Source organism: Meriones unguiculatus, chromosome 10 (genome assembly GCF_030254825.1).
Source record: "Meriones unguiculatus strain TT.TT164.6M chromosome 10, Bangor_MerUng_6.1, whole genome shotgun sequence".
NCBI lineage: Eukaryota > Metazoa > Chordata > Mammalia > Rodentia > Muridae > Meriones > Meriones unguiculatus.
In genome coordinates, this window is record NC_083358.1 from 22,828,394 (window position 1) to 22,882,218 (window position 53,825).

At 43.6% G+C, this 53,825-nt stretch overlaps 2 protein-coding genes and 1 pseudogene across 3 annotated transcripts; 1 reads left to right on the forward strand and 2 right to left on the reverse strand.

The window, feature by feature from the left end:
• Nucleotides 1-13,533: 13,533 nt before the first annotated feature.
• LOC110540321 (pyrethroid hydrolase Ces2e-like) lies at nt 13,534-21,922 on the reverse strand. 2 transcript variants are annotated; one of them, XM_060392117.1, is made up of 13 exons: nt 21,750-21,922; nt 20,928-21,132; nt 19,175-19,313; nt 18,334-18,467; nt 17,994-18,252; nt 17,154-17,252; nt 16,739-16,879; nt 16,549-16,632; nt 16,173-16,317; nt 15,670-15,807; nt 15,194-15,266; nt 14,475-14,701; nt 13,534-13,755 (listed from the first exon to the last, which is right to left on the reverse strand). In XM_060392117.1, the coding sequence occupies exons 1-12, from the start codon at nt 21,874-21,876 to the stop codon at nt 14,515-14,517; spliced, it is 1,731 nt and encodes a 576-aa protein (XP_060248100.1). In that variant the 5' UTR covers nt 21,877-21,922; the 3' UTR covers nt 13,534-13,755; nt 14,475-14,514. The 2 variants fall into 2 exon arrangements, with proteins under 2 accessions (XP_060248100.1, XP_021482789.1); XM_021627114.2 differs by having other exon boundaries at nt 14,497-14,701; nt 21,750-21,921.
• Nucleotides 21,923-22,101: 179 nt separating this feature from the next.
• On the forward strand, nt 22,102-23,746 carry LOC110540320 (Krueppel-like factor 3; annotated as a pseudogene).
• Nucleotides 23,747-44,536: 20,790 nt separating this feature from the next.
• Nucleotides 44,537-52,943, reverse strand: LOC110540323 (pyrethroid hydrolase Ces2e-like). Its single transcript, XM_060392122.1, has 13 exons — nt 52,769-52,943; nt 51,949-52,153; nt 50,138-50,276; nt 49,337-49,470; nt 48,997-49,255; nt 48,202-48,300; nt 47,787-47,927; nt 47,583-47,666; nt 47,216-47,360; nt 46,678-46,815; nt 46,247-46,316; nt 45,510-45,714; nt 44,537-44,755 (listed from the first exon to the last, which is right to left on the reverse strand). The coding sequence occupies exons 1-12, from the start codon at nt 52,893-52,895 to the stop codon at nt 45,528-45,530; spliced, it is 1,728 nt and encodes a 575-aa protein (XP_060248105.1). The 5' UTR covers nt 52,896-52,943; the 3' UTR covers nt 44,537-44,755; nt 45,510-45,527.
• Nucleotides 52,944-53,825: the final 882 nt, after the last annotated feature.

Here is a 53,825-nt window from a genome sequence, read left to right on the forward strand (position 1 = left end):
AAAAAAAAAGAAAAAAAAAAGAAATCCAGGATCTCTAAAACAATCCTCTATAATAAAAGATCTTGTGGAGGCATCTCCATCTGTGATCCCAAGCTGTACTATAGAACAACAGTAACAAAATTACATGGTACTGGCATAGAAGCCGACTGGTGGATCAATGGAATTGAATAGAAGATCCAGAATTAAACCCACACACTTATGGGCACTTGATTTTTGACAAAGATGCTAAAACCATACAATGGTGCTGGTCTAAGTGGATGTCTACATGCAGAAAAATGCAAATATATCCATACTTCTCACTCTGCACAAAACTAAAGTCCAAGTGGATCAAAGACCTCAATATAAAAAAACAGACACACTAAACCTGTTAGAGGAAAAAGTGGGGAAAAGCCTTGAACTCACTGGCACAGGAGACAACTTCCTGAACAGAATACCCACAGCACAGCCTCTAAGAGTAACAATCAATAAATGGGACCTCATGAAACTAAAAAGCTTCTGTAAAGCAAAGGACAGTGTCAAAACAAAACGACTGCCTACAGATTGGGAAAGGATCTTCACCAACCTTATATCTGACAGAGGGCTAATATCCAGAATATATAAAGAACTTAAGAAGTTAAACAGCAACAAATCAAGTAATACAATCGAAAAATGGGGTACAGAGCTAAACAGAGAATTCTCAATAGAGGAACATCAAATGGCAGAGAAACACTTAAATGTTCAACATCCTTAGTCATCAAGGAAATGCAAATCAAAACAACCCTGAGATTTCACCTTACACCCACCAGAATGGCTAAGATCAAAAACTCAAGTGACAACACATGCTGAAGCCACCATTGCTGGTGGGAATGTAAATTTGTACAACCACTTTGGAAATCAATCTGGTGCTTTCTCAGACAATTAGGAATAGTGCTACCTCAAAACCCAGCTATACCACTCCTAGGCATTTAACCAAAAGATGCTAAAGTATACAAGGACAGTTGCTCAACCATGTTCTTAGCAGCTTTATTTGTAATAGCCAGAAGCTGGAAACAACCCAGATGCCCCTCAGTTGAGGAATGGATACAGAAATTATGGTGAAAGGGTTAGGCTAACTTTGTAACCTATATGTCCTCTAAAGCCTATAGTTTTGAGTTTTAGGTCCAGGTTAAGCTAAAGCCTCTTAGTACCTTTCCAGAGAGTGAAGGAATATGACCCTATCTGTGAGGACAGATATAAAAAAAGGGCAAGCAAGCAAGGACCTTCACTCAGCAAAAGAATGACCAGACCCTTGTCCTTGAGATAGCGTTTCTTAGCAACAAACCTAGACTTCTTCTGAGTAGCTTTTGACCTCCAGCCAAGAGCCCGCAGCCCTAATCTTCAAGGATGAGCTAACCACCCCCACCTTAAATTGCAGCTGCATCCACACTTGGCAGGACTGGCCAAGCTTGAGCACCTAAGACTAACCAATTATCTTACTTTATAGCTTCCTCATCCAATCCTAAGTTGCCAAAACTAGAACTTCAAATCTCCCGCAATTTTTCTTCTAAAAACCTAAAGGCCTTTGTCTCCCGGTGCCACTCTTTGCTGATCAGCGGGGGTGACCCCATTGTACAATGGTAAATAAACCTCTTGCTTTTACCACGAGTCTTGGTCTGGGGGAGTTTCTGGGAAGGGCGCGATTGAACTCCTGAGCTGTGAGACCCCAGGTCTTACATTTTTGGTGTGTTGGCCAGGAAAGGGCGTGCCCCTTCCCCAACCCTCATTAGACTGAACTCGGAGGTCGAGCAAGCTCAGAACAGGTTAGTCTGTTTCTGTCTTACCAATCTGTTTCTTGTCAGAGATGGCTGCCATGAGGCAGCCTTTCAATTAGATTTCTGTGGTACCAATCTGTTTCAGTTTAGGCGCCTATCTGGACCTTTTTGGTCATCTGATCAGTCATTGCGATTGACAGACGTGTCAGAATATCGCTTGACTGGGAACTGGGGACGCCCACTTTCCGTTTGGGAGGTTGGATCTGAGACGGTCCTCCTCCCATCTGATTTTCATAGAGAACGACCGCCACCAGGCAGCCGTTCAATCAGAACACTGTGGTACCACTCACAAGGGTGTCCTTGTTTGATTACTTGCCTGATTCTTTGTGTTTCTGTTGTTGTTGCCTCTCTGACTCTTTTGACAGGGAAATGGTCTAGCTTGAGAGCATCTGTAGAAGGGGTTCGAGTCCCCTGAGTGGTTTGAGGCCACTTGCCTGGAACGGTTTCATTAAGGCAGACAGACATGTCATTAATGCCAAGTCCATGGGACATCCTGTAGGACACTCAGCTTGCCCCTTTCTGTGAACAGGGAGGAGCAGAGAGAGATTCTGCTCCCAGCAATTTAAATCCTGTGTTTCTCATGTATGTATGTATTTTTCTGTGTCTGTTTCTTTGTAGACTTGGACTGATAAAAATTCGGACAGAGGATAGTTAAAATTAGAACTTGGCCCGGGAGTTCACATGGCTGCATGGCAGGACACCAAGCAGTGTGCTCTCTCTCCCGAGGGAGCCAAGGAGGGAGTGCTTTCGGGTGGCTGGGGAGACATGTGGAGCTGGGGCTGGAGCTTGGGCAGGCGGTGCTCAGGCACTTGAGCATCTGTGGAATAACAATGCACACCCAGCAGGGCATGGGCTTGATGTGGCCCCTTGTTGCCATGGACAGCCAAAGAGCACGGGGGAGGGGAGAGGCCCAGCCAGGAAGCAGGTTCAGGACCTGCGGGGGAGGTAAGCTACAGTAGAGCTCACAAGGGAGCCAAGGGAGCAGGCAAGGCTCATGGGCTTGCTGGGTGGAAGTCCTTAGACATGGCTAGGCGGGGATTGGCACCGTAGCTGCTCCATGATAGGAGCTGCTCTGGCTGCTCCTATCATGGAGTGAGGAAAAACTCCTCCCCCTTGCCTTCATGCCAGCTTAGCAGGGAAGTGAGCAGCAAGAGCTCACCACGCCCTCTTGTTCCTCTCTTCCCTCCTCCCACCTAGGGGGCTTGCAACTTACAGATCAAACAGTAATTAAAAAAAAAAAAACTGCACTTGCTGTAATGTTTAGAATTGCAGCTGAGTCTGTCTGTTTAAATATATGGCCATTATACGATTGTTTTCAACTGGTCTTAAATGGTTGATATAATAAAAAATAATTGGGTATGTTTTAAGGTTAAATTCAAATTCTTGTTTTAAACACGTATATGTGCCTATGTGTTTGTAGGGTCTATAAATGCATATGTTTAAATAACAACAATGTAAATTGCCACATGGTGTGGCTCAGGAAAAGAACAAAGGTTGCAAAATCTCTGAGTCAAAATGATTTTATTTCCTTTTAGGATAAGAAGAAAGTCTTATTCTAAGTTGATATTGGTTCTGAAGATTGGGTTGTTTTCACTGATAAATTTTGGTCTTAAAATCTGGTTTCGACTTTTAAAATTATGGTTATGCTTTGTAAATTCACTCCTAAAAAAGATACTTTGCTTTGATATTGCAGAGACAAGTTTTAAAAATTGTTTAGATGTTTAAGAGGATAAAACATTTACAGTTTATCAGATTTTTTAAGCAATAACTCTTGGGCAGTCCAACAACGAACTTAAAACAGTTTCCCAACCCTTGGGGAAAAAAAAATAGCTTGTCTAAAACAAAAATGTCGGTTAAGCCAAAAAAAGAAAGCTAGGAACCTAAAGGTATATAGGATGTTGCAGAAGGTTAATGGATGTATTATAAAAAGCCAGAGAGGTAATATGATTTGAAAAAAAAAACTGTATTTAAATATGTTATAATTCATTTAAAAGGCTGGTGATTCTTCATTGCAAAATGTTTTTTTATGCTCTTTTAAGGGGAAAAAAATTCTGGCTGATAGGTTTGGTATGGCTAAAATAATTCATACAATTTAAAAGTGTTCTGTACTGTTCTGTTATACAGTTGGTTCTAAAACTTATTGATCAGTATGTTAAAACTTTTGTTTGTGGGGGATTATGGATGCTCCACAGTGTTTGCTGTGTCATCAACAGCACCTAATGGCTATGTTTGGTATTGTCAGTCACAGCCTGTGCTAACACATGGCTAGCTGCCATGATGGTTCAGGGATAGAGAGCACGTGAAGCTGTAGTTTTGCTGCCATATTTGTTTAGGGCTTTCAGCTGAGTTCAGTTACACGTGGCTAGCCGCCATGCTGGTCCGGAGATAAAGAGGGTGGAGACATGAGTTTACCACCATTGTTTAGGTATCTCAGTTATGTTCAGTCCTCTGATTAGTGTTAAGTACAAAGTTTTTACTGTTCAATTTTAATACAAAGTGGTAAAATCAGCAAGATTTGCTAGCCTCTCTATGAACTGTATCTGATTAAAAGGTTTGCTTTAATTTTAGTTCAAAAAGAACAGACTTAAAGCTACACTAATGACTACAGTTGGTTAAGGTGTTGAGCTTTACCTAGTGTCTTTATATAGGTTTTTTTTAAGGTTAAGCCTAAGATAAAAAAACTATAAAGTTTGCCTATTTGTTTTAAAATATATAGTTCTAAAACATGCATCTCAAAAATATGCTAAAACTAGATTAAATAGTATTCTGTTTTATAGGACACAGTTTAAAACAGATGATAAAAACAAAGAGTAACTCAGATATGCTGGCCCTCAAGCTTATCAGAGATTTGATGAATATGGCATTTTAACATGTGTAAGTTTATTGTGACAGAAAGTCCCAAAATCCTGGCAGTAGCTCCCCAAGGTCTCCGAGAAGATTTGGACAACGACAGATGACTGCAACTCTGGATTGTGATATGCTAACCACTGGGCAATACTGCCCCAACTGGCCCACTGCTAGGGCCCAGCCTAAACTGTGGACAAAGCCGGGGACACCTAAAGAGCCATTGTCTCACATTGTGAGGGGCAAGGTGAGGTCAATCTCTCCTGTTCCTCTTTCCACAGCAGCAGTTTCTCATTCTCTATGCCTGATGGCTGGACTGCCTCTGCTCAGAAAGCCAGGAGACCACAGGAGCCAGGGACACTGCCTAGGTGATGGACTAACTAGTCATCTCTGTCATTTTGATCGATACATTTACTTAGCTCATAATTTATCCTTCTCAGGTCTCTGATCACATTGACAGCTAGGCTAAAAGGCTAGGCTTAGTTAACAGTAACTTGGCAGCTAAAGAACAGACAGTTAGGTTCACTATCAGCTCATTGGACAGTTCATTAGTTAGTTAAAACTACTAGGTACTATATCTTTTGTGTAAAAAGAATAAAAACAGGTTTACCCTGCTCACGGGCTTTAAATCAGTTGCCAATGTCTTATAATAATAGTTAAATAAAAAAATATAAAGTTTATATAGGGTCTGAGGATATAGGAGTTCAGGTTATAAAAATCTAAAAAATGTTGATCTACATACTGATCAAAGTGTCAATTTAATGGACGTCAAGTTAACACTTAAGTAAAAAAAAAAGTACAAGCAGTTTCTCACGCAGGCAATTTTACTTAGCCAAAATATAGGAGGGTTTACTCAAGGTTGCACAGAGCCTGCTGTCTGGTTACTATGGTTGCACGGAGTTCCTCAGGGTCAGAGCAGTCCGCTGTAAGATCACCAAGGTCAGTCTGTGAGAGACTGGACTTTAAAAAATAGCCAAGAGGCTGAGTTCCGCTGCTCAGATGCCGTTAACTCCAAAAAGGCTGCCACATGGCCACACTTAAGTTGTTTATAAAAGATATAAAACAAACAGCTGACTGGTACCAATTCTGTTGGATATAGTTTTTATCTGTTACTCTCAAAATGTTGCTGTATTAGAGTTCCTGATATGTTACTTTTCTGAGTTTATATATACATACATATATATATATTTCCTTTTGTGTACCAAAAATTCATATGAGTTCATAAAAATCAAAAGGTCATGAGACCTAAATCTGGCATAACTCAAATGGATCCCAAAAAAGTTTTTCCCTGCTGTTGGGATTCCTCACTTTTTCCATTTAACAGACAAATCTTAACTTCTGTCTCTAGTCTAAATTTGTCTCAGCAGATTTTCACCTGGTTGACTCTGGGCGGCAAACTAAAATCTGGACTTGTTAAAAGCTGACATGACTGCTCCCTGTCTCTTCAATTGAATCAACTAACCAGAGACTGTTAAGGACTGCCTCATTGACCAGCCTTTGACTGGCTCCTAGTAATCTTTACCCATGTACTCTCCCCAATTTTTGACCAGCATTTCAGCCTCTTTTAAACTGAGATTTCAACGATCCATCATCAGCATAAAGAAATTTCAAAAGACGGATCATCGGCCCATTGTCCCATTCTACAGGCTAAAATATTGAGTCAAAAGAAAAAAAAGGACAATATTTTTTCTTAAAATAAAATTCTCACTCTGCAGCTGCTTCATGATTGAAGCAGTTACAAGGAGAAGGGAAAAATAAAAGGGTTAGGCTAACTTTGTAACCTATATGTCCTCTAAAGCCTATAGTTTTGAGTTTTAGGTCCAGGTTAAGCTAAAGCCTCTTAGTACCTTTCCAGAGAGTGAAGGAATATGACCCTATCTGTGAGGACAGATATAAAAAAAGGGCAAGCAAGCAAGGACCTTCACTCAGCAAAAGAATGACCAGACCCTTGTCCTTGAGATAGCGTTTCTTAGCAACAAACCTAGACTTCTTCTGAGTAGCTTTTGACCTCCAGCCAAGAGCCCGCAGCCCTAATCTTCAAGGATGAGCTAACCACCCCCACCTTAAATTGCAGCTGCATCCACACTTGGCAGGACTGGCCAAGCTTGAGCACCTAAGACTAACCAATTATCTTACTTTATAGCTTCCTCATCCAATCCTAAGTTGCCAAAACTAGAACTTCAAATCTCCCGCAATTTTTCTTTTAAAAACCTAAAGGCCTTTGTCTCCCGGTGCCACTCTTTGCTGACCAGCGGGGGTGACCCCATTGTACAATGGTAAATAAACCTCTTGCTTTTACCACGAGTCTTGGTCTGGGGGAGTTTCTGGGAAGGGCACGTTTAAACTCCTGAGCTGTGAGACCCCAGGTCTTACAATGGTACATGTATACAATGGAATACTACACAGCAATTAAAAACAAGGAATTCATGAAATTTGCATGCAAATGGTGGGATCTAGAAAAGATCATCCTGAGTGAGGTCTCCCAGAAGCAGAAAGACATACATGGTATATACTCACTTATAAGTGGATATTAGACTTATAATAGAGGATAATCATATTACAATCTGTATACCTAAGGAAGCTAATCAAGAAGGAGAACCCTGGGTAAGATGTTCAATCTTCATTCAAAAGGCAAACAGGAAGGACACTGGAGGAGGTAGAAAACAGGGATCAGGACAGGAGCCTACAACAGAGGGCCTCTGAAAGACTCTACCCAGCAGGATATCAAAACATATGCTGAAACTCAACTTTGGGCAGAGTGCAGGGAATCTTATGAAAGAAGTGGGAAATAGTAAGATCTGGAGGGGGCAGGAACTCTCCTCAAGGGGAGCAACAGAACCAAAAAGTCTGAGCACAGGGGTCTTTCCTGAGACAGATACTCCAACCAAGGACCATACGTGGAGATAACCTAGAACCCCTACACAGAGGTAGCCCACGGCAGTTCAGTGTCCAAGTGGGTTCCATAGGAATAGGAACAGGGACTGTCTCTGACATGAACTGATTGACCTGCTCTTTAATCACCTCCCCCTGAGGGGGGGAGCAGCCTTACCAGGCCACAGAAGAAGACAATGCAGCCAGTCCTGATGAGACCTGATAAGCTAGGGCCAGATGGAAGGGGAGGAAGACCTCCCCTATCAGTGAACTGGGTGAGGGACATAGGAGAAGAAGAGGGAAGGAGGGTAGGATTGGGAGGGTATGAGAGAAGGGGCTACAGATGGGATACAAAGTAAATGAAGTAATTAATAAAAATAAAATAACGTATGATATCATGCAAGGGGCAGAATTTCTAACACTGAGGTAGAGCCGCAACCCATACTCTTTACAGGTGCTGAGCAAGGAATAACAAACACAAAGTCTGCCATCATCTCCTGAAACTTAATTTAACTTGGTGAGCATCAGGGTCCTCCACATCTTCTACGTACCCTTCCATCAGCAAGTCACTGCACTCAGCAGGCAACAGCTCCTCCAGGGGAATCAGAAGAATGAGGTTAGAGCTCACCAGTGTGGTGTGAGCAAAGCCCAAGATCAGGGAGGACAGGAAGAGTCTTCAGTATGTGGTGGATGGAACCTGGGCTAATGAATCTCTGAGCTCCCACTGTCCACCACATGAGATCTCAGGCCCCAAGAAGCTTAGACGCACATCTCATCATGGACAGGGTGCAGGCTTACTCACTGATGTTGACACCAGTGATGCTCAGGATGAGGTGAAAATCAGCAGAAGTCAACAGCTCCTGGGGTTCATGGGTAGAAAAAACCCTCATTCACTGTACCACGTGTGATAGTGAAAATGTGAAAAGCATTCAAAATCAGTGTTGAAGGTCAAAGGAGAACATATTTCCATGCTCACAGATTACTTTACTATTTCTAATTAATTCCATTTAAAAATAATTAATTAATAAATATTATTACACATATAATAATTAATATAATTATTAACAATTAATATAATTACACATTTCCTCCCTCCTCTGCTTTTCATGTATCCTTTCTCAAATTATTGTTGTTGGGTATACCTATAAATGAAAAAGGTATAAATCCTGCCTGATGAGTCTGTTCAGTGTTACCTGCTGTATAACCCAGGATAGCTTGCAATTGAAAAACCTCTTACTCCTCTCTACACCTTACTCAGAGTGTTGGTATAATGTTCTTTTAAAATGTATATGCCTTACCCTTGTTAATTCAAATGCTGATTTCCCCACCCCCAACTCTCTGGTTTCAATCTGGATATTGCATTGTGATACTCACTATAAGCATCCTGTCTCAACTCTTGTGTAAACAGGACACAAATAAAGCAACTAGATACAATGTTGTGCAATGGGAGGAGCCAGAGGACAGGAAAGAGGGGAGGAGCTAGAGAACAGGAAAGGGTGGGAGGAGAAGGAGGAGGAGCGCGAGGAGAGCAGAGTGGGAGGAGAGAGCTTGGAGGACTTAGAGCATGAACCAGACCTAAGATTTAACAAAAAACAAGTATAATGTGGGAAATCTAAATGTTAGGAAACTGAGGGCTTGGAGGTTTAGGAGGGAGTAAATATTTCCCAGAATTGTGTTCTAGGTTAACTAAAAACCCAGTCTCTGTGTGGTGATTTGGTTATACAGCTGTTTAAGATTAGCAGCAAGCTTTACAAGAAGATAAAACAATAGTAAATATTAAAAACTCTTACAACACCAGAGTGCTATGATTACAGGTTTGTGCCATCACATCCAGATCAAACCTCTCTTTTTAAGTAATCCTGGACATTAGTGTAATACTCTGCCACCTGGATGTCCTGGCAGATGAGCCATGTCTAAGTGGATTCAAGCTTTTGGGACACAATTCTCTGTCTTCTTTCAGTTGGGTTCTGAACCCAGATTCTGAGCAAAGAGTGTTTAGAACAGCAGCCATGAGTAAGACGGGCAGATGACGACAGCAGGCAAGAGATAAAGTAAATGAGTCCTCCTTAGGCAAGGTCAGATCAGGAAGTCTTACAAGAAGCCTTCAGTATTCCCACTTCAGTGACTCGAGATGGAGATGAGAGACATCAATGGCTGTGCACACATCCTGTGCTCAGAACTTCCTGGGTCACCTTCTGATTAGTCACCTTCTGACTACATGGCCAGGAAGGTGTAGCTTCTTAGACCTGCAGTGTAGGTAGGACGTCTGTGAGCCCTGAGACCAAGAACCTTGGCCAGGATTCTTATATGGGCAATGGGCAACATAATCTGAGCCCAATGGCAGCATTATGACCTTCACGGATATCTAAAGGTCAGTAGCAGCTTCAGCTGTTGTTATAGCAACAACCGCATAAAGAAGGGATGTGCCCCACCAGTCCCTCTGTCCTCATGCTTGGTACTTCTGACCTACATGTCCAACATTCCTAAAGGCCCGTCACTCTGGGCTGGTTCTTAGTGTTGCATGTCCTCAGGCATCATTGGCCCTCTTTGCTCCAAGGGCCACCCCTGTAGGCTTTGGTAGCAGTAGTAGGTAGCATAAGATCCCACAATGCCCTCTACCATTTCTGTTTGCATCTCCTTCCCTGGTCCTTTCCACCATTCTCTGGATCTCCAGAACCTGGTAGCTCTGATCCCAGTCCCTATCTCTACCTCCCAGAATCTCAGTCTGCACACAGAGAAGGCTCCCGAAGGCTTGTCATATTACATGGACAGGAAACTGATTCAGGGACATGATTGCTTCCTAGGCCTGAGTCCATGCTGTCATGGGAGGTACCACGTTTTACCACAGGAAGCATGAGTTGTCAGCCTACCCCGGCATGATTTGTACCCATAGGTGTGTGGCTGAGCAGCCTGGTGGGGTAGGCCAAAGTGGCTGTTAGAAAAGGACTACACTGACCAGACAGTGTTCACTAGGCTGGCCAAAGCCTCCCCAGCTGGTTTTGTCCTTTTTAGGATCTTCCCAGCATGGGCTTTGAAGCCATTGTGGATATCTGTCACTCTCAACCCAAACCTGGAATCACCGTGGTTACTGTCCAAGTCACAGGCTCAGTGTGGGATTGTCCTTGAATACCCTGTTGTTGTCTTGTGTCATGGAGATCTTGCCACTTTAGTTCCATAGGACTGGCCCCTTCACTTGTTCCAGCAGCTCATAGATAAGGCAGATATTGGGGTAGTCCAACTCAAAGCCCTGAATGTGGGTGTGGGTTTTAGCTGAGTTGGGCAGTCCGCCACCTTTCTTGTGCCCAAGTTACTGGGGTCAGCTCTTTATACTGCCCAGGCAGTGGGTGTGGCCAGCTCTCTCACACCAGTGCCACCAGGGCCAGTTTTTCCATGCTACACAGTCTCAGGGCAGGGCCACCTCTCCTGAGTGCTGCATCTGCCAAGGTGCAGAGCCAGCCCAGCTTGGCCTTTGGACATTAACATGGACCCTGTTGGCAGCCGAGACCACCACTTTGGTGGTAATATGGTCCTTGGATATCATCAGACCCCTGATTTGGCAGGGCCATGGATCCAGACATGGCCTTTAGCCCAGACATCACCATAATAGTGCAGGCTACTCACCTCTGGCTATTCCTCACTGCTGTCACATCTCCAGTTCAGATTCTCTTAATAGTGCATGAACCACCTCTCTCATTTTTTAATTTTTCATCATCTGCTTCTATTTTCATTTTTTAATATTAGTTACAGTTTATTAACTTTGTATCCCAGCTGTATCCAGCTCCCTCATTCCCTCCCAATCCCTCCCCCTCCCTATCCCACCCTTCCTCCCTCATCTCCTCCTTTTTCATCTGACCATGGTTTATCAGGTATCTTCAGGATTGGCTGCAAAGTCCTCCTCTGTGGCCTAGCAAACCACCTCTCTTGATAGTGCACAAATCCTCCTACTTCTATTTCTCCCCCATCTTTCCACCTTGCTCATTGTTGGAAGTTTCATTCTGTTGTAATCAAATAACAGAAATCAATTCCATTTAAAATATTTGTTGAAACTTTCTTTGTGTTCTAATATATGACTTATAGAACATTTGGTGGTCTTCCAAGAAGCATGCATTCGTTTAGTAAACACAAAAATAGAATGTTGTATACATGTCAAGTCCATTAGATCCACAATACCATTTAATTTGGACGTTTCTCTGTGTGTTTTTTTTTTAATGTGGCTCTTTTTAATTGCTCATTCCCTGCTCATCTCACCCCCGTACTGTTGCTACATTGCTGGCAAGTCCCTACTGTGATCAAGTTCACACTCATTTATATATATTTGACAGACATTTAACAGGCCTCTGCTGATTCCAGCCCTCGGACTGTCATGGCTCTCAGAGCCTGTGATAAAGGTGAAGACACATGCTCAAGAATAGGAGTTCCAAAATCCCAGAGAACCCTGCTAGGGCACACCACAGATTATAGACTAGGAGCTCCTTCCTAGCCTAACTTGAATTTCTGAAGGATCAGTTTCAGACAGTGCTGCCTGAGTCCTGGCCTTGGCTGCTTCTTTTCAGCTCCTACTGTTCTAGAGGATATATAGTCCAGCACAATGGACTTTCCCTTAGCTTCACTCTGTGTGTTTCTGCTGGCATGGCACAGCTGTGAAACTGCCCCTCCCAGTTCTTGAAGTGTGCTATAGTTGTAGTGTGGGGCGAGAGTCCACAGAACTGTCTTCACAGTCAGTGTTGGCAAAAACATGGAAGCACTGGTGTGCTCACAACTGCACGGCTGAGGGGGGGGGGAGCTGCAAAGTGCTGTAGTCATTTAGAAAAACAGCTTGGCATTTTCTTTGCAAGCTAATCACCTACTTGTCCTGACACTCAGCAAATCTACTACCACTGACATAGCCTACTTGAATTGCCAAGTGTCTCCTCATGCCTTTTCCTGTCTGATCGTGTTCTTTGCCTCTATGGCATCTGTTATCAGATCAGCTCTATAGTGAGGACATTATGAGTTGGGCCTGCTAGGAAGCTGAGGTCAAGAGCATCATTATCATTATGCCCAGGACTTACAGGACTATTTTCAGTTCTTGCTCTCAATAAATAGATCAAGATGAGCTGAGATAGTATGTAGGTTTCTGTATTTCTTCATTTTGAGACAATGTCTCAATATGCAGTCAAGCTGGCCTAGGCCTCTACCACTCTTGCTTCAGCTTCCCGATGCTGGCATGACACATGTGCTCACCAGACTTTCTAACCAAACCCTTACAGGTCACTTCAAGCATCTGTTGTATAGCCACGTATTTTAGATTCCTTCGGATGAAGTTATAGCAGGGGACTGCGGAGCTTGCGGCAAGCCTGTACTTGTTTAACTTAGAAGACTGTGCCAAAATGACTGCATCATTTCTTACCCACTCTGACCATTTGTATGGTGCCAGTTGTTTCACAGCCTTTCCTGTACTGGGGCTTATAGCTCTTCAGTATGATTGCGTTGGATGGTCCTCTGCTTATGAGGGAAAGTTGTGTGACCCAAGCCTGGGCTATCAAAGGAGACCTGGTCTCAAAACAGATGACCTCTCCATACCAAATAAGATTCTTAACATGGAAGTGACACAGATATGCAGTGCTGAGAAAATAAAAGGAACAAAGGGTATACATGGAGTGGAACTATTCTAACCATTCCACCCCATCTGTGTTCTTGTGTTCAGAACAGGAAACATAGGAGTCTTGATTTTCATGCAAAGTTCATGGTATCTAAACACTGGGGTTCAGTACAGTGAATGAAACACAAGGGCTTTGCCCTGGGAAAACTGGCGAACAAAAAGAACAAGTTCATCAGAGGTAGAAAAATGTTGAGATCCCAGGGTCTAAAGAATATAAGACACACCCTGTTAATGACTGAGAAAATGCTTTGGGGAGAAAAAAGGACATATGGAGGACATTTTGGCACCATTGTAAATGACCTGAAGTCCAATAGGCTTTGTAGCACTGGGCTTGAAAACATTAAGGGCAAAAATGACATAATCATATGGAATATCATGAAAGGTGAGTGTGATCAAGAAATCAGAATGTTTTATTAGGATTTAAAGGCAAGAAATTATTTCCGTACATGGAGAAGCCATCAGGGTACCAGGGACAGATATCTCTTCTGCTCTACATGCCCAGGCATTCTTTTCTCTCAAAAATCATCTCTAGGACACACATGGAGCCAACGTTCTTCACAGATGTGGTATATTCACATAAGTGTAGATTTCACAGAGTCTTCAGAATCCCTGGGCATAAGAACAAATTCATTGTTAGAGAAAGCCCACCTGGGCCTGCTGGTCCACCCCCACTCCTGGCCTTGCTTGAGGTGTCTATTGACATAGCGAGTTCAGTTTCTCACAAAAGTAGACAATTGCAATTTGGAAGGGAAACAGATGAGATTTCCTCTATAGGGACAATCTGCATAGAGGTTTTCAGAGGCTGGCATGCTCTGTGGCTGACGTCAGAGAGGTCTAAGAGCTGTGCCCTAGAAGCCTGTGTGGATCAAGTTCATTTGTTCACACTATACAACTTTACATACATTTCTGCTCTTTGCAAGTTACCCAACTGATGATTATTTCTGCTCCTGAGATACAGGCATTACTATGTTATTCAAGCTGATATGGAACTACTAGGTTCCTGCAATATTCCTGTCTCTATTTCTGAATAGTCAGGGCCACAGATCTTTACCACCAGACCTGCTGGTAGTTTGTGATCTATTTGGAAGAGCATCCTGATCTTGTGGAGACTATGGAACCCTGGGGCTCTCATATTCACATTCCATATTGTTACAAGAGCTTTTACTGAGTGGAGCTAACAAGAGATTGGCAGCATTTTTTGAGGGAGTGACATGAAGAAGGTTTGTCATATAAACTGGTAAAAAGGTAACTGTATAGGTTAGGAATGATTATATGGCAACATCAAAAAGCTTTCCAGAAACAAAACCAAAAACAAATGCTTTCCAAACCTCAGGCATGAAGCTCACTTGCCTTTCTTCACACAAGGCACTATAGCTCTTTGTGCCTCTCCTGAGCCTGCTTTAGCTCCTGGATCTTCTGGGGCAGAGTCTTGGTCCAGAACTTCAGTCTTCTAGCCTTCAGGGCTCGGCCCACAGCAGGCTGGATGTCCAGTTGCAGGTACTGCTCCTCATGGTCAAACATGGGCCAGTAAGGTAGACCCTCGCTGTTGGGGTTCCTGTGGACATGTCACCCAGCAGTGAAGGTGAGGTCACTTGATCCTAATTTGGCTCAGGACAGTGAGCAAAGTAGTCCAGGGTTTTAAGGGGACTGATGGGACTTATGTCCTTATATAGGGATGTAAGTGTGACCAACTATTTTCAATTCCAAGGCTATTGTCCCACATGGCCTGTTTTCTGCCTTCTTCTAAAAGGCAAAAACTAAAGAGTGTTATCACAATACTGTGACCCACACACCAGGTCACTGAAAGATAAATAGTAACAAACATATAAAAAGTATGCCGTGTATGTGTGTGTGTGTGTGTAAACAAGTGCACCTGTGCTTGTGTGGTGACTGGCTATGTGGTAAACTGCTTGCCAATATCTGCTTTAAGAAGGGAAAACTCTTTATGTAATAAAGGACCATGCATGCTGAGGAGCCCACCCCACACAAAGAGAGTCCTGGACAGTGATCCACCCTTGCAGAAGTTGAGGGAGGGGCATCCTCTCACCCGTGCCGTGCAAAGTTGGCCCAGTACTTCATTATCTTTCTGCTGAGTAGGTCCTCCTGCTCGGTGTGAGGAACTGAAGAGAGAAGGACGAGTGCCCATGTCCCAGTCCCTTCATGCAGCTGCCCATTCGTACTTCACACTCACCATGCCAGCTATCATTCAAATCTGGACTCTTGGGCTGGTTCCCTCATTCCCTCCCCCACCATCCAGGGTCTAAGTCTCTAGTTGGATTCAACCAGGTTCATCTTTGCTCTGTTGCTTTCTTATTACCAATAACACAAGGTAGATTAAGAAAGGTTGAGATTAAAATCTAATATAGGTTTTGAGATGGATGTGAGATAGTGCACACTGGGTTCTGTCTTTCTTGAAAGATTTGATTCTTTCAACTGGATTAAGAACTCATCCATTCTTCAGGTTTCCATAATGAAAAACATAATGGACCCAAATTGAGCTCAAGGAACTCAATGAGGACTCACAGTTTATGCCAGAGAGTAGGTATCCAAAGACAAGGAAAACTTCATCCCCATGGTCAGCCTTCACGTGGGGTGGCTTGACATCTTTGAGGAAGCTGGGCCGATGCTGAAACTCATAGAAGTAGACAGGAGCATGGGAACCTGGGGTGAGGACATGTGGAGATATGGTGGAGCTTCACCCAGAACTGTCCCTTCACACACTTGACAAGATATGTTGATCTAAAGTTATCTGAAATCACAACAGTTTCGCCTGTGGGAAAGCCCACTGTTAAATCATGACTCTTCCCACTTCCTGGGAGTAGTTAGGGCAAGTCACAAGCAATCATTCAGCAGTTTCCTCATCTGCACCCAGATAAGATGTCACTCTATGACATTCACCATAAGATTTCTCAGTCATTTGGAAACAGATATCTGTTCCAGACACAGGTCAAGCTTGGACACTACCTACCTCAGCTGGAACCTAAGCTCTGAGTTGTCTCCCTCAACCTTGTTACAGATGTACTCACGCTGAAAATGTGCTACTTGGAGTGCAGGGATCATGAACATGAAGTCCCCCATCATCTCTATATACTGAATTTGGAGGGTCTGGGGGTCCTCAGTGTCTCCCATGTACTCTTCCATGAGTAGATCACCACACTCAGGAGGCAGCATCTACCACATTGTGATGAGAAAGAATAAGGTTAGGTAGTTATTAAGATGGGCAGGCAACCTCGTTATGATGAGGGAATGCAGATGAGGTCTGGTATACAGGGGTAGTGGGGAGCTTTGAGTGACCTCAGATATACAGGCACAATACACCACACACATGCACATCTGGGGATGCCATCTGTTAACGTTAGATAGGAGTCCTCACAGTTCTGACAGTGCCCCCATGACTCTTACCATCTCTTTGGCTGCTGTGTTCTTCAGAATAGTTGGCAGGGTCTCTCTGGTTATTTCCCTTATTTTTTGTGCAGAGCCCATGATCTGGGTGTGTAAGAATGGCTTGTCATGGATATGGATCAATGAATCTCTGAGTTCCCATTGCCCACTATCAGTCCTAGGCTCCCAGAAGAATAGAAAGAAGCCTCACCATGGGAATTGACCAGCCATACTCATCATTGTTGGCACCAATGATGCTGGGGACAGGGTGAAAATCATCAGAGGCCAACAGCTCCTGAGGATGTTTGGGTAGGAACTCCCCATCCACCACAGCAGGGATGATCTTGAAGACCTGAGGGGCATTCAAAGTCAGTGCAGAAGGTTAATCATTTGTGTTTTCTGATTCCCACTGAATGTCTCCAGACTTTCCCGCTTTCCACTTTGCCTCAATATACTTATCCTTCCACAACTTCATCATCTCACCCCTGAGGAGACCTTACACTTAGATTAGCTTATGTTGGCATTGCTGCTAGCCATGGAGATTAGGCAATTTGTTCATAGAAATGAAGAATCCCTATAATACACCTTGCCATCTGCCACCTTCCAAGCCACACAGTTCTGCTAACCTTGTTAATAGCCAGAATCTCTGCTTCACTCTTACTTCTTAGGCAGTGCACCAGGGTCTCTGAGTTCACAGCTGCACAACCAGATAGATTGGCCACTATCTGTAAAGAGAACAGGATGACACTGTCTTCCAGGCAGAGAAGTTTTCCTAGTCCCAAGATGGTGTCATTGGCTCTAAATGGTATACCATGTTGTGTAATGTGTGTGAGATGGAGCAAGAACAAAAATGTTTCCATTTTACTGTTGCTCAGTATTGACACTGACCTCTCCCCACTCTACCCCATCTTCTCACCTATCTTCCACCTAGTATGAAATTGGTCTGTCTTTCTAATGAAGCCCAAACCAGTCTAGCTGCTCTCTAACTTTCCAAAGATTTTCCTGCCTCTGCCTCCCTTCTCTCCATAGGAACATCTGGATTAAAGACAAGAAACACCACACCTAGCCATGTGTGTTCTGGGAAATTGATCTGATCCTCTCACAGCAGCACAGCAAGCTCTCTTGCCTCTTGAACCATCTCTCAAACTCATGCATACTGGTTTTTTGCCAATGATGGGAGTTTCTATGTATAGTCTTGCTGAACTGTTACACAGGTTCAGTAAAACAAAACAAAACCCAGCAACCAAGCAAACAATTCCTCTGACCCCCCCCCTAAACCCTCTTGATTATACACCTTGAATAAGCACTGCACAGGGGTGTGGAGGTAAGGGTTCTAAACACTGTGTCTTTAGGAAAGTACTGAAGAGAAATTACCTCCTGCAGTCGTCATTTTACCTACTGAGCACACTTCCAGAGTTCTACACAGTGAGTGCTAAGACAATAGGTCAGGGGTAGAGTACACTCACACTGTAAACCACCTCAGAGGAGCTGGAGGTGAGACCAGGGAGCACAGCCACTCCACTCTCCATGATGGCACCATGGAACAGTCCTTGGGACATGGGGGACACAACATGTGAAGACACACTTGTGCCACCTGCTGACTCGCCAAAAATAGTGACCCTGTCAGGGTTGCCTCCAAAGTGGGCGATGTTCTGCTGGACCCAGCGAAGGGCGGCCACTTGGTCCAGGTAGCCCCAGTTGCCTCTAGCATGCTGGTCTCCAGTGCTGAGAAGTTGAAGGAAGAGGAATTTTAGATATGTCTAGGTTCTTCTCAGCTCCTAAATTACAGCTCGGCCCCAGGCTCACCTGAAGAATCCCAGGACTCCCAGGCGGTACTGGATAGCGACCACCACCACATCCTCAGTAGCTACCAGCATGGATCCATCATACATGGAAGCCATGCCTATAACCAGAGCACCACCGTGGATCCACACCATCACCTGGGGAAGTCAAGAGAGAATCCAAGAAGCTTCTAGCCAGCATAAGATCAAGTGGAGCTGCCTGCCAGGTTACGGCTGCTTTGTGTCTGTACAGCTAAATACACACACAGGACTCCTCAGCATCTTAGACCCAGGCCACAGAGGAGGGACCACAGTACCATCAGTGTATTTCCAAGCCCCACCGTCTCACTGGGAATCTCAGCTTTGGCTTAAGTCCAGAGTTATGTCATTAACACTCTCAAACAAAAGTGTGGAGAAGGGTGTTTCCCCAAGTGTTTTCCTTCCTTCCTTCCTTCCTTCCTTCCTTCCTTCCTTCCTTCCTTCCTTCTTTCTTGCTTTCTTCTGATTCATGAATAAAAATGATCATCAACTGTCATTGGCATAACCAATATCCTATTCTGTAAATCCGACTCGTCTCAGTGTTCAGCCCTTCGACACATGGTTTGGTCTCTAGGACTCAAGATTGTTGAGAAAATCCCAAGTTAGTGCATAGAACACAAACTCTGCCTTCTCAAATTTCCATTGCTCAGTGTCCCACACCCCGGGTCCAGCTGCCAACCATGGGTGAGAAGGCCTTCTTAGACCCACTAGGGAAAGGCTTCTGGCCAGGGTCTACACTGCAGCAGAACTCAGTTGTTCTTGTGCTTTCTAATCTTCCTGAAAAGACATCTCCACTCCCACCCAGGTGACCATGGCCCATCTCTCACAGGCAAGTTAGAACCTTCGTGGGCATGCGTTGGTGTGTAGATGTTGAGATACAAGCAGTCCTCAGACATAGAGACGGGAGGCATGCTCAGTTTCATCATCTTCAGAGCCTCTGAATCCATCATATCATTTTGTAGACACCTGGTGACAATGGAAGACAGTTAATACAAGAGATGTTTGGTCTTAGTTCAGATTTTCTCTCAGACACCCCAATTCACTTCCCTCCAAGATGTTCTGATAATGCATGATTCCTTTCTAAAGCTCTTTCCTGCCAAGATAAATGCTAAAGGCTCAGGAAAAGCTGGAGGAGGGCCCAATTTCCAGAGAGGGCTGCACTTGGGTGCAGGCATATATTTTATTCTTTCTGAATCTGGGGTCTAGAGAAATCTAGGAGGCTCTATGAGAATGAATTCCTGCATGAAGTGACAGTCACTGCTTTTCCTCATACTGTCTACAGTTTGATGAGATGGTTATGTAGAAGGAATTTCTTGTATCTTTATAGAAGCATCAGCTGTCAATAAAAAGTAACGGACTGTCAGCTGAGGCAGGAAATAAAGAGGTAGGAGTTCTAGAGAGAGGGGAACTCTGGGAGATAGTAAGAGGCAGGAGATTTGTCCCTGGATTGTGAAGAAGATGGCCATATGGCAGTATTAACCAGCTGCTTGACAGAACTAAGAATAGAATTACTGGGATATTAGTTATAAACAAGTCAGCCTAGCTATATTGGCCTAGGCTTTTGGAAATGTATTTAAGCCTCAGAGTTGTTATTTTGGGATCTGTGGTGCGGGAAGAAAACATGACTTTACATGGTTAGGTTTGATTTTCACCTTGAAACAGCGTGGAATCACCAGAGAATATAGTCTCAATGAAGGATTGTCTAGATCGTGTTAGCCTATGGGGATTTTCTTTATTCTGCTAAATGTGATGATTACCATTTCCTACCATTTCCTACCATGAGAGACATCATTCCCTAGGAAGGTGTTCCTGAATTGTCTGAGCAGAGAATAAAACTGACCATTAGGGGGTAGGTATGCATCCTTTGATCTTGGGTCCCAGTTAAAGATGTGATGTGATTCATTCCCTTAAAATTTCCCCTTGTTTCATGGTAATATGTGACCCATAATAAAGTGGTTCTGTCTTAAACTGCTTTTACCAGGTATTTTGTCAAAGTTCCAAGAAACAAAATACAGATACATGGATACTATGGTGCTATGCCTACACAGGCACTATGGGACTCAGTGGACAACAATGTCCCAAAGACTAGTGGGATTTCCTTCACTCTGTCCAGAAACTCTGGGTACCTCCACATTTCATGTAATCTCCAGAGGAAGGTTATATGTTTATTTTAACATTGGCACTTAGCTCTGTAGGTTGTCTCAGAGAATGCAGAGAATGGAATTGCCAAGGACTTACATAGTACATGATACTTGACTCTGGGCTCTTACTGGTTAATGTGTTGATACTGACCCTTGTCCATAGACCTCTCCTATGTGGCAGATATCACTTGGCACAATTTGAATCTGGAAACTGTTTACATCTGTTTCTCACTGCCAAACTGAGAGATTAATGCCTATAGGAACTGAACTTTGTCCCAGGAACCTGGAGAACAAGTTCTACTAAAACACTTAGTCATGAATCTTAAAATGCATGGCAAACTACATATCACAGACAGGAAACTTCCCTGGGGTTGAAATGAAGGAAGGATTTCATTTTGGCACAGAGCTCAGAGTTGAATATCTTCTGTCCTAAACTTACATGGCTGGGTATGAGGTCCCATCTCTTACACCACTCCATGGTTCAGGGGCCTCAGGAGGTGCAAAGCGCAGGGGTCCAACAGGTGGCTTGGCAAAGGGAATTCCCAGGAAGGTATGGACAGCAATGTCAGTGTCTTTCACATGGACAAGGCTGCCTTGAACCTGGCCTGTGTGTGTGTTCCTGATGGGGCTGGCTGAGTCCTGGCCTGTGGGTGGAGAAATTACATGAGGGTTAGTTTTGTCCAGGCAGCAGCCACTACACTGATGTTTTCCACCTCATTTTCACTAGGGTTCACAGGGAAGGGAATCTGGGGTATGGAGGTTCAGGTGTGGGATGTGGGAGTAGGAGTTTCTTCATCTCCCCAAAGCCAGGGACATTGCTCAGAGTCCTTTTGAATGGTAGTAGAGCATAACTATGGGTAACAAGGAGACATAACTCAGAGCCACTCGGCAGCATGGCTGTGTTATTTTTCACCAGCACACAAAGGACTGTAGCAGGTGCCGTCACACACAGAGGAGGGAAATGTCCCTTTTGCTCCCTTTCCCCTAACTGGCAGGTCCAGTGCTCTTCAGACCTTCTTACACCACAGTGGCTTCTTTGGATATGGGGTCTCCGTAGGCATCTCTGACCATCTGTGTGCTGCAGGGCTCACTCTGTGGGCTCTGGTGGTTGGTTGGGAGGCACTCAATTCCCACCCATTTATCTGCCATCTTTACCAGCTCCTCCCTCTCTGGAGCCTCCCCCCCCACAGGCTAAGCTGCTGACTCTTAGGAACTGGGCAGCTCTGACCCTGTTCCTCATTGCTCACTTAAGGAGTCTCACCTTCCACGTGCAGAGAGAGAAGCAGGACGCCACAGGCTACAGCATTCAGCCAGCCAGGAAGTCTGTACAGTGTCATGGTCAGCTCCTCTGTCTGAGTCCGTGTTGCTCCAGGATAGCTGTGTGTCATGGGCAGGAAACAAAATGTATGGGCCTTGCCTAGGCAGGAATTTGGACCTAAAATCAAGTAGGCAGGAGCCTCGGCAGGGTGGGGCAATGTTCTTATTGCCAAAGAAGAGCTGGCCAGCAGACAAGGCAAAGCAATCTTTGTTCCTGTTCTTTGGCCTCCTAGACAGCCTTATCATGGCATCTGAAGTATCTCTGCTATATTGTTCAACCTAAATTAGTTTAAACCATGATCACTGTCCTTGTACTCTCTGCCCACATGTCAGTGTTGTTGAGGAGGTCGGGAAAGAAAAATCTGTGACTGAGGATGCCAGGAGGGATTCTCTGAGTAGCCACATATTCAAGATATCCAGAGAGGAAGAGCTCAGATGTGACCATTTCAGTGATCTTAGGATCTACACAGACCCCTCCACATATGGCTATTTCTCTAAAACACTGCAACCCTGACAGTTTTTAAATCACATTCCCTATTCATTCCTCCTCCATATTGTATTTCCTCCTTTAGCCAGCTCCTGCTGAGATCACCTTCATACTCCTCTACCCAGTCGAGAAACAGGTTTAATTATCTCCTGTTTATTTTTTATTTTGTACATGTTTATATGTATGTGAGAATGCCATGGCACACATGCGGGATACATGTGTGCCAGTCTTCTGCCAGTCAGATCTCTCCTTCTGCTATGTGGGTAGGGGGAAATCCATTTAAGGCCTCTGGCCTTTTGAAAGTTCCTTTTTCCATTGAGCCATTTCCTGTCCTCCACTTAAGAAATATTTAATTGGGCCCCACTCACTCAAACACTGAGCACTCTGTGCCTGGGCTCTCAGAGTCTACGATAAAGCTGAAGACACAGGTCTAGGGTGGAAGTTTAATAATCACAAACAGCCCTGTGTGGGAAACACCAAAGAGCACAGGATTAGGAGCTCCCACAATGCCCAGCTGATCTCTTAGAGGAAGTGATGCTTGGATCAAAATAAGTCTGTAGTCTGAGAATTTGCCTATGCTCAGTATTTCCAGACCGCAGCAATCTAAAGACCTGTAGCCTAGCACTGCAGAGCTTCTTCCTCACTGATTTTCTGTTTCTCCAAGCATGACGTAGGCATGCCTTTCTCTATCAACGCTTACTCCTTTTTCAGCATAGCTGCTCTAAGGCACTCTTGTCTGGGCTTTGGTCCCAGCCCTTATTGGCTGCTGCTCTCCCTACTCTCAGTCCCTCGAGAAAAGGAAATGACAGGCTGAGGAAATCATCCTCCCAGTCATCCAGCCCTTCACAGCGCAGACTGTCCCTTTTATGTGTACTAGCCACGCTCCAGCAGCTGCTCATGGTCTCCATGTCAGAAGAGATGGACATTTCAAATGGCAGCATGCAATTACCTGTTACTGAATCATCTGAGAAGCCCATATTACAAAAACAAAGCAAAACAAAAACACCACCACCACCACCAAAAAAAAAAACCCAAAAAACAAAAAACAAAAAAACAACACAACAAAAACCCGAAAATAGTGCATGTAATTGAACCACAAACCACAGACTATTATCCTGAAATAAATGCCATCCCCATTATTAAACTCAGTGTCCACCCGGCAATCATTGTTGCAAGAGAACCATTCTTCAGCCATCCACAGGCTCAACCCTGATGAATGCAACAAAGTCTACACTAAGAGCTCACACCTGAAAGCAAACAGAACTCACACAGGAGAAAAGCCCTACAAATGCACCTGGAAAGGCTGCATATGGAAGTTTGCTCTGTAGGATGAAGCAAAAAGACATTTCTGAAAACATACTGGAATCAAACCTTTCCAGTGTCCGGACTGCGACTGAAGCTTCTCTTGCTCAGACCATCTTGCTCTACAGAGGAAACACCACATGCTAATCTGAAAGCCTTGCCTCCACATCAATGTGATGCCCCACTTCTCCTTGCTCTCTCTCTCTCTCTTCCTGACTGTCTCTTGTTCTCTCTTCTCCTCCTGCCCATTATCATTTTTACATGTACAGTTTAATTTCTGTTCATCTGGTCTGAATCTCTGAGTTTATATGATTCAAGACTTCTGTATGAGCCCTCCTATATACCAAAGACAAAAAGGCTGAGAAAGAAATTAGGGAAACAACACCCTTCACAATATCCACTAATAACATAAAGTACCTTGGTGTGACTCTAACCAAGCAAGTGAAAGACCTGTTTGAGAAAAACTTCAAGTCTCTGAAGAAAGAAATCGAAGAAGATATCAGAAGATGGAAAGATCTCCCGTACTCATGGATTGGTAGGATTAACAATGTGAAAATGGCCATACTGCCAAAAGCAATCTACAGATTCAATGCAATTCCCATCAAAATACCAACTCAATTCTTTACAGACCTTGAAAAAAAGATTCTCAGCTTCATATGGAGAAACAAAAAACCCAGAATCTCCAAAATGATCCTGTACAACAACAGATCATCTGGAGGTATCTCCATTCCTGATCTCAAGCTGTACTACAGGGCAACAGTAATAAAAACTGCATGGTATTGGCATAGAAACAGAAAGGAGGATCAATGGAACCGCATAGAAGACCCAGAAATAAATCCACACACCTATGAATAATCGATATTTGACAAAGAAGCCAAATCCATTCAATGGAAAAAAGACAGCATCTTCAACAAATGGTGCTGGACCAACTGGATATCTACATGCAGAAAAATGAAAATAGATCCATATTTATCACTCTGCACAAAACTAAAGTCAAAGTGGATCAAGGACCTCAACATAAAACCAGATACTCTAAATCAATTGGAAAAAAAAAGTGGGGAACAGCCTAGAACTCATTGGCACAGGAGACAACTTCCTGAACAGAACACCAACAGCACAGGCTCTAAGAACAACAATCAATAAATGGGACCTCATGAAACTGAAAAGTTTCTGTAAAGCAAAGGATACCGTCATCAAAACAAAATGACTGCCTACAGATTGGGAAAGAATCTTCACTAACCCTTTATCTGACAGAGGACTAATATCCAGTATATACAAAGAACTAAAGAAGCTGAAAAGCAGCAATCCAAGTAATCCAATTGAAAAATGGGGAACAGAGCTAAACAGAGAATTCTCGACAGAGGAATATCGAATGGCAGAAAAACACTTAAAGAAATGCTCATCCTCATTAGCCATCAGGGAAATGCAAATCAAAACGACCCTGAGATATCACCTTACACCCATCAGAATGGCCAAGATGAAAAACTCAAGCGACAACACATGCTGGAGAGGTTGTGGAGAAAGGGGAACCCTCCTCCACTGCTGGTGGGAATGTAAACTGGTACAACCACTCTGGAAAGCTATCTGGCACTTTCTAAGACAAATAGGAATAGTGCTTCCTCCAGACCCAGCTATACCACTGCTAGGTATATACCCAAAGTTTGTTCAAGTACACAAAAGGGATACTTGCTCAACCATGTTTATAGCAGCTTTATTTGTAATAGCCAGAACCTGGAAATAACCCAGATGTCCATCAACGGTGGAATGGGTACAGAAATTGTGGTATTTTTATACAATGGAATACTACTCAGCAATCAAAAAGGAAGAAATCATGAAATTTGCAGGCAAATGGTGGGATCTAGAAAAGATCATTCTGAGTGAAATATCCCAGAAGGAGAAAGACAAACATGGGATATACTCACTTATATAGACCTATAAGATATGATAAACATAATGAAATCTATACACCTAAAAATGATAATCAATTGAGCGGACATGGGGTGAGATGATCAATCCTCATTTAGAAAGACAGATGGGATGTGCATTGAACGTATGACAGGAGTCTACTGAGCGCATCTGAAAGACTCTAACTAGCAGTGTTTTCAAAGCAAAGACTTATGACCAAACCTTTGGCAGAGTACAGGGAATCATAAGAAAGAAGGGGAGTTAGTCTGATGGGGAAAGGATAGGCGCTCCACAAGGACCAAATATATCTGGGCACAGGGTCTTTCCTGAGACTGACATTCAACCAAGGACCATGTATGGATATAACCTAGAACCTCCACTCAGATGTAGCCTGTGGTAGCTCAGTAACCAATTGGTTTCCCAAAGTGAGGGGAACAAGGACTACTTCTAACAGGAACTCAATGACTGGCTCTTTGGTCTCCCCACCCCCGAAGGGAGGAGCAGTCCTGTTAGGCCACAGAGGAGGGCTTTGCAGCCAGTCCTGAAGATACCTGATAAAACAGGATCAGATGAATGGGGAGGAGGTCCTCCCTATCAGTGGACTTGGAAAGGAGCACGGTGGAGATGAGGGAGGGAGGGAGGGACTGGGAGGGAATGAGGGATCGGGACACGGCTGGGATACAGAGTTAATAAAATGTAACTGATAAAAAAAAATAAAAAATAAATAAAGTAATAAAAAAAGAAAAATAAATAAATAAATAAATATTGGTTTAACAGTAAAAAAAAAAAAGACTTCTGTATGGTCACTAGGTAATGCTTTAATCGTCCCTCTCCTTAGCATGGGGCACACCTAAAGAATGATTTTTTTCTTGGCATGCTAAGCAAATCCTCCTCACAGATATGTTTAAAGTAATGAGGATAAGAAATCATGTAAATGAACGTCCACTTTGTTGGTTTCTCCACGTATTTCTCCAAAGAATGTCAAAGTAAATGTATTAGTAAATGTAGAGTAAAAATAAAGTTAAACACAGGTGTGTTAAATGATTCAGCCATTCTGATCTCAGTTCTTTAGCCCAATGAAAAGAGAATGTTGATCTCAAAAACCTGTGTTTGAGAAAGTTCCTAAGAGCTCGATTAAAAGTAGTGGAAGTCAGGTCACTCAGGTGAGCAAGAGCTGGGGAGTGGGTAAATGTTCTATGTGCATATATGAAATGTCACTGTTAACCAAGTGACAAAATGCTTGAATAACTTGCACCTAGTAACAGGACCAGTCATACATGATTCCTTTTCCATGATAGGATAGCCAGCGCTCTGATGTTTTTAAATTTTATGTATTTCCCAAATTGTTCAGTGAGAAATCCAGCAAGTGGTAGCCAGGGAGCAGAGAGCAGGCAATGACTGCTGTGAGGTATCATGAGTGACATTTTTCCAGTGAGGGAAACAGTCTTACACTAGCAGTGTGCGTGGTTGCTTTTGTCACACTCTTCTGCAAATTTGCCAAGTTATGCGGGCCAAAGGTGACTTTGATAACATGGAAATCAACTGAAGAGGTCACCTTGAGCAGGGAGAGTGCTGTGGGCTGATCAGGGGCTGCAGGGAGTGGGAGTGCAGATTGAAAAGTGCAGACCACCAAGCCACTGCTCATTTCTCTAGTTCTGATCCACTCCTGAACAGGGGTCTAATCAGACCTGTGTCTGCCTTCCTCCTGAGTCGACCAGACACCCCACCTTAACAGCTGGAATTCCAGACCAGTGTTATTTCCTGGGACATTGACACAGCAGCCAAATTTATTGGTGCTTGGGCTGCCACAGTTGGTGTGGCTGGATCAAGGGCTGGCACTGGAACAGTGTTTGGTAGGTTGATTATTGTCTATGCCAGGAACCTGTCTCTCAAGCAGCAGCTCTTCTCCTATGCCATTCTGGGCTTCACTCTGTTTGAGGCCATGGGGCTCTTCTGTTTGATGGTCGCTGTCCTCATCCTCTTGGCCATGTGAGGCTCTATGGTGTCACCCAGCCATTCCTGCTGCTTTGACTCCATGCCAGTCCTGGTGCTGGAGTGTGCTAAGCTTTAGCATTAAACAACAATGTTTCTCTTAAAGACAAAAGACAGAAATCATCTGAGGAGGAGTGGATCCAAGATGGGAGTCCTAGCCACATGCCTGTGTGCTGTACTCACAGGCCAGAGAATACCCTCTGGGTACTGGAGCACATAGCTCCAACCTCAGACTACTGATGTCTGGGAGCCATGGGAACAGCCCCAGAGGCTTCTCCAAAGGTCATCCTATTTCCCTTGGGAGAACATCAACTGGAATTGATGGTTCTTCAAGAGGGCTGCATGTAGCAACAGTAGTGTCTGAGCACACTGACTGAGCAGCTGTAGCTCATGAACCTCAGAGCAAGAAAGTCAGTGACTGGGCAGCTGTCTTCAGTTCTTCCCCTGGTGAGATGAGACCTCCTGGGCCCCTGAGGACTCCAGTTTGCCCAAGGATTATACATATTAAAAGAGTTGTAGCAATTCTCTAAGAACTACCAGCCATACACCATTTTGAGGAGGGCTCCTTCGGGTACAACCAGCTTCCTGCCCAGGAGATTATCCTTGCCATCCCTACAGCCCAGGACTCCAATAGGTCCCAGAAACTTCCAGCCAACACCTGAGACATCTAGATGGTAAATACCAGTGCAAAAACACAATTAATAAAAGCAAAGCAATATGGCATCCCCAGAACCAGTTATCTAAGGTCAACCTGCCTGGGATATACTAAGGCAAGTGAAACCCAAGAAAATGACCCTAAATCTATGCTATGAAGATGATAACAGAGGAAATGAATAAAATCTGTAAAGAAATTCAGGAAGATAGAGTCAAACAGATTGTTGCCTTTAGAGAGGAATTATTTAAATCACTGAAAGAAATGAAAGAAATAGAGAAAAGTTCAAACAAACAGGGGAAAGAATTGAAATAAAGACAGAAAAATATAAACAAATAGGTGAAAGAAATGAAACAGTTCAAGATCTGAAGATGGAAATGGAAACATTAAAGAAAACACAAACTGAAAAATCCTGGAGAGGAAGAACTTAAAGGAGAAAACAAGAACTACAAAGGTAAGCATTTTCAACAGAATACAAGAGATGGAAGAAATAATCTCAGGTGTAGAAGGTACAATAGAAGAAAATGATGTATCCAGCAAAGAAAATGTTAAATCTAAAAAAATTCCTGACATAAATTAGCCAAGAAATCAATGTTACCATGAAAAGATAAAACCTAAGAATAGGAATAGAAGAAAAAGAATTTTCCTGTTTCTGAGCCAAGAAATACTTTCAACAAAATCATGGAAGAAACTTTCCCCAATTTAAGGAAATAGATGCCTGAAAGCATACAAGGGGCCTACTGAACACCTAATAGATTAGACCAGAAAAGGAAATCCTCCTGCCATATAACAACCCAAACACTAAATATATAGAACAAAGAAAAAAAATGTGAAAATTTGCAAGAGAAAATGGCCAAGTAACATATAATGGCAAACCTATCAGAATCACACCTGACCTCACAGCAGAGACTATGAAAGCCAGCAGGACCTGGACGGATGTCATGCAGACTCTAAGTGAACACAGATGTCAGCACAGACTACTATGCCCAGCAAAACTTTCAATCATCATAGATGGAGAAAACAAGATATTCCACAACAAAAATAAATTTAAGAGGTACCTTCCCTATCGGATGGGTCTGATGCTCTTTGGGTGGATGACACCTAAATGAACATCGGTACAAAGTCCCAATTTATTTCTAATATCAGAGATCAGACCTCTACTCTTGCCTGATGCGTCTAAAACAAAAAGGGGGAACTGTAGAGAGCTGCGTAATGCTGCGCCTTAAAGATGGAGCTGGTTTCCGCTTTCCACCTTCCCAATGGTGAGTGCTCTCTGTCACGAACAACTCCACATTTGGCTAAGGCTGAGGATCTGGCTTGCTTCCATGTATGTGGACCTATCTGCATTGCCCACGTGGCATGCTGGGGTTGGCTACCCAGAGGCTATTTAAGCTGTGGGCTGGCTTTCCCCAGGGCCAGATGATTGTTCAAGGTTCCTGAACAAACTGCATTGAAAAAAAAAAGGTACCTTCCCAAAGTTACAGCCCAACAGAAGATACTAGAAGGAAAAATGCAACCCAAGAAGACTAACTACACGATGGAAATTACAGGAAATAAATAACTTGACTACAGCAAAAATAAAAGTAAACAAATACACTACCACAACCAATATCAAAATAAAAGGAACTAACAGTCACTGATCGGTAATCTCAACATCAATGGACTCAACTCTTAAAGAAGAGACACATAGTAACAGAATGGATGTGTAAACAGGACCCAACATTCTGCTGCATACAAGAAACACACCTCAGCCACAAAGATAGACATTACCTGAAGGTAAAGGGCTTGAAAAAGGTTTTCCAAGCAAAGGGAACCAAGAAGCTTTCAAATATCTAATAAAATAGACTTTCAACCAAAATTAATCAGAAGAGATGAGGAAAGACACTTCACATTCATCAAAGGAAAATTCCACCAAGATGACATCTCAATTCTGACCATCTATGCCCCAAATACAAGGGCACTGACATTTGTAAAAACATTAATGAAGCTTAAACCATGCATAAATCCAAAGACATTAATAGTGGGAGACTTCAACGCCCCACTCTCACCAAAGGACAGGTCCATGAAACAGAAACTAAACAGAGAAACAATGACATTAACAGATGTCAGGAATCACATGGACCTGACAGACATCAACAGAACTTTTTACCCAAACACAAAAGAATATATCTCCTCAGCACCTTATAGAACCTTCTCCAAAATAGTCCATAAAATTTGTCACAAAGCAAGCTTTAACAAATACAAGAAAATTGAAATAATTCCTGTATCCTATCAGACAACCATGTACCTCAACAACAATGGAAATAACAAAAAGCCTAAACATACATGGAGACCGAACAACTCTCTGCTCAATGACAGCTGGGAAAGAAATAAAGAGAGAAATTAAAGACTCCCTAGAATTCAATGAAAGTGAAGGCACAACATACCCAAAATTATGGGACACAATGAAAGCAGTGCTAACAGAAATGTTCATAACACCTCTAAAGAAATTTGAAACATCCCTTCATAAAGAAATTTGAAACATCCCTTATAAGCAACTTAAACGCACACCTGACATAACCAAGAGGAGCAGAAATAATCAAACTCAGGGCTGAAATCAATAAAGTAGAAATAAAAACAATTCAAAGCATCAATGAAACTAAGAGCTGGTTCTTTTAGAAAATCAACAAGATAGACAAACCCTTAGCCAAACTAACTAAAAGACAGACAGAGACTATCCAAATCAAGAAAATTTCTGAATGAAAAGGAGGAAATGACAACAGAAGATGAAGAAATCTAAAGAATCATTAGGTCTTACTTCAAAAGCCTATATACCACAGAATTTGAAAATCTAACCGAAATGGGCATTTTCTTGATAGATTCCACTTACCAAAACTGAATAAAGATCAGGTAAATAAAGTAAATAATTCTATATTCTATAAGGAAATAGAAGCAGTCATCAAAAGTCTCCCATCCAAAAAAAGCCCAGGGACAGATGGTTTCAGCACAGAATTCTTTCTACCAGACCTTCAAAGAAGAGCTAATACCAATAGTCTCCACACTATTCCACAAAATAGAAACAGAAGGAACATTACCCAACTCAACTATGAGTCCACGGTCACCTTGATACCTAAACCTCACAAAGACCCAACAAAAAAGAGAATTTCAGACCAATTTCTGTTATAAAAATTGATACACAAGGACTCAATAAAATACTCGCAAACCAAATCTAAGAACACCACAATATTGTCTACTATGACCAAGTAGGTTTCATGGAACACATACAGAGGCTATATAAAAATCCATCAATGTAATCCACCAGATAAAGAAATTGAAAGAAAAAAAAAAACATGATCATCTCCTTAGATGTCAAAAAAAGCATTTGATAAAATCCAACACTCATTCAAGTTTAAAGTCTTGGAGAGATCAGGGATACAAGGCACATAACTAAACATTGTAAAGACAATATACAACAAGCCTATAGCCAACATCAAACTGAACAGAGAGAAACAAATCAATTCCACTGAAATCAGGAAAAAGGCAAGATTGCCACTCTCTTTGTATCTCTTCAACATAGTACCTGAAGTCTGGCTAGAGCAATAAGATAACTACAGGAGATCAAGGGGATACAAACCAGAAATGAAGAAGTCAAAGTATCACTATTTGCAGATGATATGATAGTATACACGGATGACCCCAAATATTCTACCAGGCAACTCCTACAGCTGAAAAGCACCTTCACCAAAGTAGCTGGATACAAAGTTAACTAAAAAAAAAAAAAAATCAGTAGCTGTCCTGTATACAAAAGACAAACAGGCTGAGAAAGGAATTAGGGAAACAACACCTTTCACAAAACCATAAAGCATCTTGGTGACACTCTAACAAAGCAAGTCAAAGACTTGTATGAAAAAAAACTTCAAGTCTCCGAAGAAAGAAATCGAAGAAGATATTAGAAGATGGAAAGAGCTCCCATGCTCATGGATCAGTCGGATTAACATAGTACAAGTGGCCATCCCTCCAAAAGCAATCTACAACTTCAACGCAATTCCCATCAAAATGCCAACACAATTCTTTACAGACCTTGAAAGAAAAATTCTCAGCTTCATATGAAAAAACAAAATCCCCAGAATAACTAAAACAATACTGTACAATAAAAGATCTTCTGGAGGTACATCCATCCCTAATCTCAAGTTGTATTATAAAGCAACAGTAATAATAACCCCATGGTAGTGTCATAGAAATAGTCTGGTGGATCAATGGAATCAAATTAAAGACCCCCCCAAAAAAAAACCCTACACAACTATGAACATTTGATTTTTGACAAAGAAGCCAAAAGCATACAATGGAAAAAGGACAACATCTTCAACAAATGGTGCTGGTCTAACTGGATGGTCACATGTAGAAAAATGCAAATAGACCCATATCTATCATCCTGCACAAAATTGAAGTCTAAGTGGATCAAATACTTCAACATAAATAAATAGACACATTAAATCTATTAGAAGAAAAAGTGGGGAAGAGATTGAACTCATTGGCACAGGAGAGAATTTTCTTAAATAGAACACCAACAGCAACAGGCTCTAAGACCAACAATTAATAAATGGGCCCTCAGGAAACTTAAAAGCTTCTGTAAAGTAAAAGACACTGTCAACAAAACACAATGACAGCCTACAGATTGGGAAAGGATCTTCAAGAACCCTACATATTTACACCAACCCTATAGAGGGTAATGTCCAGAATATATAAAGAACTCAAGATATTAGACACCAATAAACCAAGTAATCTAATTTAAAAGATGGGATACAGATCTGAATAGAATTCTCAACCAAGGAATATTGAATGGCAGAGAAACATTTAAAAAAAATGCTCGACATCCTTAGTTACCAGGGAAATGCAAATCAAAACAACTCTCAGATTCCATTTCACACTTGTCAGAATGGCTAAGATCAAAAACTCAAGTGATAACACGTGCTGGAGAGGATGTGGAGAAAGGGGAACCCTCCTCCATTGCTGGTGGGAGTTTAAACTTGTACAACCTCTTTGGAAATAAATCTGGCACTTTCTCAGAAAGCTGGGAATAGCACTACCTCAAGATTCAACTATACCACTCCTTTGTACATACCCAAAAGATGCCTCACTGTTCAACAAGGACATTTGCTCAACTATGTTCATAGAAGCTTTATTTGTAATAACCAGAATCTGGAAACCACCTCAACAGAGGGATGGATACAGAAATTGTTGCACATTTACACAATGGAATACTACTCAGCTATTAACACACAAGGAAATCATGAAATTTGCAGGCAAATGGATGGAACTAGAAAAGATCATCCTGAGCAAAGTAACCCAGAAACAGAAAGACACACAAGGTGTACACTCACTTATGAGAACATATTAGCCATATGAGAGAGCCATACTAAAATCTGCAGACCTAGAGAAGTTAAACAACAAGGAGGACCCTAGAGATATGCTTAAATCTCATTCAGAATGGTAAACAGGATAGACCCCAGAAGTGGTGGAAGAGAGGGAACAGGATGGGATTCTTCTATTGAGGTTCCTCTGAAAGGCTCCGCCCAACAAAGGATCGATGCATGTGCTGAAACTCACAGACTTGGGCAGAGTGCACAGAGTCTTATGGAAGAAACATGGATAGAAGGACAGGGAGAGTACAGGAGCTTCACAAGGAGTCCCTTTCAGTGGACTAAGGGAACGGGATAGGAGGGAAAAGGAGGAAGGATAGGATTGGGAAGAGGTGAAGGAGGGGACTTCAGCTAGGATATATATTGAATAAATTGTAAAAAAATAAAAAATTAAAAAGTGCAAAAAAGTTCCTGTATTTGCACATGATATGATAATGTGTACAAGTGACATGAAAAACTCCATAGAAAACTACAGCTGATAAGCACTTTCAGCAAAGGAGCTGGATACAAAAGTGACTCACATAAATCAGTTGTCTTCCTACATACAAAGGACAAGAAAGCAGGAAAATAACTTTCACAATAGCCTCTAATCAGATAAAATATGTTGAGATAACTCTAACCCAACAAGTGAATGACTTGTATAAAAAAAACTTCAAGTCATTGAAGAAAGAAAGTGAAGAACATACTAGAAGGTGGAAACCAAATCACCCAAGATAAAAATGGAGTACAGAACTAAAGAGAATTCTCAACAGAAGAATCACTTATGGCCAAGAAGCCTCTAAAGAAATATTCAGTGTCCTTAGGCATCAGGGAAATGCAAATGAAAACAACTCTGAGATTCCCTCTTATACCTGTCAGAATGGATAAGATCAAAAATTCAGGTGACAGCACATGCTGGTGAGGATGTGGAGCAAGGGGAACACACCTCCATTGCTGGTTGGAGTACAAATTTGTACAACCCTTTTGAAATCAATCTGACTGTTTCTCAGATTGGAAAGAGTTCTACCCCAAGACTCAGCTATCTTGCTCCTGGGCAAAGAAGCTTCCCAAAGGAAGCTCCACCATTCAACGAAGACATTTGCTCAACTATGTTCATAGCAGCTTTATTTGTAATAGCAGAAACTGGAAACAACCAAAATGTCCCTCATCCAAAGAATGGAATACATTTCAGCTATTAAAGACAAGAACATCATGAAATTTGCAGGCAAATGGGTGCAACTAGAAAATATCCTATGTAAGGTAACCCAGACCCAGTAAGATATGCACGCTTATAGTATTTTAAAAATCTATGTAAGTTGGTCCTAATATCTCTGCCTCTCATCCAACTCTTATTCCTTCCAACCCCATACACTTGGTGGAGAGAAAGAACATTAGAAGGGCAAAGGGGGCATACGTTTCTTTAGAATTCCTTCCTGCTGAAAGGGGTCCTTGGTCAGGATACCCAGCAGTCCAGCAAACCAGCAAACTAGAGACTTTAAAACAAAAGCAGCAGCAAAGGCAGCAGCAGGACATCTCAACAGGGAGCGGGAGCAGCAGTGAGAACAGTAGCTGCAGGCCCTTTCAAGATTTCCCATTTATACCCTCTCAAGAGTTCCAAGAGTTAAACTCTCTGTAGTCGGCAGAAATCACACCCCATGGCAGAGCAAAAGACACATTATAGTGAGCTGTTGTGGACATCCTGAAGCAGATCTGTATCCCATACCTGGGATTAAAGCAAAAACATAGTAACATAACATAACTGTTTTTTTTTAATCAAAATTCTCATTGTGCATGGTATGTATGCACTTATAAGTGGATTTAGCCATAAAGTACAGGATAACCATGCTAAAATCCACAGACCCCAAAGAAGTTAAGTAACAAGAGAACCCAAGGGAAGATGCTTGACTATCACTCAGAAGGGAAAATGAAATAGACATCTGAAGTAGTTGGAGGGAGGGTACTGGGTGGATGAGAGGTGAGGAGGGATATGGGGCTGGGGATCAGGTATGGGGAGGGCTGGGAGACAGAACAGAAATCAGTGTTGTGGGCATCTTTGGAATGGACGTGGTTCCCTGGAGTCTATGGGGGTGACCCTAGCTGAGATTCTTTGCAGCAAGGGATTTGGAGCCTCAAGTTGCCATTTCCTGTAGCCAAGAAGGACTCCCAGTGAATGGAGGTGAACACCAACACACCCACAAATCTTTGACCCAAAATTTGTTCTATCTACAAGAAGTGCAGTGATAAAGATAGGGCAGGTAAACTCTATGTTATAAAGTAGCTTTTATATCAAATACAACAGGTGTCTGTGTCTTTATTTGATTGATAGTGGGTTATATAATACCGCCATAATAATTATATCCTAATAATAAACATTTATTTGGCCATACCCTTTAAATTTACCACAACAGCTGGGTATTACACAGAGCGTGAGAGACCTTGGAACACAACTCTAAATGGGATGTCTCTAAAATGCCTCCCATCAGAGATCAGGAAACCCTGCAGAAGAGAAGAAAGATTCACTGTAGGAGCCAGAGGAGATGGAAGACACCAAGAAAGCAAGGCCCTCTAAACTGACATGCTCAAAGCTCATGTGAACTCACAGAGACTGAAGCAGCCGGCCAGCACAAGGCCTGAACAGGTCTGCACCAGGACCTTAGTGTATAGATTATGGCTTCAAGTTTAGTGTTTTTATGGGATTCCTCAGAGTGTGATTGAGTTGGTCTCTGATTCTTGTTCCTTGTCTTGTTTTCTTTTTTTTCACTGGTTTGTTCTAATCAACTTTGATGTGATAGTTTAAAATTTTTATCTTATATTTTACTTTGCTATATTTTAATATTCTCTCTCAGAAGCCTTTTCTTTGTTAATGAGAGACAGAAAGGGAGTGGATCCAAATGGGAGGGAAGATGGGGAGGATCTGGGAAGAGTAGAGGGAGGGGACATCCTAATCAGAGTATAGTAAGTGAGAAAAGAATCTATTTTAAATAAAAGAGGAAATAAATTTAAAAAAGAAGGAACAAAGCTGTTAAAGAGTGGAAATGGATCCTCCATAAATAAATTGCATACAGGAAAAATACACAGAATCATTTGCACATGGACACCACTACTACACACCCATACAGAAAAAGGCATAAAATCACTGACAGGCTCACATGTAGCTGGAAGGGATTAAGATGGTAGAGTCATTCTGAAAGAGGGTAGACATTACCTTCAAACGTGAAACACACCCTTGTGTGTTAATTCAGTAAGTCTACTCTCCGGTTTCTAGCCCAGTAATGTGAAAGTATATCACAGAAACTCATGCTTGAAATGTTCATAACTGATTAGGAGTAGATTTAAAACGAAACATCCCTCAGACATCCATTGCTGGGAACAAGCTGTGCTCTGGCCTGACCCATTTACTCTATAGTATACAGAGCAGTGCTTTTCTACTCCCAGGGGGAGTAGGAAATCCTTCATCCCATGTCCAGACTCTCAGGGAATCTCTCTGTCCTACAGATTCCCCAGGGGAAGCTTTCATACCTGTTCCTCTGGTGCTGGCCCTTAACCTATGGGTTGTCACAGTGACTGTGCAGGATGCTCATCACTGCTGCCCTCCTGAGGGACTTGCAGCACATGACAGCGGACTCTGGCCTCTTGCTTACTATACACACACTGAACTTTGTCCACAGACCTCTCCTCTGTCAGAGAGTTCACTCAGCACAATCTGATTCTGGGATCAGTTTGGATGAGCTTCTCACTATAGGTGCCAAGCTCTAGCCCAGGAGTCTGACACAGGCATTTTATTCTGATCCTTAGCTGCAGAAAAATGCATGGGAGATGTCACTCACCACAGGCAAAGAACTGCTGTGTAGCTGAGATGGAGGAAACACTTCAGCATGGTCCAGAGCTCAGAGCACATTCTCACCCCAGTGCCTGAACCCATCTGGGTCCAGAACTTGCCTGGCTGGATGTGAGGTCCCATCCCTCACACCACTCCATGGTTCAGGGGCCTCAGGAGGTGGAAAGTGCAGTGGTCCTACAGGTGCCCAGGAAGGTGTGGACATTAGCTTTGGTGTTTTTCACATGGGTGAGGCTGCCTTGGACCTGGCCTGTAAGATGGGGCTGGCTGCATCCTTACTGTGGGTGGAGCGGTGGCAGCAGTGTCCTCAGCTGCCACAAGGTTGAGGGAGTTCCCACGCCACTTTTACCAGGGCACACAGGAAGAGAAGCCACAGCCTCCCAGTTCAGCTGTGGGGCATAGAGTGGAAGCTTCCCTATCCCTCAGGCCCAGGGACCTTTCATGTTTCCCTTTTGAAGGAAGCCAGAGCGTTTCTCTGGCCAGAGAAGTCACACACTCAGTGCCGGCCTGCTGTCTCTGCCTTCCATGTGGCCAGGACACAGACCCCTGCCAGAGCTCGCAGCTTAGGATCATTTCATTATGAGCTCTGGGTTAGACAGGGATTCCCAGGTTAACAGCAGTGATAGCGTACACACATGGTATAAAAGAGGATTCCCTGGAATGTCCTTGTATCATAGGAGCTGGGCACGCTTAACAATGACTACATGTAGCCCAGAGACCTTAAGAACCCCACTCTGTAGAGTTCCCCAAATCTCAATGCTTTAGCAGTTCTAATCTGGTGCCAGAAGGACTGGGAGATTCCTAGAGGGTGCCTGGGCTTCATCCTTCATTGAAGGCAGCAGCAACAACAGAGATGGACATACTGAAACAGCTAGGTTTCTTGAAACATTGCCTTTTTTATCTTCTTGCATGTAGGACACAGTCAAAAGTTGTGACATACTACTAAGGAGGAGGCTCTCCTCCCCTCAGGTATTTCCTGGAATTTCTACCTCCCCAAGCCCACCAGAGGCGAGTCTCTTAGTTGATACTAGATCGTACCAAGTTGACAACCAAGATTAAACATCACAACAGCTCACAGGGACTAAGAGATGAGAGTAGTACAACTTCATTGGTCAGTACAGATGTGAGGAAACATGAGAGGTTCACATAGAAATTTGACATCCCTCCACAGTGTGGGCATCAGTCCCCAGAAGAGCTGCCTTATTTGAGAAGATCTGGCCCTTGCAGAAGAGGAAAGGAGGAGAAGATGAGATGAAGAAGGAAAGAGGGGACATTGGGTGTAGAAAGACTCTGGAATCCTTTGGATTCTGTCTCCTCAGACTGTTGGGACCACAGGCTGACCCGCTTTGTGCTCAGAACAAAATCTGACATAGCATGCTGCAGCTGCATGCTGCTGACCTTAGCCTCCCAGCTCCAGGATGTTCTAGGGTGGGGTCTGAGCCCAGACCTCCATCCAGCAGCTTTCAGAGCATGAGCCATATTTGTTGGATGTCCAATGACAGGCATTGTGCATTGTGCCAAACAAGGACCAACTTGCTATTCTTTTCTTGGGAATTCCTATAGCTATAAACACCTCATAGAGTAAGACACTGGTCATTTTGAATTCTCCTGAGCCCAAGACTTATTTCTGATTTTGTTCAGGATAATGGATAGAGCATACTAGGAGTAGTTGTACAGAGGTAGGTGCAAGGAGTTCCTGTTAGTGTTCACTCTGTGTGTGGCAGAGCCATCTGGAGTGTTTGTCCCTTCTTTGAAAGGCATGTGTCTATAAACAAAATAATAACCTTTTACCTACCTGCCAGGTCATTGGGACATAATCAGTGATAGGTAGAGAAAAGGCTCCTGTCTGAGTGTGCCCTGGTCTTGTAAAAGAGGTTGCCACCGGGGAAGACTTATGCATGTTGATGAGGTTACCAACTAAGGGGAGGGGGTGCTCGAATAGAATCCCTGGCAGGGAGGTTGAAAAATGTCCACACACAGAGGTCATGTCATGCAAAATTTGTCTAGACCACTCCCCTGTCCTCATGATGAGCAGGTCCTCCACAGTGAGGTCAACGATGACAGGAGGAGAACAAGGATCCTGGTCCTGACTACAGCATACAGTTGCCAGCTCATGCTCCATAAAAACCATTCCTAGGGTCAGGATTTAGCCCCACCCTAACCCCTGCATATGTCCACCCCACACCTTCCAGGATAAAGGCCTACCACTTTCTTATTCTGCCCTTACTAGTTCTAATCGAAGCTCTCCTGGACTCATTCTGACCTAAAATGATTTTCTTCCATCTGTAATAGAGCAGCTGTTTAAGAAAAATTCATTCCTTTCACATAGCCTCCGTGGAATAGTGACATGGCCTGTTAAATCAAGCCCCCAGACAGAAGAACTGCCTTGGGTTTCAGGCCATGCGAGTTTGTGCCGTGAACTTTAGGGCCATCACCCCAACACAATGATACCCTTTAAAACACCTCTAAATTAATGAATGTCCCTATAAAGGTCATTATGGTCAGCTGGAGTGGGGGCAGGAGGAGGAAAGCACAGGCTGGAGTAGAAGGAACTCAAATTATAACCCCACAACAGATATTTTTGAGCAGCGAAATGATACCCACTTAATCATATCCTTCCTCAAGACTCAATTTCAGCACCTGAAAAGTGAAGGTCATCATCCCTTTGATACCCAGCTGCTGTGGAATGAGAAAGACTCAATGCTGCAGCCACATAGGACAATCTGAAGATGAAAAGATGCTCACTGTCACTGTTGCCCTTTACATACAATGGCTTGGAATCCTTGAGATAGTTGGGCTGATGTCAGACTCATAGAAGTAGACTGGGACATGGGGACTGTAGGGTAAGGACACACTGTGATTGGTGGCCTATCTCCTGGAGCTGTCCAGCCTTGGGCTTGGTAACAGGAGACCTTGATCCAAGCTGACAGAATCTAGACAGCCCGATTAAACCATAGCCTTTAACATCTGAAGAAGACAGAAACCTAGAGGCTCTGAGGGTCAGGGCGCTAATTTAATCTCCTCACTGCCTCCTTTTCCCTCTGACACAGTGAAGTCATTTAAGGGAATAGCATCGTCTGACACTGACCCTCTCTCATAAGAGACCTGACTCCATGGTCAGGGAAATAACAGGTGGAGAGGTCAACAGGAGTCCAGACTGGGAAGATTCTAACACCAGTGTGGGCTTTCAAGTTGTAAGAGGGCAATAAGAGACTCTTACAGAGCCTTAGTTTCCTTAACTGGACAATGAGCCCTGTCACCCAAGTACTCATCTGGGTTTCTATCCAGCTCATGAAAAGAAAACTCACATTTGCTGATCCAGTAGGGGAATCTGAAGACAAAGGCCTTCTCACCATCATATTTGGCCTGTACACGTTGTTGTCTGATGTTTCTGAAGAGCCTGGGGTGGTGTGGGAACTCACAGCAGTAGACAGAGGCATGAGAGCCCAGAGTGTGCATGCATGGGGACATAGTGACCTCTCACCTGGACCTGCCCTGCCTTGTCTCTGCATAAGAATATCTTGGCCTAAAGTTGTCAGAAATCACATGGAATCAGAATAAGGCTAGTCAAGTTCAGAGCAGGACAAAGCAGCTTTGGGAGGGGAGATAGGGTATGAAATGGAACAAGACCAAGGGAGCCAGAATCATCCTACCCAGAAATACAGCCCAGGCTTTAGTTTTGCACATTTCTCTCTGAGCAGGGTATCTGAGAGGCCCTGTCCATTAGAGCAGAACTCACGGAATCTTACTGTCTGTGCTGCTGTGCTCTCCAGAACAGCCTTCAGAGTCCCTCCAGTTCTTTCCTTTATGGTGTGAGCAAAGTCTAAGATCAGGGAGGCCAGAAAGAGTCTTCAATATGTGGTGTGTTGAACCCAGACTAATGAATCTCTGAGCTCTCACTATCTATCACATGAGTTCTCAGGTCCCAAGAAGCTTAGATGCACATCTCACCATGGGCATGGTGCAGGCTTCCTCACTGATGTTGACACCAGGGATGCTCAGGACCAGGTGAAAACCATCAGAGGCCAAGAGCTCCTGGAGTACATGGGTAGAAAATCCTCATCTACCATACCAGAGGTGATAGTGAAAATTTGAGAAGCATTCAAAATCAGTGTTGAAGGTGAAAGGAGAACTTACTTTCATGCTCACAGATTACTTTAGTTTACCTAATTCATTCCATTAAAATAGTTAATTAATAAATATGATTAGACATATAATAATAATAAATATAATTACCTATTCCCCAGCTCTGTATCCTCCCTCCTATGGCTTTCATGTATCCTTTCTCAAATTATTTTTGTTGGGTATACCTATAAATGAAAAAGGAATGAATCCTGCCTGATGAGTCTGTTCAGTGTTACCTGCTGTATAACCCAGAATAGCTTGCAATTGAAAAACCTCTTACCCCTCTCTCTACCTTCCCCAGAGTTCTATGATTATAGGTTTGTGCCATCAAACCCAGATTAAACTTCTCTTTTTAAGTAATCCTGGGCATTAGTGTAATACTCTGCCACCTGGATGTCCTGGCAGATGAGACATGTCTAAGTGGATTCAAAATTTTGGGAAACAATTCTCTGTCTTCTTTCAGTTGGGTTCTGAACCCAGAATCTGAGCAGAGAGTGTTTAGAACAGCAGCCATGAGTAAGATGGGCAGATGATGACAGCAGGCAAGAGACAAAGTAAATGTGTCCTTCTTAGGCAAGGTCAGATCAGGAAGTCTCACAAGAAGCCTTCAGTGTTCCCACTTCAGTGACTCGAGATGGAGATGAGAGACATCAATGTCTGTGCACATATCCCGTGCTCAGAACTTCCTAGGTCACCCTCTGATTAGGGCCCGCAGACTACATGGCCAGGAAGGTGTAGCATCTCAGATCTGCAGTTGAGACAGGGTGTCTGCATGCCTCAAGATCAAGAATCTTGCCCAGGATTCTTATCTGGACAATAGCAACATTTTTTCCCAAACACCTTTACTTGCAAATGTTCATTGCAATGAGCCATTGGTCTGGTTTGATGCCTCTGGCTTCTGCTACACCATCAATACTAGATTTTCTCTGGGACTACTCTTGGATAGCCTGTTGTTGCTCTGAGTCATGGAGATCTTGCTACTTTAGTTCTGTGGCCCCTTCACCTGCTCCAGCAGCTCATAGATGGGGTAGATGTTGAGGTGGGCCAACTTAAAACCCTGGATTTGGGCCTGGGTGGTAGCTGAGTCGGTCAGCACACCAGCTCTCCTGTGCCTAAGCTGTTGGGACCAGATCTTCTACTTTGCCCAGGCAATGTGCTGCACCAGATCTCCCATGCCCACTAGGGCTAGCTCTTCCATGCTGCACAGGTGAGGGGCAGGGCCATCTCTACTGAGTGTTGTAGCTAGTAATAAGCAGCAGTCAGCTCAGTTCAGCCTTTGAACATCCATATGGGCCCTAGCAGCATCCCAGACCAGAAATGTCCACAGGGTCTTTGGTGATTACATGGGTCAGTGACATTGTCAGACTCCTGCTGCAGCAGAACTACAGACCCAGACATAGCCCTCAGCACCATCACAGCCATCCCAGAGAACCCTGCCAGGACATATCACAAAGTACAGACAGGGAGCCCTGTCCTAGCCTAACCTGAATTCCTGAAGGATCAGTTTCAGACAGTGCCACCTGAGGACTAGCTTTGGCTCCTTTTTGTCAACTCCTCATATTCTATGGCATCTACAGTCCAGCACAATGGACCTCCCTCCTTAGTTTCAGTCTGTGATTTTCTACCAGCATGGCGCAGCTCTTGAATCTCCATCCTACCCCAGTCCTTAAGGTGTGCTGTAGATTTATTGGGGGAGTGAAGTCTACCAAAGCGTCTTCTTAATCAGCACTGTAAAAGCCATGGAGCCAATGGCATGTTCACACATGCATGCCCACAGGGGAGATGCAAATTGGTATAGTCATTCATAAAGACAGGTTGGCAGTCTCTTCAGAAGTTCAACACAACACGTGTGCTGGGACTCAGCAATCCTACTACTGTTGATATAGCCTACTTGAACTACCAAGTGTCTCTTCATGCCTTTTCCTGTCTACATCTGGTCTTGTCCTGTCTCTGTTGTATCTGTTATCAGATCAACTCAAACCTGCACTCTACAGTGAGGATATTAAGATTGGGCCCACTAGAGCATCATTATCTGCCCAGAACACACAGGAATGTTTTCATAATCCTGGTTCTCATAAAAATAGACCAAATTTAGCTGAAAGTAGTATGTAGGTTTCCACATTTCTTTATTTTGAGACAGTGTACTGATATGCAGTCAAGCTGGCCTAGGGCTCTAACACTCTTGCTTTGGCCTTTGGATGCTGGCATGAGAGGTGTGCTCACCAGACTTCTTAAACAAATCCTTACAGGTAACTCTAAGCATAATATTGTGTACCCCCACACAATAATTTTAGATTCCTTTGCATGATATTATAAGCAAGGGGCTGCAGCATTTGTGACAAGCCTATGCTTGCTTAACTTAGAAGACTATGCCAATATGTCTTCCAAAATGACTGCATCATTTCTTACTCTGCCTGACCATGTGTGCAGTGCCAGTTGCTTTATTTCCTAACCTGTACTGGGGATTACAGGTATTCAGATGTTTGCTTTGGATGGTCCTGTGCTTAAGTAGGAGGATGATGTGACCCAACCCTGGGCTATACATTGAGAACCTATGTCAAAAAGCATGAGCTCTTCCTACCAGAGAAGACTTGTAAAATAAACTGACACAGACATGCAGCTGTTGAGAGGATAAAGGAGCTGAGGGTGTACATGGAATGTGACTATTCTAAGCATCCACCCCATCTGTGCCCTTGTGACCAGGCAACACAGAAGTCTTGATTTTCAGGCAATGATCATGGCGCCATTATGGCTGGTATTCAGTCCATTGAATGAAACACAATGGCTTTGCCCTTGGTGAACAATGAGAACAAGCTCATCAGAGGTAGAGGAATGTAGAGGTCCAAGGATCAAAAGAACACAGGGCACACCCTTTGAATGACTGAGAAAATGCTTTGGGGGAAACAAAAGGCATCTGTGAAGACAATGTGACACCATTGTAAACGACCTGAAATACAGCAGACTTTGCAATTCTGGACTTGAAATCCTTAAGGGCAAAAATGCACAAGAATGAAAGTTAGTCACATGGAACATGATGAAAAGATGCGTGTGATCAAGAAATCATGTTGCTTTATTAGGATTTGTGAAAGGCAAGAAGTCTTTGCCACATATTTAGAAACCATCAGGGTACCAGGACAGATATCTCTTCTGCTATACAGGCCCGGGCATTCTTTTCTCTCCCATATCATCTCTAGGACACACATGTAGCCAACGTTCTTCACAGATGTGGTATATTCACATAAGTGTAGACTTCACAGAGTCTGCAGAATCCCTGGGCATAAAAACAAATTCATTGTTAGAGAAAGCCCACGTGGGCCTGCTGGTCCACCCCAACTCCTGGCCTTGCTTGAGGTGTCTATTGACATAGCAAGTTCAGTTTCTCACAAAAATAGACAATTTTAATTTGGAAGGAAAAAAGATGAGATTTCCTCTATAGTCATGATCTGTATAGAGTTTTGCAGAGGCTGGCATGCTCTGTGGCTGACGTCAGATAGGTCTAAGAGCTGTGCTCTAGAAGCCTGTGTGGATCAAGTTCACCTGCTCACCCTGTTATTTCCCACTCCATAACTTTATATACATTTCTGCTCTTTGTAAGTTACCCAGCTGATGATTATTTCTGTTCCTGAGATGTGGGCATTGCTATGTTAATCAAGCTGATATAGAACTACTAGGTTCCTGCAATGTTCCTGTCTCTATTTCTACATAGTCAGGGTCACAGATCTTTACCACCAGACCTGCTGGTAGTTTGTGATCTATTTGGAAGAGCATCCTGATCTTGTGGAGACTATGGAACCCTGGGGCTCTCATATTCACATTCCATATTGTTACAAGAGCTTTTACTGAGTGGAGCTAACAAAAGATTGGCAGCATTTTGTGAGGGAGTGACATGAAGAGGGTTTGTCATATAAAGTGGTGAAAAGGTAACTGTATAGGTTAGGAATCGTTATAGGGCAACATCAAAAAGCTTTCCAGAAACAAAACCAAAAACATATGCTTTCCAAACCTCAGGCATGAAGCTCACTTGCCTTTCTTCACATATGGCACTATAGCTCTTTGTGCCTCTCCTGAGCCTGCTTTAGCTCCTGGATCTTCTGGGGCAGAGTCTTGGTCCAGAACTTCAACCTTCTGGCCTTCAGGGCTCGGCCCACAGCAGGCTGGATGTCCAGCTGCAGGTACTGCTCCTCATGGTCCAACATGGGCCAGTAGGGTAGACCCTCGCTGTTGGGGTTCCTGTGGACATGCCACCCAGCAGGGAAGGTGAGGTCACTTGATCCTAATTTGGCTCACAACAGTGAACAAACTAGGCCAGGGTTTTAAGACTGATGGGGCTTATGTTTGCATATAGGAATACAAGTGTGACCAACTAGTTTCAGTTCCATGTGGGACACAGCTATGGCCTGTTTTCTGCCTTCTTCTCAAAGGCAAAAACTAAAGAGTGTTACCACAATACTGTGACCCACACACCAGGTCACTGCAAGATGAAGAGTAACAAACATATATAAGGTATCTGAATGTGCCATGTGTGTGTGTGTATGTGTGTGTGTGTGTGTGCGTGTGTGTGTGTGTGTGTATGTACAAGTGCACCTGTGCTTGTGTAGTGACTGGCTGTGTGGTAAACTGCTTGCCAAAGTGTGCTCTAGGGTAGGAAAGACTCTATCATTTGAAAAAATACCATACAGGCTGAGGAGCCCACCCCACACAAAGAGAGCGACCGGGACAGCGACCCACCCTTGCAGAAGCTGAGGGAGGGGCATCCTCTCACCCGTGTCGTGCAAAGTTGGCCCAGTACTTCATTATCTTTCTGCTGAGTAGCTCCTCCTCATTGGTGTTAGCTGAAGAAAGAATGCAGCTGACCGTTTGTGCTTCACACTCACCATGCCAGCTATCATTCAAGAGTGAACTATTGGTTGGGTTCCCTCCTTCCCTCACCCACAATCCAGGATCTAAGTCTCTAATTGGATTCAGCCAGGTTCATCTTTGCCCTTTTGCTTTCTTATTACCAATAACACAAAGTAGATTAAGAAAGGTTGAGATTAGAACCTAATGTAGGTTTTGAGATGTGAGATAGTGCATACTGGGTTCTGTCTTTCTTCAAGGAATTTGTTCCTTCAACTGGATTAAGAACTTAGCCATCCAGAGTTTTTTCCCCATAATGGACCCCAATTCAGCCCAAAGAAATCAATGAAGACTCACGTTTTATGCCGGAGACTAGGTAGCCAAAGACAAATGAAACTTCATCACCATGGTCAGCCTTTACGTGGGGTGGCCTGAAGTGTTTGAGGAAGCTGGGCCGATGCTGGAACTCATAGAAGTAGACAGGAGCATGGGAACCTGGGGTGAGGACATGTGGAGACATGGTGGAGCTTCACCCAGAACTGTCCCTTCACACATTTGGTGACAAGATATCTTGGTCTCAAGTTTCTGAAATCACAACAGTTTAGAGTGTAGCTCCAGTGTGGAGCGTTGGCTGTGGGAAAGCCCACTGTTAAATAATGACTCTTCCCACTTCCTGGGAGTAGTTAGGGCAAGTCACAATCATTCAGCTGAATCCTCAGATAAGATATCACTCTATGACATTCACCATAATGATTTACTATATAAAGTCTCTTGGTCATTTGGAAACAGATATCAGATATCTGATCCAGACACAGGTCAAGCCAGGATACTACCTAGCTTAGCTGGGACCTAAGCTCTGAGTTTTCTCCCTCAACCTTGTTCCAGATGTACTCACGCTGAAAATGTGCTACTTGGAGTGCAGGGATCATGAACATGAAGTCCCCCATCATCTCTGTATACTGAATTTGGAGGGTCTGGGGATCCTCAGTGTCTCCCATGTACTCTTCCATGAGTAGATCACCACACTCAGGAGGCAGCATCTACCACATTGTGATGAGAAAGAATAAAATTAGGTAGTCATTAATATGGGTAGGCAACATTGTTATGATAAGGGAATGTATTTGAGGTCTGATATGTGGAGAAAGCTCTTATTAACTTTAGATAGTCAAGCATGACACCACACACACACACATCTGGGGATGCTACCTGTGAACATTAGATAGGCACCCTTACAGTTCTGACCGTACCCCCAAGATTCTCACCATCTCTTTGGCTGCTATGTTCTTCAGAAAAGCTGGCAGGGTCTCTCTGGTTATTTCCTTTATTTTCTGAGCAGAGCCCATTACCTGCGGGTGTAGAGACTGGTTTTAAGTGTGGCACAACATAAATATGCAATGAATCTCTGAGTTCCCATTGCCCAGCATACGAGTCTCTAGGCTCCCAGAAGAATAGAAAAGAAGCCACACCAGAGGGATAATATAGCCAAACTCGTCATTGGTGGCACCAATGATGCTGGGGACAGGGTGAAAGTCATCAGAGGCCAACAGCTCCTGAGGATGCTTGGGTAGGAACTCCCCATCCACCACAGCAGGGATGATCTTGAAGACCTGAGGGGCATTCAAAGTCAGTACTGAAGGTTAATCATTTGTGTTTTCTGATTCCCACTGAATGTCTCCACCCTTTTCCACTTTTCAGTTTGCCTCAAGAAGCTTATTCTCCCACAACTCCCTCATCTCACCCCTGAGGAGACCTTATACTTAGATTAGCTTATGTTGGCATTGCTGCTAGCCATGGAGATTAGGCAATTTGTTCATAGAAATGAAGAATCCCTATAATACACCTTGCTATCTGCCACTTTCCAAGCCAAACAGTTCTGCCAACCTTGTTAATAGCCAGAATCTCTGCTTCACTCTTGCTTCTTAGGCAGTGCACCAGGCTCTCTGAGTTCACAGCTGCACAACCAGATAGATTGGCCACCGTCTGTAAAGAGAACAGGATGACACTGTCTTCCAGGCAGAGAAGTTTTTCCAGTCCCAAGCTGGGCCATTTACTCAAAATGGAATACCATGTCGTGTAATGTGTGTGAGCGGAAGCAAGTACAAAAAATGTTCCCATTTTGCTGTTGCTCAGTGGTGATAGTAACACCTCCCTTCCTCTTCTTGGCCCTCTCTCCCACCTTTTATGTAGTAAGAGAAATGGTCTCTTGTTCTACTGAAGCCTACACCAGTCTAGCTGGTTTGTAACTCTCTAAAGATTTTTTTTTGCCCCTACCTCCCTTCTCTCCAAAGGAACACTTGGATTAAAGACAAGGAACACCACACTTAGCCATACGTGTGTTCTGGGAAATTGAACTCAGATCCTCACACCATCACAGCAAGCTCTCTTGCCTCTTTAACTATTCCCCAAACTCATACACATTTGTTTTTGTCAGTGATTGAAGGTTCAGCAGAACAAAACAAAACCAACTAACCAACCGAACAAGCAATCAAACAAATAAAAAAAATCCCTTGCATCTATTCCTTGAATAAAGCACTGCACAGTGGGGTGCAGTAAGTCTTTAAGAAAGCACTGAAGGGAAGTTACCTCCCATGGTCCTCATTTTCCCTTCTGAATATAGTACCAGAGTAGTGGAGAGTGAGTTGCTAAGGTCAGGGTTGGAGGGTAGAGTATACTCACATTGTAAACCACCTCAGAGGAGCTGGAGATGAGACCAGGGAGCACAGCCACTCCACTCTCCATGATGGCACCATGGAACAGTCCTTGGGACATGGGAGACACAACATGTGAAGACACACTTATGCCACCTGCTGACTCGCCAAAAATAGTGACCCTGTCAGGGTTGCCTCCAAAGTGGGCGATGTTCTTCTGGACCCAGCGTAGGGCAGCCACTTGGTCCAGGTATCCCCAGTTGCCTCTGGCATGCTGGTCTCCAGTGCTGAAAAGTTGTAAAGTCATGAATCATACGATTGTCTAGAATCTGCCCAGCACACATTTCCTTGCCCAGCTCTCACCTCACCTGAAGAATCCCAGGACTCCCAGGCGGTACTGGATAGTGACCACCACCACATCCTCAATGGCTGCCAGCATGGATCCATCATACATGGAGGCCATGCCTACAACAAGACCACCACCATGGATCCACACCATCACCTGGGGAAGTCAAGAGAGAATCCAAGAAGCTTCCAACCAGCATATGCTCAAGTGGAGCTGCCTGCCAGAATACGACTGCTTTATGTAGTCGTATTTTCCTGTGTGTGTTTACAGCTAAACACACACACAGGACTCCTCAGCATCTTAGACCCAGGCCACAGAGGAGGGACCACAGTACCATCAGCATATTTCCAAGCCCCACTGCCTCACTAAGAATGTTTGTTTCCATTTAAGTCCAGAGTAATGTCATTATTATTCTCAGAGAGAAGTGTAGCGAGGGTTGTGTCCATAAGCATTTTTTCCTGACTATGAATCAAAGGGATCACCAACTCTCTTTGGTATAATCAATATCCCAAAGCTGTAAATTCAGCTTCTCTTGGTGTTCAGCCCTTGGATACCTGACTGGGTCTCTAGGGCTCAAGATTGTTGAGAAAATCCCAAGTTAGTGCATAGAACACAAACTCTGCCCTCTCAAATTTCCATTGCTCAGTGTCCCACACCCCGGGTCCAGGTGCCAACCATGGCTGAGAAGGCCTTCTTAGACCCACTAGGGAAAGGCTTCTGGCCAGGGTCTACACTGCAGCAGAACTCAGTTGTTCTTGTACTTTCTAATCTTCCTGGAAAGACCTGTCCACTCCCACCCAGGTGACCATGACCCAACTCTCACAGGCAAGTTTGAACCTTCATGGGCATGGGTTGGTGTGTAGACGTTGAGATACAGGCAGTCCTCAGACATAGAGACGGGAGGCATGCTCAGTTTCATCATATTGAGAACCTCTGAATCCATCATATCATTTTGTAGACACCTGGTGACATTAGCAGACAGTTAATACAACAGATGTCTGGTGGTCAAAACCAGGTTTTAGTTCAGATTTTCTCTAAGTCACTTTTAGCAAATTCCCTCCAAGATGTCCTGATAATGCTTGATTCCTCTCTACAGCCATTTCCTGCCAAAGTAAAGGCTACAGGCTCAGATAAAGCTAGAGTAGATTCACATTTCCAGAGCTGACTGCACTTGGGTGAGGTCATATGTTTTATTCTTTCTGAATCTGGGCTCTAGAAATATCTAGGAGGCTCTATGAGAATAATTTCCTGCATGTAGTGACAGGCACCCATTTTCATTTTATTTTTTGATGTCTGTTGAGATGGTTATGTAGAAGGACTTTTAGCGTCGGTATAGAAAAATTCCCTTTCAATAAAAAGCTAATGGCCTGTTAGCTGAAACAGGAAATAAGGAGGTGGTAGATAGAGACAGACACATGGGGGAGGGTTAGAAAGAGAGAGAGAGAGAGAGAGAGAGAGAGAGAGAGAGAGAGAGATGCTGGGAGAAGTCAGACACAGGAGATTTGGATTGGGATTCTAAAGAAGATGGTCATTTGGCAGAGGTAACCAGCCACTTGACAGAACTAAGAATAGAATTACTGGGATATTACTTATGAGCAGGTCAGCCTAGCAATATTGGCCTAGGCTTTTGGAAATGTATTTAAGCCTCAGAGTTGTTATTTTGGGATCTGTGGTATAGAAGAAAACATGACTGTGGTATAGAAGAAAACTACATGGGTAGTTTCGATTTTTACATTAAAACAGCGACGGAACAAAGAGAATATAGTCCCACTGAAGGATTATCTAGATCATGGTAGCCTATGGGGATTTTCTTGACTCTCTTAGTTGAGGTGGTAATATTCCTGACCATGAGGGCCACCCTTTCCTAGGAAGGGGTTTCTGAATTGAATGAGCAGAGAATGCAAACTGACCTTTAGGAGGTAGGTTGCATTCTTTCATGTCTTATCCCAGATAAAGATGTGACATGATTCATTCTTTTAAGATTTCCCTTGTAATGAATGTTAACATGGAACTGTGACACATAATAAAATGTTACTGTCTTAAACTGCTTTTATCACAACTCCAAGAACAAAATACAGATACATGGATACTGTGCTGCTATGCCTACACAGGCACTATGGGACTCAGTGGACAAAAATGTCCCAAAGACTAGTGGGATTTCCTTCACTCTATGTCCAGAAACTCTGGGTACCTCCACATTTCATGTAATCTGCAGAGGAAGGTTATATGTTTATTTTAACATTGGCGCTTAGCTCTGTAGGTTGTCTCAGTGAATGCAGAGAATGGAATTATAAGGACAAATGACTGCTGCCCGCCTTACATAGTACATGACTCTTGACTCTGGGCTCTTACTGGTTAATGGGTTTATACTGGCCCTTGTCCATAGACCTATCCCATGGTGGCAGAGATCACTTGGCACAATCTGAATCTGAGAACTGTTTATATCTAATTTTCACTGCCGAACTAAGAGATTACTCCCTATAGGAACTGATCTTTGACCCAGGAACCTGGAGAACAAGTGCTGCTACAAGACTACACATCACAGACAGGAAACTTCCCTGGGGTTGAAATGAAGGAAGTATTTCATTTTGGCCCAGAGCTCAGAGTTGAATATCTTCTGGGTCCTAAACTTACATGGCTGGGTATGAGGTCCCATCTCTCACACCACTCCATGGTTCAGGGGCCTCAGGAGGTGCAAAGCGCAGGAGTCCTACAGGTGGCTTGGCAAAGGGAATTCCCAGGAAGGTGTGGACAGCAATGTCAGTATCTCTCACATGGACAAGGCTGCCTTGAACCTGGCCTGTGTGTGTGTTCCTGATGGGGCTGGCTGAGTCCTGGCCTGTGGGTGGAGAAATTACATGAGGTTAGTTTGGTCCAGGCAGCAGCCACTACACTGATGTTTTCCACCTCATTTTCACTAGGGTTCACAGGGAAGGGAATCTGGGGTATGGAGGTTCAGGTGTGGGATGTGGGAGTAGGAGTTTCTTCATCTCCCCAAAGCCAGGGACATTGCTCAGAGTCCTTTTGAATGGCAGTAGAGCATAACTGTGGGTAACAAGGAGACATAACTCAGAGCCACTCGGCAGCATGGCTGTGTTATTTTTCACCAGCACACAAAGGACTGTAGCAGGTGCCATCATACACAGAGGAGGGAAATGTCCCCTTTGCTCCCTTTCCCCTAACTGGCAGGTCCAGTGCTCTTCAGACCTTCTTACACCACAGTGGCTTTTTTGGATATGGGGTCTCCGTAGGCACCTCTGACCATCTGTGTGCTGCAGGGCTCACTCTGTGGGCTCTGGTGGTTGGTTGGGAGGCACACGATTCCCACCCATTTATCTGCCATCTTTACCAGCTCCTCCCTCTCTGGAGCCTCCCCCCCACAGGCTAAGCTGCTGACTCTTAGGAACTGGGCAGCTCTGACCCTGTTCCTCATGGCTCACTTAAGGAGTCTCACCTTCCACGTGCAGAGAGAGAAGCAGGACGCCACAGGCTACAGCATTCAGCCAGCCAGGAAGTCTGTACAGTGTCATGGTCAGCTCCTCTGTCTGAGTCCGTGTTGCTCCAGGATAGCTGTGTGTCATGGGCAGGAAACAAAATGTGTGGGCCTTGCCTAGGCAGGAATTTGGACCTAAAATCAAGTAGGCAGGAGACTCGGTAGGGTGGGGCAAAGTTCTTATTGCCAAAGAAGAGCTGGCCAGCAGACAAGGCAAAGCAATCTTTGTTCCTGTTCTTTGGCCTCCTAGACAGCCTTATCATGGCAGCGGAAGTACCTCTGCTATATTGTTCAACCTAAATTAGTTTAAACCATGATCATTGTCCTTCTATTGACTGGCCACATGTCAGTGTTGTTGATGAAGTCAGGGAACAATAATCTGTGACAGAGGATGCCAGGAGGGATTCTCTGAGTAGCCACATATTTAAGATATCCAGAGAGGGAGAGCTCAGATGTGACCATTTCAGTGATCTTAGGATCTACACAGACCCCTCCACATATGGCTATTTCTCTGAAATACTTCAACCCTGACACTTTTTAAGTCACACTCCCTGTTCATTCCACCTCCATAATATGTTTCCTCTTTTGGCCAGCTCCTGCTGAGATCAATTTCATACTCTTCTACCCAGTCGAGAAACAGTTTTAACTATTTCCTGTTTATTTTTTACTTTGCACATGTTTATATGTATGTGTGAATGCCATGGCAAACATGCAGTATACATGTGTGCCAGTCTTCTGCCAGTCAGATCTCTCCTTCTGCTATGTGGGTATGGGGAAATCTATTTAAGGCCTCTGGCCTTTTGAAAGTTCCTTTTTCCATTGAGCCATTTCCTGTCCTCCACTTAAGAAATATTTAATTGGGCCCCACTCACTCAAACACTGAGCACTCTGAGTCTATGATAACAGATGTCATGAATGAAATGGACATAACAGAAATCCACACAATTTTTTACCCAAACACAAAAGAATATACCTTTTTCTCAGGACCTTACAGAACCTTCTCCAAAATTGATTATAC

Coding starts and splice junctions, on each gene's coding strand:
- LOC110540323 (XM_060392122.1), bottom strand. CDS start 52,895: ATGACACACAGCTATCCTGGAGCAACACGGACTCAGACAGAGGAGCTG. Junction 50,277..51,948: donor GGGACCTCATACCCAGCCAT/GTAAGTTTAGGA, acceptor TAATGTCACCAG/GTGTCTACAAAATGATATGA. Junction 47,361..47,582: donor ACATAGCAGCCAAAGAGATG/GTGAGAATCTTG, acceptor ACAATGTGGTAG/ATGCTGCCTCCTGAGTGTGG.
- LOC110540321 (XM_060392117.1), bottom strand. CDS start 21,876: ATGACACACAGCTATCCTGGAGCAACACGGACTCAGACAGAGGAGCTG. Junction 15,808..16,172: donor CCAAGTAGCACATTTTCAGC/GTGAGTACATCT, acceptor TCCTCACCCCAG/GTTCCCATGCTCCTGTCTAC. Junction 14,702..15,193: donor GCCAACTTTGCACGGCACGG/GTGAGAGGATGC, acceptor ACATGTCCACAG/GAACCCCAACAGCGAGGGTC.